General features: G+C 57.6%; 2 protein-coding genes across 4 annotated transcripts; one reads left to right on the top strand and one right to left on the bottom strand.

The window, feature by feature from the left end:
- The first annotated feature begins 14,275 nt into the window (after nt 1–14,275).
- Nucleotides 14,276–49,502, top strand: HDAC7 (histone deacetylase 7). 3 transcript variants are annotated; one of them, XM_082849905.1, is made up of 26 exons: nt 14,276–14,368; nt 30,165–30,215; nt 33,385–33,572; nt 33,708–33,798; nt 34,093–34,204; nt 34,776–34,891; nt 35,119–35,244; nt 35,626–35,717; nt 35,900–35,995; nt 36,129–36,309; nt 36,477–36,677; nt 36,818–37,011; nt 38,174–38,393; nt 39,659–39,792; nt 39,958–40,078; nt 40,333–40,382; nt 41,632–41,739; nt 42,664–42,719; nt 42,896–42,983; nt 44,069–44,188; nt 44,412–44,509; nt 45,702–45,820; nt 46,434–46,567; nt 46,887–46,971; nt 48,180–48,315; nt 48,483–49,502. In XM_082849905.1, exons 1-26 carry the CDS (start codon nt 14,350–14,352, stop codon nt 48,526–48,528), a joined length of 2,982 nt encoding a protein of 993 aa, XP_082706031.1. In that variant the 5' UTR covers nt 14,276–14,349; the 3' UTR covers nt 48,529–49,502. The 3 variants fall into 3 exon arrangements, with proteins under 3 accessions (XP_082706031.1, XP_082706030.1, XP_082706032.1); XM_082849904.1 differs by lacking the exon at nt 14,276–14,368 and having other exon boundaries at nt 33,385–33,798; nt 36,477–36,673; nt 36,838–37,011; XM_082849906.1 differs by lacking the exons at nt 14,276–14,368; nt 30,165–30,215 and having other exon boundaries at nt 36,477–36,673; nt 36,838–37,011.
- Nucleotides 49,503–50,664: 1,162 nt separating this feature from the next.
- SLC48A1 (solute carrier family 48 member 1) lies at nt 50,665–58,689 on the bottom strand. The gene is made up of 3 exons (XM_082849540.1): nt 58,547–58,689; nt 52,518–52,685; nt 50,665–51,898 (listed from the first exon to the last, which is right to left on the bottom strand). Exons 1-3 carry the CDS (start codon nt 58,680–58,682, stop codon nt 51,762–51,764), a joined length of 441 nt encoding a protein of 146 aa, XP_082705666.1. The 5' UTR covers nt 58,683–58,689; the 3' UTR covers nt 50,665–51,761.
- Between the last annotated feature and the right edge of the window lie 3,686 nt (nt 58,690–62,375).

Here is a 62,375-nt window from a genome sequence, read left to right as displayed (position 1 = left end):
CTGTTTGTCTCCCAGGAGGGCCAGGTAGAACAAGCAGCCCATCACGAAAGGCTCAGCCACCGGGGCCAGCCCAGCCTGGGTGCGGAGGGCCATAAGCAACCGGGTTCAGAGTGTGAGGGAAACCCCTCCCCGCTGTCCCCTTTGTTGCCCCCAGCCCCACAGATTTAAATGTCTTCCCCTCTCCCACCCTGGAGCCGTAGGAGAGCAGCAGGGAGGAGACGGTGAAACAGCCCTGGGTGATAAAGCGGGGATGGGGAGAAGTGATAAAGGGGATGGGAAAGAAGCCAGCCCCACTTCCTCTCCGATAGGGACCCCGCCCCGAGGGGCTCCTGCCTTCTGCTGTGTTCACAGGAAGGCCTTGAGGTGGTGGAGGAGTGGATGGGAGGGGAGCAAAGGGAGCACTGTCAGTGGGCAGGATGCCAGTAGACTTGGGAGAGGACCGTTCAGTTGGTTGTTGGTTCCTTCTCATGCAGCCCACCGCGGGCCTGCAGGGGCTGGGCTGTGGGCACGGAGGCAGAGGGAGCCCAGGTGCTCCCTCACACAGCGCCCTGCCCACGCTGCACCACTCCCAGCCTTGAGGGAAGCAGCCACGGGGGTGAAGGATGAATCCTGATACCACCTTGTCACTAGCTGTGTAACTTGGCGGCAATGACGTGAGCCCTCTGGGCCTCGGTTTCCCCACCTATGAACAGGGTCTTTGTGCAGCGAATGGGAGGAAGCTTGCAGGGCCTCCTCTAGGGGAGCAGGTGAGAACAGCAGAAGCTGCAACGAGGGGGGAGCAGGATTTGAACTACCTGCCGGACTGCTGGCAGCTGGACTTGCTCTGTCTCTGCTACAGAGCAAAGATACTAGTTGCGCTCACTTGGGAGGTGCTGCGAAAAGTAAATAAGTGAACACACAGCATTTAGACTTGGGTCTGGTTGCAGTACGTGCTTGGTGACTCTCAGCCTTGGTTATTAAAACTTTCATCACTGTCTCAGGGATCCTCTCCTCTCCTAAGTCATCGTCCTTCCAACATACACACATCCCGAGTCAGGACTAGAGGAGGTGGAAGCTGGGACTCACTGGTGGGCTCCTCTTGTGAAAGACCCAGCCCCGCTCAAGCCACCCAAGGAGGGGGAGGGCCAGGCCCACAGCACCCCGTTCCAGGCCAGGGCTCTGCTCCCTCCCATTATCTCCTCCTGCAAAGCTGCCTCCACCCATCAACCCCCAACAGAGATTACAGACCCTCAACTGTCTCCAACTGCCCTGATTCACGATGAGGCTGGGCCCTTGCCACGCCACACACACCCCATCCCCCCGGCTACCCCACCTCTGTCCCGAGGTGGAGGGGAGGCTGCCTGCTTCTCAGGGAGCTGGGGGAGGAAGCGGGGGATGGCCAGGAGGACACGGCCCCCCACCCCGGGGCTGCCTCTGGAGCTCGAGAGGAAAGGGGGAGAGGTCTCAAAGGCCCCCAGGCTTCCTCTGTCTGTCTTATTTCGCCCTCTCTGCGTCTCCAGGCCGCATCTGCAGTTTCTGCCTCCCTCTCTCTCTCTCTCTCTTTCTCAGGCTGCTCTTCCCCCCACGCCCAGAGCACACCTGGTTCCTCACATCAGATAACCCAACCACAGCAGCCCCGGCACTTCCAGCAGCCCCTCCTCGCCCCCTGCCCTCTTCCTCCCCCGCCTCCTCCACCTTGTGGCTCCCTGACTCACCTAGATTTCCCTGGGGAGGGCTGGGGAGGGGGTCCCCAAAGCCGTAAAGCCTTACTGTTTAATGAGGGTGTGAGAAGACTACTCTTCCTTTTTCTGCCCCCCAACACACACACACGCGTGCACACACACGCGTGCACACACGTGCGCACACACGCATGCGCACACATATGCACGCACATGTGCACGCACGCGCACAGATATGCACACACGCACATGCACGCACACTGGAAACTATACCCCCGTGCCCTGTTGGAAACAGAACGAAGGGGAGGGAGGGACCTAGGGGCCAACCTTGAGGCACGCGGAAAATCCAGCCTGAGGACGTAGGGGGCGGGGGTCGCAGAAAGGGGTTCCATAGCTCCCCACTTCCAGGCCAAGAGAAGCTTCTTCCCTTTTCCTGCTTGTGTGAGCTCATCCGGAGTCTCCGCAGGGCCTGCCTCAGGCCAGGGTCCGAGCTGGGGAAGTGGGTGGACACAGTCTGGGCCGTTCACAGTCCCAGCCCCTGCCTCCTACTCCCCAGAAAAGGCCGGGTAGGGAGGGGCTAGGGGTGGGGACCCCCGTGGAGGAAGAGGTGCTGAGAGTGCGGGGTGCTGGGCTTGGGGGAGAATTGGTCAAGATATTGTGGGAGGGGGCGGAGTGGGGCACAGGAGGGAGTGGGACACAGGAGGGAATGGGACAGGACCTGCTGGGTGCCTGGGAGCTGAGGCTGGACGTTTTAATGCCTCTTGACAACAGATGAGTCATAGGCAAATTATGTGGAAATAATGGCATAAATAAAGATGTGTTATTTCAAGGCCCCAATGTGCGTTGCTGGAAGAGAGCTGAGGGGGGCGGGACAGGAGGCTGCCCAGGCCGGATGGTGCCTGTAGTTGGGGGCCCAGGTAGAGTTCCCTTGGGGGGCAGTGGAGGTGATGGCCCACTCACGTCTCTCGTCACCTTCGGGGCGATATGAAACAGCAGGTGGCCAACCACAGCCTGCCAAACCCTCCCCCAGGGCAGAGTGGCCCTCACATACCCTAAGCTCCCTGGTGATCCCCCCAACGTTCCCCTAACCTCCCTGGGGCCACTGCTACCCACACACATTTTTCCCTGTCCCAGCGCCTGCTCTTGACTCCTGTCCTCTTGGGACTGTCCCTCCAGGCCCAGCACAGGGTCTTGCCCCGAGCAGGGACACAGGAGCCAACCAAGCTCCAGGGGCCTTCAGTGAACAGAGCATCCCCGGAACCCAGACTGGGAATCTGGGCCTCTTCCATCTGGTGGGTGCTGAGCTAATACCCGCAGTGACCTAACGGCTGGCACAGAGCCCAGTAAATATACCTGCTAGAGGAATGAAGTCAAGACCTCCATCAGGTCATCAGGGCACTCCCTGCAGCCCAATCTAGGCTTCTGGTCAACCCTCATCCCCATTCTCCGTAGCGCTTCACAATGTTGACAGTTATTAAACGACTAGAGAAACGTGTGCTTTCACACCACCCAACACAGTCACTACCTGTTACTCGTATTTCCTCTCAATCTTTTCCTCTGTGCTTCCGTCGGGTTTCTTTGCCATCACCGGGCATGTAGAAGTCTGTATTCTCTTGCCATGCTATGTCACATTCAAAACATCTTTTTAACTGTTTCGTAATTTTCTATGGAGTGGAAATATAATTTGCTTCGCAATTTTCCAGTTGTAGGTGTTAAAATTGGTTCTCATTTTCCACATGGTAAAGAATGTGGTGATGAGGGCTATTATGCACATATTCCACTCGCCCCACCCTGAATTTTGGTTGTAGAAATCGAGTTTAGGGTACTTTGGGTGGGGTCATTGAGCCAAAGGGTAAAAACATCTTCTAGCTCTTACTATATATTGCCAAATTGATATCAAAAGAAGTTACACCACCAATAACGACATGTACATTTCACCACATTCTCACTAATGTTTGAAAACGGTGCTTGCCCTCATCTCGTTTTAATTGGCGTTACTTAGATGGTGATCAGGTTGAATGTTCCCCTACCTTTGCTTACTGGCTGTGTTTCCTCTTTCCCCGAAGAGCCGTTTCTGTGCTTTGAGCTTGAGCCCACCCCTGTTTCAGCGTTTATTACCAATTTGTGTGAGACGAGCTCTCTCTATAAGGATTTTAAAGCACCGTCCGTTGCCATCGAGTGCAGATCTCTCCTTCGTGATGTTCTCCCCACTTTGGATTGTGACATGGTGCTTCCTCTTGCTTCATTTAAATCTCTGACTGCTCCCTCTCCGCTCTCACCGAGGATCTCTGGTCTTTAGTTGTCCTTCCCTCCTCTTCTGAGCTCCGGAGAGCAACTGTCCACTCAACTTCCCCCTGACCATCCCACCAGCACCTCAGTCCATGTGTCCACAGCTTGACTGTTTTTTTCCTCCAAGTTTGCTTCTCCCCCCATATTCCCTAACTCTGCTGCCCGAGGACCTTTGGGTGATGTGTCCAGAAGGAGACAGAGGAGCGCAGAGGCTAGTGTATCTGAAGGGTTAATGAGATTCTGTCAAGCTTTGGCTTAAGAGGACCAGGGCTGGGAAGAGAAGGAGGCGGCCAGTTGTCTAGGGAGATGTCACTCTGTGACTCAGTCTCCTTGCTTGTCTGTATACTGGGACTGGTTCCAGGTCTAGAGACAGATGCTTGAAAGCCAAAGTGGGTGGCCTTCCTCCTAGAGCAAATTAACCCTTGGCATTGACCTCACTGGCCTCGTCCTCCACTTCCCAAGCCTCTTCCCCGGCAAGGGACTAGAAGGGCTGAAGAGGAGGTTAAGCTACTGTTGTCTAAACCTCTGCTGTTCGATACAGTAAGCCACTAGGCACAGGTGCTATCAAGCACCTGAAACATGGCTACAATGCACTACAAGTGTAAAATACACACTGGATTTCCAAGAGGTAGTATGAAAAAAGAATGTAAAATGTCTCATTAACAATTTTTTATTTCGATTGCAGGCTGGAATGATGTTTTTACATATATTAGGTTAAATAAATATACTATGAAAATGAACTTCACTGATGTATTTTTACTTTTATTTTTTAAGAAAATTTAAAGTTACACACATGGTTCCCATTCCGTTTCTATTGGGCGGTGCACGTCTAGCCCCTCCTAGCGGGCAAAATGCGGGGCTCCAGGCTGAGCGGCTCCAATGAGGGCTCATGACAGATACAGATACAGACCCACTGGAGATGTGGACCAGCCGAAGGTCGAATCAGATGTAACCAACCAGGCAGTGGCCAGTCTCCCCCAGGCAAGGCAAAGCAAAGCAACATTTCCGGGACAACAACTTTCATCCTGGACTTCATGAGGCCCCCTTAGCTGGCTCTCGGCTCTACAGAGCTTGTTCCCGTGGACAAGTTAGTCCAGGAACAATAGTCCCCCAGAGCTTTGGATCTCCCCACCTCAATAGTTCATGGGGAAGTTCTCCATCATTCCATCTCCATCATTCCCTGGGCCCCTCTCCAGAAGCTGGAAGCATCCTTCCTTTTGTCTAGAGCCCTGCCTCCCGCCCACTCGGGCTTTGGCTCAGCCCACCTGTGGGCTGGGAGGGGATGAGAGAGGATGGTGGGCCTCTAGATACACCGGCTGGGCCACAGACATATTTTATGCTCCATTTCTAACGTCTGTCCTTCCTGTTGTCCCACTGATAGAAAAACAGAAAGGGAACAGGAGGCGGCTGGGTTGGTAGGCACAACTCACTGGGCTGCCCTGCTCTGTCCCATCCTCCCTTGCCCGGGCCCCAGCTGAGCCATAGGAGGGCACCAGGGGCTGGGGCCACAGTCTGCGTGGGTGTGCCCCTCCTCTCCCCCAAGCCTAGAAGACTCCACCTCTCCCAGGTCCTGGCTGGGATCCGAAGGCCCCAGGCAAGTGGGGGAAGGGGAGCCACTCCTACTTTCCCAGCAGCTGCTGCTGCCTCTTCCTGTTTTGCTAAAACTTTGGCTCTGGACCCGAGGGGTTGGGGGAAGTCGCCAGCCGCTCCCGCCCCCCAAAGGTCAACCTCATCCCCCTGGTCCTCTTAGCTAGTTATTTATAGCCCCCCAGGCCCTGACTGAGGAGCTAGATCTCTCCTCCGTCAAATGTCAACAGCTGTGGCCATTGCCCCAGGGATGCAGCCAGATGTGCAGATCACTCCAGATGTGCAGTGCCAGGATTTGGGAGAGCAGGCGAGGCCCCTTCTTCCGTTGGTGTGGGCATTCCCTGCAGCCTGGTTCAGGGTCCCCTCCTCAACTCTGCGTCAACAACACCTGAGTATGGGGACGGGGTTGTGGGTGGGGGGTTGGTCGGCGAAGATCCCACATATTTTCTCCAGTCCCATAGCCCGGCTCCCAGAGGGGACAGCTAGGGCTATAGACCTGCTTGGATTTCTTTGAGTGAATTAGGTCAGTACTCATTTTGAGACTGAATTTGTAGGGGAAAACTGCGGTTTAGTGGGACAGGACGCTATCTTCTGTTACTAATGTCAGCATCGGGCTCCGTCCCTGACAGCCCAGCGGACGGGAGGCTCCACACCGAGCACTTCACGTCCTGATCAGTCCTCACAACAACCCTAATATGGCAGGTACTTCGTATCCCAGTTTGCGGATGAGGAAACCGAGAAATTCCAGCCCAAGCAGCCCGACGCCAGAGTCTCAATCTTAACCACAGTACAACACAGCCTCCCTCAGCCAGTCCTCCTTTAAATGGTTCCTGTGCAGAGAAGACTGGAGCCCAGCTTCAGGGTCTGCCCAGGGGGAGAGCGGCTGTCTCTCTGCCTCCCGTCCCCTCCTACCTCTGCCTCTCAGGCCAAGCCAGAATGAGGGATGCGAGGATGGAGCGGAGACTATTACAATCACTGACGTTCCAGGCACAGAGGGGGCCAGGTCAGAGCAGAACCACTGCCCTCGCCCACAAGGATCCAATGGCCCGTCAGGTCCCTTCCAATGTGGTGCATCCATGACTCTGGGAACCCAACAACTCTTGCAGCATCAGCGGTGGAGCCCCTCCTCTGACAGTTTTCTCCATTCCAGGCTCTTTTCTTTGGCTGTATCCTGCTCTCCAGGAGACGATGAATTCCCCAGGGATAGGGACTGCAGTTCCCTTTGCCTCTGTGCCCACAACCTGGCTTGGGCAGAGGAGATGCTCAATAAATAAGACATTATACTCAATGAAAATGAGTACAGTGGTGGTTGTATGTGGGTGGGCACTTCAAGGTTGCAGCAAGCATGCTCCCACTCCTGTCTCTGCATAGCTACCCTCACCCCATTTTACCCTCCCCTCAGCTCATAGCTCCTTTCCTACACACAGGGGCTACTAGTCCAAATCCACCCTAAAAGACACTCCTGGGGAAGAGAGGTGAGTGTTCTTAGGCCAGGACCTCCTCAAGGTCTTTCCTGGAGATTCCAGGGCCAGAGGTAGGTGTCTCCAAAGAGGAACCATTAAGGTTGGTAACAAGGTAAGATCCTGCCCTCCATCCAATAGAGCCACAGGGCCTACGGAGGGCCCTGCTGGGGGCACGTAGCAAGGCTGAACTCCCGAGCCCACCGGTGGGTGGACTGCAGCATCCCTACAGGGGCCACTGGAGCGAGTAATTGTGAGCTGGCTACAGAAAGGCATTTTGCAACTCAGACGAATTTCTTCTCGTTCACGATTAGGGTATGGCCCAGTGGCTGCCTCCCTGACCATAATCTCTGCTGGCACAGGCATCTCGGGGCTGGGCAGTGCAGACTGGGGAAGGAGCGCTGACCTAGAAGCTGGGATGCCTGAGTTCTCTGCCTTCTCCCCGCCACGGATTAACCATCACATCTCCGGCAGGGAGACTGGGTCCTTGGTTCCCTCATCTCTAAAGGCGTGGTTTGATTAGATCAGAACGTCCCAAAGCTAACCACATCTTAGAATTACCTGGGGATCTGCAGATCACTAGGTACCCTCTGCCACCCCGAAGAGACTGATGCGGACTGTGAGAGAGCCCCAGAATCTGTTTTTCACAGGTTCTTCCACGTGACTTTGATATAATGTCAGGTTTGGGGGATCCTACACACTAGATAATCTTATAAATCACTAGCAGCTCTTAGAAGCAAAGATTCTAGTAAATGGAATGGCCATGACAAGAGGTTTTGGTGCTGCAGGGTTTTATCAGAGGGCAAGTGATGAGTGGTTTATTTCATCATTACCGTCCATTACTATTTTTTTCCAGTTTTATTGAGATATAATTGACATACAGCATTGTATAAGGTGTACACCATGATGATTTGATTCGCATACATCATAAAATGATTATCACAAGTTTAGTGAACATGCATCATCTCATATAGACACAAGATTAAAGAAATAGAAAAAAAGTTTTTTTCCTGTGATGAGAACTCAGGATTTACTCTCTTAATAATTTTCATAGATATAAAGCCTATATAAAGCAGTATTAATTATATTTATCATGTCGCACATTATCATTATATCCCTGGTACTTATTTATCTTATTACTGGAAGTTTGTAACTTTCGACTACCTTCCTCCAATTCCCCCTCCCTCCAACCCTCCACCCCTCACACCCACCCCCTGCCTCTGGTGACCACAGATCTGATCTCTTTTTCTAGGAGCTTGTTTGTGTGTTTGTTCTGAAGTATAATTTACCTACAACACTATGTTAGTTCCTGTTACCCAACGCAGTGTTTCGATATCTCAACTTTCAATATTCCGACCATCATCATCACTATTGCTGTTATTATTTTGCCGCTGGCATTATTGTTATGGAGGGACATGCCCCCCATCTGCCTGTTTCTGTCACTAACAGGGCTCTGGCTTGGAGGGGCCCTTGCTTACCTCCAGGCTGGAGTGGAGCTGGGAGAGAGGGGAAGGGAGGAATGGGCCGTCCCTGTAGGTGGGGCCTCTTGGCCAGGGGATCTTTCTGTCTCTCTCTCCTGGGTGGAGTTTGGCTGGATGGGCTTTGGCACCCGCCTCTGGAGCTGCGAGAGGATCTTCCCATCCATGTTCCTCCCCCACTTTCAGTCTCAGTGGCCTCAGCCCTGGGGACTGCCCCTTTCTCCTCCTCCTGTCCCCATTTCCTCGCCAGGCTCCCTCAGTCCTCACCAACCCCATTCCTAAACCTCACTAATCTGCTTGTCACCCTCTGCTTCCTTGCCTCGCCCTTGCACATGCCATTCTCTCTACCTGGAATGTCACCCCCTCTCCCCACACCGATTCACATTTCTGGGCTCTTTGAAAACCCAGCCAAAACTCACCAACTTCATTTAGGCTGTGATCTGCTCAGGTCTTTCCTCTTTGTCATGTACTCATTTGCACTCGAAATAACACGATCAGAAACTGCTTTTAGACTCAGAAAAATAAGTAGAGATGATCTAAACCAGCTCTCTCATTTGATAGATGAGAGACCAACCTGAGGCCCAGAGAGGTCTTAGCTTGGCCAAGGTCACACAGTAGTGAGAGTTTTTGAAATAGTTGGCGTCACAAGAGGCTTTCAAATATTTTATGTGTTTTGTTTTATTTCCTCAATACAGTGTGATCAATATGAGGGCAGAGGCTGTGTTTTTGTTTTCATTTTTGCTTTTGTTTTTTATCTCCACTGTGGTGTGTGTGTGTGGGGGGGGCAATTGTAATAGTTCTAAAACTCAAAGTGGTACAAACTTTTGCATATGTTATTCATATGATCTCAGACCAGCCCTGTGAGGTAGGTAACCAAGGCCTTGCTATTTTACAGAGCAGGAAACTGAGACTTAGAAACGTTTGACCCAGGAAGTTAATGGCGGAACTCAAGTTCCCTGCCTCCTAGTCCCAGCCCAGGGCCCTGACACCCACGATGCTCTCCTGAGGTTCCTGGCCGGGACCTGGGGTAGCCAAGGGGGTGGCCTCTGCCGTCTTCCTCGTTCACTGTGCATTCTTCACCTTGGGGTTGAGGAGACCTTGCCTTTGGCTTTCTGCCGCTCCCCATACTGTCCCACTGCTTTCTCCTTGTGTCCCCCTGTGGCATGGTTGGCACATAGACACATACACATATATACTCAGAACTGCAGGTGTCTAGGGCAACAGACCACAGGGGAAACCACATCACCTTTGTTGACACTGGAGGGAGGTAGGGGGACAGGGAAGGAACTTGCTTAGTTCTCTCCACCTGCCTCTGCCCCCACAGTCATCTCACCTCCCAGCTCAGGCTATCTGAACTTGTAGCCATGTCCCAGCCTCTTCCTGATTTATCTATCCAATTCTGGCCCAGGAGGATATATGACCTCTTCTGTCAGATCCTAAAATCCTGGATGGGATCTGCCTAGCTGTACCCCAAAGCCACAGCCCTCAATCCTAACCAGAATACTTACATAGCTCCTCTGATCCCTACTGGGCAATGTAGCAGACAAAGGTGGGAACCAGGGATGAGAGGACAAGGCTGGGGTCGGTGAGGAAGGAAACCTGACATCTAGAATGTCACTCCTAGATGAGCGGGACCTCTAGTAACCAGGCTGCACTGGAGCGGGAGACCTGACTGCAGCTTCTGCACTGTTTTGACCTGCTAGAAGAAACTGCACAGGCTCTGAATCAGGCATATTTGGGATTAAGTCACTTACTGGTTCTATGGACTTGGGCAAATCATTTTGTCTTTCTGAGCTTTAGTTTGCTAACTAAAACAAAGGGGATAATAATGAGATATAAGTGAAAGGGCCTTGAACAGCACATGATACAAAAAAGATGCTCAGTAAATCCTAATTACCCTCCCTCCCTCCCTCCCTTCCTTCCTTCCTTCCTTCCACTTGTTACATCTGATCCCATGAAACCCTCTATGGAGTGGGGGATCTACTGCCCCTATTTATGTGGAAGTCCAAATCCTGCGCATTGGCACCTGATTCTAGGTTCAGAAACTGGAATGCAATGCCTAACCCACCCAAGGAAGTGCTGTCCCTCTGAGATCTCACCCAGGCCAGGGATCAACACCTTCTGATTGGCCTTGTGGAGAGTGTGGGGGAAGTGCGGGTTAGGCGAGGGGTTGTGGCTTCAGCTACCACATCTAGAAAACTGGGTCAGGAGTGGTCTCAGAGGCCTGAGGTTCAGACCAGAAGACTTTGGATGGAGCTTTGAACCCTGGCACGAGGAGGGCACCCAATAACACTCGTTGAGTAAATGAATGGCCTCATCACTTACTAGCTGTGTATCTTTGGTCAGGTTTCTCAACTGTTAGGAGCCTTACTTTAATCACAAGCATAACAAGGATAACTGTGAAGAATAAATGATCTAATGTTTGCCAGGGGGATGGCATAGGGCTGCCACATGGAAAATAGTCAGTAAAAGGTAGCTAAGTACGGGGAGGAGAGAAGAAGGAGAAAGAGAACGTCAAGTAGACCCCGAGCCCCAAAGAAAGCAGAAGGCGGGTGCCCTCAGGCTTTGTACTGGCCAGAGACTCAAGGAAGACGCCAGGGAGCCAAGGCAGGTCCTATGGGACTAATCTCTTCTGCCAGGTGCTTAGTTGAGCAGTCTGTGAGAGGTCTGGACTCAAGAACCTTTAAAAAAAAAAAAAAAAAGGGCTTCCCTGGTGGCGCAGTGGTTGAGAGTCCGCCTGCCGATGCAGGGGACGCAGGTTCGTGCCCCAGTCCGGGAAGATCCCACATGCCGCGGAGCAGCTGGGCCCGTGAGCCATGGCCGCTGAGCCTGCGCGTCCGGAGCCTGTGCTCCGCAACGGGAGAGGCCACAGCAGTGAGAGGCCCGTGTACTGCAAAAAAAGAAAAAGAAAAACAACAACAACAACAACAAAAAACCTCCCCATGGTAACCAGGGTAGAGGAGAGAGAGGTAGCCTGCACTCTTCTGCCTCATGTCTCTTTCCTGGAGGCTCTCTAACACATCCCAGAAAGGGACGTGGGATTTAGAAACTGGCTTAAGACTTGCCCTCTGGGTGGGGATGGGGGGATGGTAAGTAAAGGGGCAAGAGAAGGAGGGGCACAGTCCAGCTTCCTGGTTGTAGGACTCACCTGCTGTCTTTCTCTCTGCCTAGACTTCGGGGGCAGGGAGTTCTGGTGTGTGTAGAAAGCCATGTGCTGGGTAATGTGGGGACACGCAGAGGCAGGAGGAGATACCCTTTGTGCTCACACCTCCTGGAACTCAGTGATTAGGTCAAAAAGAAAAAGAAAACTCACAAACAAATCCATGAATGATGCACATGATAGACATGAGCAAACAAGGGCCTGATTTCAGTCCAGAAATAACTACGGGAGTCCTGGGGGGGGGGGGGGTGTCAGGAGGGGGCATTGTGAGGCTAAAGGAGAAAAAAAGCAGGGGAGAGGCTGGGAGTCTGAAGCAACCAAGCCATTTTTCTGGAGGCTGTGGGCAAGGAGAGGGATTCAATTAGGAAGGGGGGGGCGGTGCTGGGAAAAACACACCTGAGGTGGAAGAACATGTGTCTTTCAGAGTCAGTATGGGGAGTCATAGGGAAAAAAGGTATATTGGGGGTGTCCAGCTGGGGGATGGTCCTTGAAGGCCATGAACCTCTGTTCCAATTTAACAAATAACTCAGAGGGAGCCTGAATTCTGTGCAAGGTACTCAGCAAGACACTACAAGAAATGCACCCATGACCAAGGCCATAGCTGGGCTCAGGGGATGTCCACTCTTGAACATTCTTGGGAAGGAGGAGAGAGTTGAGACAAGTATACAGAGGGTGACGGTCAAAGTACAGGGAAAGATTGACAAGGTGCTGGAGTGGGGTCCTTCGAGGGAAGGAAAGAATCTCTCTGGCTATGGGAATCAGGGAAAGGTTCCTGGAGAAGGTGATACAGACGTTGAGGATTGGACAGATTTCAACAGGAGGAGGAAGGGGCTGGGAGGGAATGCGCTGAGCCAAAGTAGGGGAGTGGGAAAGCATGAGGACACGATGGGGAGCAGCCAGTAGCCCAGTATGGCTGAAATAATAACAGTAATCATAGCAACTAACATCAGTGAGCACTAAGTACCAGGAGGTACTGAGCAGAACAGCAGAAGGGGTGGGAAGAGAGAGAGAGATGCGTGTAGTGCGGCGCCATGCTGTAGCAGACCTTGGATGCCAGGAAAGGGGTCTGCGAGGATAAGTGAACAAGCGCAGAGGGGTTGGACCTGCCTGCTGAGTGAGCGCTGGGACCAGGAAAAGGCCTGAAGTAGGAAGCAGGAGCAACAGGTGGTGAGGCCGGAGCCGGTCTGGCGGGAGCAAGGAGTCTATGGTCATATTGGACCTTGGCACGGCCAAGCCCCCCTAGGCCACTGGGACTCTTGCTTCTAATTTGTCATGGCTCCGCCGCTGGCTCAGCCTCAATTTCTTCTTCTTCTTCTGTAGAATCCGGGACTCTGGCTTTGCAGGACCGAGGGAGGCAGGATGGGGACGGAGGGAAGCTGCGCTCTTGCCTTCTAGCAGCGAGGCCCCCAGCGCAGGAGAGCCCAGCGTTTCCGTTGCAGACCTCTCCCCTTCCCGGGAGCCGCTGTGTCTCTGACCCAGCAGATTGCCAAAGGCGACAGGGCTCATAGACTAGGCCGGGAAGCACAATGGCGAGGTCCTCAGCCCCTGACCCCTGACTCTGACCTTCTGGTCCCGCTAAAAGGGAGGGGGGGGTGCAGGGAGGGCTGCTGCGTAAAGCCAGCCCGGAGCTGAGTTTATTAGCTGAGGGAGGGCTGGAGGCGGCTGCATTCCGACTCACAGACTGGAACATTTCTGTGATCCGCTGTAATGCACTGGGAGACACTGGGCACATTGCTGAAGTTTGACTCATAGGGACCGGGAGGGGGAAAGTAGGGGGAGGGTGGTGGGGGGAGAGGAATGGGAGGAAGAGAGGAAGAGGAGAGGAGGGAAGGAAATCCCTTGAGAAATTTCTTTAAAAAAGAGAACTTTCAAAATCCGCACCACCCCCACCCCCCTTTTTCTTTTAATAGGAACAGGCTGGACCCTTCGATTCCCCTCAGCTGGCGAGGTCGGGGCGGGGGGGGGGAGGAGGTGGCAGAGGGGGAGGGCTGGGCAGTGATTCAAATCAGATCCTGGAACTTTCCTCAGGCAAGTCGTGCTTGGGGCGGGGGGCGGGGGTGTCTGTCTGGGACTCCTCGCCGGGACCGGGGGCTCCACGCGTGTCCCGCCGTCCCCCTGTGTAACTGTTGGCTGGTGGGCCGTACGTATGTGTGCTTGTGAGCGCGGGGGTCCTCCCCTGCAGAGTGTCTGTGTGAACGAGTCTGCCCCGGGTAAACATGGATGTGTGCTCGCGTACGTGGTGTCTGCGAGGGTGCGTGCGCTCAGGTATCTGAGTTTCCGGGAATTGTGCGCGGGTCGCTGCGCCGCGCGGCGGCCGGGGCTGGGCGGCAGCGCGGCATCCGCGGGCGGGTCGGGGCCGCGTCCCACGTTCCGGGTTCGGCGCTGCCTCCCCGCGAGCCGGCCGCGCGGGGTGTCCGCCGCCCGCCAGCCCGGGCGCCGCGCCGTGTCTGCGAGGTGGTGTGTCCCCGGGCCGCGAGCGCCGGCCCCCTCCCTCCCCTCCCCCTTGGCCCGCTCTCAGACTCAGATAAAGCATTTCCTTCCATTGTCATCCTACCCGGCCGGCCGGGCTGCCAGGGCCCTCCCCCTCCCGGCCCCCTCCCTTCCTCTCGCCGTCTCACAGTCGCTCCGCAGCCTCCGGCGACCGGGGGGATGTGAGGCCGGCGCCCCAGCCCCCCGCCCCGCCATGAGCCCCCCGCTCTGAGGGCCCCGGCCCCTGGATGCACAGCCCCGGCGCCGGTGAGTACTGGGCTGTCGCCCCCCGCCCGCCCCGCCCTGCGCGCGGCACCCAGCGCCGCCCGCCCGGGCTCGGGCTCCGGCTCGGGCTCCGGCTCGGGCTCCGGGCGGCCCCGCGGGCCCGGCCCGGCGTGCGCCCCCCCCGACCGTGCCCGCCCCGCCCGTCTCCGCGGGGCTCTGGCAGGCTCCCGGCCCGGGCTGGTTCCGGGGCCGGAGGGTTCGGGCCTCCAGCGGGGCGCCCACATCCGCCAGCCGCGGGGCAGCGACAGGCCCGAGGGAGGGAGTTGGAGGCCCCGGGCCGCCGGTGCGCGGCCCGGCGTCCCATCACACCCGTTTGCGGGGAGAACGGACCGGGGGACCCGGGAGTGAGGGACGGCTGCCGCGGCCCCGGGAGGGGGCGGTGCTCCGGAGCGGAAGGTTGGGAAGCGCAGGGCAAAGGGCAGGACCCATTGAGTTGGGGCCGGGCTCTTAGCCCCGGACATCAGCGCCCCCATCCCGCGAATCCCGGCCGGACCGTACTCCGACCCCTCCGCTGGGGAGAGTGTGATCCCTGGGAGGGAGGGTCTCTGACAGCGAGGTTTCTCTCAGCACCGCCCCCGCCCCCCACCTTTGCTCACCCATCAGGGTGAAGAGACACCTGTGCCCGAGTGAGCTGCGGAGGTGCCTGAGGGGCGCGGGAAGATGGTGACCGCAGGCTGTGTAGTGAGTGGTGGGGGACAGGATGTGTGCCCCCCAAGCCTGCGGTCTGTTGGTCCTGGGGAGTAAGAGCAGGCGGCAAATCTGGCAGCTGGGCTGGGCCCTGACGCCCAGAGTTTCTAGGCCTGTGGGCTGAGAGAGAGAGAGAGAGAGAGAGAGAGAGACCGACCTCTGGGGCTTGCAGGCCGCCCAGCTCCCCCTACCCCCATTTCCTTCCCTCCCGCTGCCCAGGCTACCCATTCGGATCTGACCTTGCCAGCCACGGGTGCTCCTCCCACCAAGTCCAGGCCATTCCCCGTCCCTGCCGGCTGTCCTGCATACCCCAGAGGCCTCCCCCTGCATCTGGACACTGGCTGTCTTGCTGCTGCCCATCCCTCCCCACACCCTCATTCAACATCTGCTTGAGGCCCAGCTCTGCCTGCCAGTTTCAGTGGCCCTGCTGGGGACTCAACATCTGGATTCATCAGCCTGTTCCCTGGACTTGCACCTGGATCCACGGGAACCTTCCTAAGACCCCTGCCCAGCCACTGGGCTGAAAGCAAAGAGAATGTGACTCAGTTTCCTACCTCCTAATGGGCCACCTTGGTGGCCCATTTCTCCCCCATAGCACCCCACAGGCCAGGTCCTCCAAGTGGTTTAGGCTGCCGCACACTCCTGTCCTCATACCAGCCCTCTTGGAAGCTCCTTCTCCAGCCTCTACTACACATCTCTTAGCTCCTCCTTGCTCAGCATCTCAGCCTCCCTACTCTGCTCTCTGTTCCCTCTACCCACCTGAATTAATAAGTAAGTTTCCTCCTCTGTGGAGTCACTTCTGGGGAAACTAAGGCACAAAGCAGTCTTGCTGTGTTCTTCCCAGTGAACCTGGACTGGAACCAGGTCCTGGACCTGCTGGGACTCCTCCCCTGCCTTTAGTCCCCTGATGGTTCTCATCCCTGGCTTGGCCAGACTCACAGCTGCTTCTTGGTATAACATCTGGAATGGCCCCGGGAAGTGTTCGCCCGAGGTCTCTGTGTTCCTTAGCTTGAGCCCAGGGATGGGTGTCTCTCTGGCCACCAAGTCTTAAGCTGTGATCCTGAGGCTGAGAAGGTTGCTTTCAGGTCTTGCACTGACTATTCCAAGAATCTAAACTGGTCGCTCCGCTTTTATGCTGGAGCTCAGTTTCCCCATCAGTAAAATGACCACAGAGGAGGAGATGGATCGGTGGGGGCTGTTATGCCCACCACTTCCTTCAGGAATAATGGACCTCAGCTTTCATCCTGGTCTGGGAATGAGAGTTGGAACTTTCTCTTCGTCCATCCTCTCCTCAATTCGGATATGAAGCCCTTGGAAGTGAGAAACGCATGTGTGATGGGCGTAGGAGCGGGGACCCTCCTGTAGCTGCAGGCGTCCTTGCCCAAGGCCAAAGCCTGCGTAACCCCTGGCATCTCTTTGTCTTCCTTCTCCTGACCTTTCATTTTAAGAGCTAGTAATTTTGAAGTTGGCAGGGGTCTGAGAGAAGATGAGCTAATGCAAGGCCCAGGGTCACCCAGCCAGGGAATGGCAGGCTGAGCAGGGCTGGGACCAGACCTTCTAACTCTGCCCGTGCCCGTTCTCCTGGCCTTCTTCTCCCCTGGCCTGGCTCAGGTCCTGCCCATGCCCCCTTCACGCCTCGGCCCTGACCTGTCCTCAGTCGGCGTTGAGACTGGGGCCTGTAGTGGGGTGTGGGGTATTGCTGGAAACAGGGCCGGGGTAAGGCGTGGGAGCTGGCCTCTGTCCTCCCCAAGGCTCTGGGACTGTGCGTTTATGTGTTGGATTTGTTCACTAGATGGGGCACTTCCTCTGGGGCAGGAAGCTTTGATTTCCTGTGGTGGGGATGCTGGTAGGATTAGAAGCGGGGGACTCAGCTCTGGGCCATCCCTGATGTTGTTGTTTGGAACCAAAAGGGGCAGAGTTTCTGCATAAGGCTGCTTTCCCTCACCCAGGGGAGGCAGGAAGGAGAGCATTGGTGAGGAGGCCTAGGCTAAGGCCAGAGGAGGAGGCCAAGAAGGCAATGAGATGGGGGGTGGGCAACACAGCAGGAAGCCTGGTCAGCAGGTGACCCTACCGGGTATTGTGTTTCCCTGTGATATTTCCCCCTGTTTCTGTGGCAACCTTCCCTGGGGGACCCAGGCTTTCGAGCTGCAGGAAAATGCCCCCAGACAGCCCTTTCCTTAGAGGTCTGAGTATTAGGAGGAGTCCCTCAATCTGGCCACCTCCTTTGCCATTTTGGCGCCTAGGCCCAGGGCTTGGGAATCTAGGCAAGTGGGTTGAGCGAGCACTGGGGGTCGGGGTGGGGGGCTGGGCTGGGTGGAGGCCCTTTTGCACCTCCCTGGGGGGACGGGAAAGAGAGGGCCTGCTGGACTTTGGGGAGGGCTCTGTGCCTCCCCTCATCCCATCTCCCCACTGTCCTCCAGCAGCTCTCCCCCTTCGAAGGGGGAGCTGGACTGCATGCTGCCTGGGGCAAGGGGTGGGGGGTGGCAGAGGCGGGAGGGATGTTTTCATCAGCAGAGCATAGCTCCTTTGGTCCTGGACCAGTTCCCAGAGGCAAAATAAATTCAGGATAGTGTCTGTTTAGTGTGGGTCAGCATGTGATGGGTGTGTGTGCACACTGGGTATGTGGTGGTGGGCCTGCATGTGTGCCCCTGGGCTGTGTATGTAGAGGTGGCGATCCACGTGGTGGCTCTCTGTTGGGTGTCTGGGGAACACGCACACGTGTAGTGCAGATGTGTGTCGTCTGTAGAGCTGTGCACCGTTGCAATTCGTGGCTCTGCGTGGGGTGTGTGGACACGTTTTGGGGGGACGTATGCCTGTGCAGGAGTAGCTTTTTTTTTTTTTTTTTTTTGGTGGTACGTGGGCCTCTCACTGTCGTGGCCTCTCCCGTTGCGGAGCACAGGCTCTGCGGCCATGGCTCACGGGCCCAGACGCTCCGCGGCATGTGGGATCTTCCCGGACCGGGGCACGAACCCGTGTCCCCTGCATCGGCAGGCGGACTCTCAACCACTGCGCCACCAGGGGAGCCCAGGAGTGGCTTTTTTAATGGAAGTCCAGGTATCTGCTGGAAAGCGTTTTCATCCCTCCTCAAATGCCGGTTCCTGGAGCATTTGCTTTAGAGTCACCTGGGAATGTATTAAAAATAAAGATCTTCAGGCCCCATTTCAGATAGACTCAGAGTCTGCAGGGGTTGGGCCTAGGAATCTGGAGTTTGACATGCGCTTCAGTGAGCCGGTGCAAAGCCATGTTTGAGGACCGCCAATCTCTTCATATTTTCTTTTGAGGAAACTGAGACCCACAGAAGGTATGTGGTTTGTCCAAGGACACAGGGATATTAAGAGGAAAAACCAGGACAAAATTCAAGCCTTTCAAGACCAGTCCAGGACCCACCCATGCGTCCCCTGCGGTGTACATGTCCATACTCAGCGTGATGCCGTGGACCACATGGGACTGGTGCGGATGCTCACTGGGCCTTGACCTTTTCCCTGGGGTCCCGGGCTTCCTGACCTTGCTCTTCCTGTTAGATCCTGCTTCCTCCTCCCTGGGGAAATCCTGGAACTGTTGCTCGTCAGTCCTAAAAGTGAGGTTGGCAACCAGAAGGCCCCCTGTACTGAGCCAGGCATTCAGCTATTTAGTTACTCATTGGATGCTTACTGAGCCTTGCTGTGTGCCAGGTCCCAGGCACAGATACACAGTGAACACAGAGGCAGGGCATCTGCCCTCAGGGAACTTCCACTCTAGTGGAGGAGACAGTAAGACAAGTAGGCAAGTAAAGAAATGAGTATATACACCTAGTTACCCATTGCGCTAAACCCTAAGAAGGAAATGAACTAGGTGCCGCGATAGAGAATAACAAGGTGGCACTAACTTAGACAGGGCGGCCAGCGGAGGCCTGCTTGAGAAGTGACATCGATGCCTGCTCTCACCCACCACCCCCCCCCACAGACTAGAAGTGAGCCCTCAGAGCTTCTGAGCCATTCTTGGCAACCGCCTGGGTCCAGGTGAGAGACCTGGGCTGAGTGCTGGCAGGGGACTGGAGCGCAATCTCCAGCCTTCTGCCTGGCGGGGAACAGCAGGGTCTCGGCTGCTCAAGCCATCCCCAGAGGCTGGCAGAAGGGGCGAGGAGGAGGGAGAGCTGGACAGGGCTGGACCCAGCCTGCTTCGGTGCCTGGGGGCGCAGCCTCTTCCCCGTCGTGGGGCCGAGTCCAGGGCCCTGTCTACATGTCGGGGGTTGGGAAGGCGGCAGCCTCTCTCAAGTGCCAGCCCATTCCTGACCCTCCTGCCTCACCTTCCTCCCACTTCGTTCCCTTCCTCCCCATCTCCCCACCCTACAACTCCAGTGCCAAGTCCCTCCTCTCTTGGTCTAGCCTGGCTGCCTCTGTGGCCACTGGGATTTATTTACCTGGCTCAGGAATCACCGGGGGCGGGGGGGGGGGGGTGGGTCAAGGCTTAGAGAGGAGCTGGGCCCTGGAAGAGAGGACACACCAGAAAGAAGGGCTGGGGCAGGGGCCAGCGAGGACAGGGCAAAGGGAGGGCCGAGGCTGGCCGAGCGGGGGGCCGGGGCAGGAGAGAGGGAGCAGAGGAGATCTTTGGCTGGGCGCTCCAGAGCTTCTCCTGGGCCCTTGGAATCTGCTCCTCAAACTGGGTGAGCCTCTGAGCGGGGGGCTTGGGAGGTGTTGGGTGGGGGCAGCAGATGACAGCTAGAAGGCAGTGCCCCCCCTGGTCCCCCGGCAGCCCCACCTCTTCACCCCCGTCTCAGGAGGTTCACTTTCACATCAGCAAGCAGCCTTGAGACCCTCTCACCTCCAGGCTCTTCTCGTGGTAGCTCTTCCCTGGGGCCCCAGAGCTGGCGGCTGCAGGATGGTCGGGCCCTTTGCTCAGAGAGCTGAATATCAGCGGGGCCCTCACGTGAGAGAAGAGGCCCCGTCTGGCCTCCCACCCTCCAACCCGCTGCCTGGAGTCTTTCAACCCTGGCCTCCTTTAGGCTGCTGGGTGCAGCCACCCCCTGGACTCCTGTGTCTCCCAGGCCTTCTGCCCAGGATGGGGAGGGGACATCCCATGAGGAGGGCCCTGGGCTAAACTCACCATCCCCACCCCTTCACCAGCCACTTCCTTTTTTCCCCATGTTGCCTGCAGGGATTGGAAACCCTGGTGGGCAGAGACCCTGGGCTTTCAGGGCGAGCCTGGTGCCCTGGAGGGAATGAGGGAGACCCCATCTCTCTTCGGGAGTCCACCTCAGCTCTCTTGCACCCCGAGGAGGCCAGCTCTGGCTCCTGCAGCGCCCCCCCTCCCCCCAGCCCTGGAAGTCCCATTCCTCCCTCCCCCGCTGCCAGGATGACAGGGAGAAGCGGGGCAGGCGGGGAGCCACAGGTTCGGAAAGCGTCGGGGTGGGGGAATTCGGCGACGGGCCGTAACTGTCTTGTTTTGCTCGCCCCACAAACCTGCACGGGCATCCGCTGCGCCCTCCTGGGCGTTCAAGTTGTGGAACTGCTCTCAGAATGACGGGCTGGTAGCACCCGGTTGGGGCAGGGGGTGGGGGTGGGGTGAAGGGGGGAGCCCCAGGCCAGGGGGAGCTGGAGGGTTAAAAATAGCAACAGCCGGGTTTCGGTTAGCAAATGTGGAGGCGGGGAGCTGGAGGCGGGGCAGGCGGCAGGCCGTGTTTGCCCGCAGATCAGGGCTGTGTTTCCCCTGGGTCCCAGGAGTGAGTCACGGTGGAGTCGGTGGAGTAGCTGATGAGGTGCTGGCACAGCACCCCACCCCCACCGGGCGAGGGGCTGGGCGCAGGCTTCATCTCCGGAGTGCTAGAGGCTGTGCATCTCCCTTCCAGGCCTTCAGAGCCATCTTGAGAGTTGGGCCAAGGAGATTGTGTGATAGAGGGGAGGGAAGAAGCTTGCCGTTCTCATACCAAAGACCTGGGTTTGAATCCCAGCTGAATGGCTCTGGGACCTCGTGCAAGGCTGCCACGGGCTCTGAGACTTGATTTCCTGGTCTTTCACGTGGGGATTTGCTCACATGCGCGTGTTAACTCTCGGTGGATTCTAACGCACCCTACAGATGTGAACGGTCACCCTCGACTCTCCTGTGCCCATTGCAGAGCTTGGCAGAAGGGCCTTCCGAGTGAGGACACAGAGGGAGGAATGTGGCAGTGTCCCCGTTTCTCCTGCAAACCACTAAGTGTAACCTTGGGCACACGGCTCTCTGTGCCTCAGTTTCTCCATCTCTGTAATATGAAAATAATCATAGTTTCAAGCTCCTGGAGTTGTTCTCAAGATTAAAGTAAGTAAGGTTAGCACCGTGTCTGGTATGAAGTCAGTACACACAGAGTATTATCACTGTTATTGATGTTATTGTTCGTATTTTTGAAGGTCAGGGATAGGGAATGTTAAAGACATGAAGAACAGAAACTGGGCTCGGCCCCAGTTCACAGGAAAAACCAGGCCAAATTCACTGTTCCAGATTCCTCCACCCATAAGGGCCTGGAACGGCAGGAGTCTATAGCCAGAAGTCGCAGGGTGGACCCCTTCTCTCTTTCACTCCCCCACCCCTGGCCTCTCCCTGTGAGGCAGGATGCGGGGGAACCTGAGGGCCTCGCTGCCAGCTGGCCCTGGGGAGGGTCTGGGATGGGACTGGCCCTGATGGCCCTGCTGTGGAGTAAGTACCTTGCCAGCATCTGTTGGGGTGACCTTTATTTTAGCCCTCTCCCTGGCAGCTTTTAAGAGGAGCGTGAGGCAGAGGAGGGATGAGAAGGTCAGTGATGTCAGCAGTCTGTATTCCCAGCACAGTGGCCCTGGAAGAGGCAGCAGGCCTTTCTTTCAGGAAATGATCATTATTCAGCCTACAGGCATCCATTAAGTCAGTCCTGACTTTGTGCCCAGGCCTGTGCTAGGCCCTCTGTGTGATTCGGGAGAAGCGGAGGATGCTGAGCTGTAGATAATGCGGAACTCCAGAGGATCTGGGGTCCAAGAATATAATACGTGGCATCAGTGAAAGCCCTATGTCCTAGTTCTCACGGGAACCAGAGGTCGCATCCTGACTTTGCCGCCCATTGGCAGTGCCGTCTTGATATCGTGTGGGTGCACGTATACATATCAGTTCTGTTTTATTATTACAGAGGCAGTTCCTGTGCATCGTAGGCAATCAGACAACACAGAGGAGCAAAAATGAAAGAATAAGAAACAGCCCGATCCCAGCAGTGGGAGATCACTGCCACGGTACCTCAGTGTACACCTTCCCATCTCCTGACATGCCTTTATACATCGCGCTTCTTACCCAAACGAGACCATACCACGTATGCCATTCTTTTCAGTCAGTGATCTCCACCTTCCAGTGCAGTAAATTTTCATCTCATCGAATTCGCAGTTGGCTAGAAATTGTCCTTCACAGCTGGTTTGTCCAAATCTGTACCCAGGACTGTGCATCTGGCTTTTGAATTCCCTGAAAGCTGTGTTAAGCACCCTGGCTGGATCTGTGGTCTGGAAAAACCCCAGCTGAGTGAGTCTCAAGGGCAGCCCTGGCCACAAAAGGGAATCGTGTCACCTGGAGGATCTGCCCGACAGAGTTCTGCCATCTTCCAAAAATAACAGGCAAAATGAGTGGGATTCTGGGGCATCACGGGGATGGGGATCTGGTATTCACTGTCATGAATATTAATGTGGCATCGCTGTGAGTGCCAGCATTCATAGCTTGTTGCTATTCACGGACTCATATCTGTGATGCCCCAGGCCATGGAGCAGGCCGGGGTCTCGCCGTGGCCTCTGTCTCTCCCTGCCCCAGGTCCAAGGGTGCTGATGGCTGTTTGGTGTTGTTCCTAGTTCCCAGGAGCCTGCCCTGAAGATGGGTGCTCCCTTTTGCACTTGTGGGTACCTCCATCCTTGCCCGTGGCCTGCCCGGGTGTGTGAGGCCTGGGCAAGAGAGGGAGAGAGAAAGAGAGAGAGAGAGAGAGAGAGAGAGAGCGCGCACCCATCCCCTCCCTGGGGGATTCGGTTCACTCCCAGGTAGCCGCTCTGTGGGGTCTTGCTCTGGTTATGCAACGTGCATTTTAGACAGGGCTTGACAGTTTCCAGAGGGCTTTCACACAGCATTGATGCTCCATGGCACCTGGGGGTTTGCTTGTTTAGTTATACCCTGCTGGGGGCAGCTTACAGGAAATGATAAAATGGTAATATGTACATTTAAAAAGCAGGGAAAAAAAAAAAAGGGAAAACGTAAGATGAAAAAGGGAGCGAGGATGGGGTCGTAAGATGAAAAAGGAAGTGAGGATGGGGTCGGGGAGTGCCTCCTGGACATGAAGAAGCATGTGAGGGACACGGGCAGAGATGATTCAGTTTTTATTTTTGTTGTTGTTTTCTGGATGGAGTACCGGCACTGTGAGAACATGTGAGTCACGCCCAGGCCTTCAGATGTTGGGACCGCACTATGTCCTGTGTGACCCCTTGGTGGCCTTACCTCACCTCGGTGGGTGGGACTAGTTGTAAACACCAGTGTAGTGATTATAGCTTAGGTTCTGGAGTCCCAGAAGCCCCACTTACCACCCGTGTGACCTCGGCAAGTTTCTTAACCTCTCTGAGCCTCAGTTTCCCTCCTTTGTAGCGTGAGGATGGTAGCAGTATCGACCTCATAGGGTGGTTGTGAGGACCAAAGGAGATAGTACAAGCCAGACACTCAGCACAGTAACCAGCACCCAGTAAGCATTCAGCACGTGGTTGTTGATCATACTAATACTACTAGTTACTGCTAATAATAAAATAATAATGATGGACATTAATATCATAGCTTAAGCTTTTCCCTGGCAGTCTCGGGAGTGGGCTGAGTGGCCTCGTGGGTGGCACAGGTGAGGGGAGCCAGGAAGGCACATCTGGGAGAGGCAGAACCGGCGGGAGGCAGAGGTGGGGTGCGCAGGGAAGCAGGGTCTCCAGAAGCTGAGGGATCAGTGAGGGCGAGGGCATGAACAGGAGACCTCAGAGGGGAGAAAGGAGCGGCTCCGAGACAGCCCCGGGGCGGTGACTGTGCTTCCTGTTGGGGCAAGCGCTGGCCCTTGAGAAAGACTGGCTGGGGCTGGCGGGCGGCTAAGAGGGAGCAGCTGGTCTAAGTGGGGCACCAGGGGGTGGGGGAGGGGGAGAGACAAAGGCAGAAGCTGATAGAAACTCGACTCTTCTCCCCGTGTTACAGATGGGGGCCCCATCTTGACTGCTCAGGCTGTTTTGCTTATGATAGGAAAGATGGTGGTTAGACATCATGCTGAACTTCCTGTTTCAGGGATTGGTGCTCCGGGAACAGGGGAGTGAGGGTAAGTGGGAACTGGGGTTTTTGAGGCCTTTCGGGACCCGGGAAACCCTAGGGCAGGCTGGACCAGGGGTCTGGGCGTGGGACTGGAGGAACCTGCCTGCTCAGGGGTGTTGCACACCCTGAGCCCCTGAGCAAGTGGCTCTGCCCTCCCTTTCCCACCTTCACAGAGGGCAGCCGGGGAAGGCTGAGTGGTGGTCCGAGAGGCCCCGGGAGCGGGGGCGGGCCGGGCTTGGAGGGACTTCTGGTTTTCTTTGCCAGAGGGCAGTGAGGCTCTCCAGGGAGCGCCAGTCCCAGGAACTGCCAGCCGCTCACAACTCAGAACGGCCCAGCTCCCCCTGCCATCTGTGAGGAGAGGCCACTAAATGGAATGGACTTGGGGCAGGGACAAGGAGCCAGGGAGGACGCTTTCCCACCCCCAGGGAGCGCAAGCTGCCGCTGCCATGGTTACGTCTGCTTCCTGTTTGATTCATCTCAAACAGCAGAAAGGGGGGTGCCGGCTCCCAGCTCGGGCCGCCGCTGCGTCGGGCTGTTTACAACTGCCCCATGTGGGATTCCCAGAAAGAGACTCCGAACCGGACATCCTGCGGCTGCAAAATACCCAGGTGTCAAGAGCTAAAAATAGCTGCCCCAGGGCCCCAGGCGCGGGGAAAGGGGCATGCTGGCTGCGGAGACGGAGGGCCGGCCTTGCGGCCCTCACGTCCAGCCTCCCGCCTGGCGCACAGCTGCTGAGCCTGCAGAGCGGCGGCCCCCTGCCTCGGCCTGACTGGAGGCCTTTGTCTGGGCAGGTCCACATCCCAGGCCGCTCACCTGGGAGCCGAGCCTCTGCCCGCCCCGCCCGCCCTCCCAGCGGAGCGTGCTTTGAGAAAGCCTCAGAGGGACTCGGGAGCAACTAAAGAAGGGACAGGGCAGGGCACCCGACCGCCTGGGAGATGAAGCCGGTGCTCTTCCAAGGTCGCCGGCTCCTGTCCCCACGTACAGTACGAAATCAGTTCTTAGAATCTGCAGAGTCAACAGTTGCTATCTATAAGTGATTTGGGGGGCTTGTCTTCACGGGGGCCCAAAGGTGGAACAGGCAGCTTCTGCCCTCTAACCTGCAGCAGGGCTGGAGTTGGCCGCCGGTTCGGGTCTCTGGGGGGCTATGGGATTTTGGGATCTTTCCCTGTGCCCTGCCGGGTCGTGCATTTGCTGTCCACCCGCTGGCCTGTGGCAGTGGAAGTGCTGGGGAGCAGCAGCGGAGAGCATTGCTTGAGAACATGGATTCTGGAGCCCAGTTGCCTGGCTCGAGTCCCAGCTCAGCCACTCCCATGTTCTGTGCCTTCAGACAAGTTATTTAATACTGCTGGGCCTCAGTTGACTAGTCTATATAATGGGGATAAAAACAGTAACCACCTCATAGGTTTGTCATGAGGGTTAGGCGAATTAGCAAACGTAGGGCACCTAGAACAACTCCCGGCACGTAGTAAAGTGTTAGTTTACAAAAGTTCAGAGGGCGGAGGAAGAGAAGAGCCTGTGGTTGGGAGAGTCGGGATAAGAGATGGGACCGGGACTACATCTGGGAGACAGTGGACTGTGGCGGACGAGGGGAGGACACAGGTGGTATCAGACACGGAAATGCTTGTGCCAGAGGGAGGCTGCAGACTAGCTCGGGAGCAAGCAGTGTGAATCCCGACCATGGCGGGAGCACCCGCCATGTGCTCCCTGCTTCACACAGCACTGCTCATCTCACACGGCCTCTTCCCCGTCCATATTCTTTATCCTCTTATTTCAGAGGCATAGCCAAGGCTTGCCCAGGCTGCAACGTGTCCCTGGCTCTCCCTGCCGGTCACTGAGGGAGTCAGAGTTTGAACCCAGGTCCATCTGACCTCAAAGCCAATGTCCTCTGTTCTGTGGACCCTCGCGTCTATCACTTCATGGGGCAGGAGTTTCCAGCCAGCGTGCAGCCCACTGGGCTCTGGATAAATCTCAGTAATAAGCAGCTTGGTGCCAAGATACTGAGCAATAGAATTAATAACCAGCAGAGAATTTCTGGAAGGGGAACACAAGAAACTGTTAAAAGGGGTTGAGTCTAGGGAAGGTCTAGGGAGTTGGATGAGTGAGAAACTTCTGGTTTCATACTTTCAGGGGCTCTGTGAATCACTGTCCTGTCTGCAAGTAGTGTACTTTTCAGTTAAAAAAAACACCACCTGTGGGCTGTACCTTAAACTCCTTAAAGTGAGAGCCAGGTTTTATTCACTTTTCCATCCCTTCAAGACCTGGACCAGGGCTTCCCTGGTGGCGCAGTGGTTGAGAGTCCGCCTGCCGATGCAGGGGACACGGGTTCGTGCCCCGGTCCGGGAAGATCCCACATGCCGTGGAGCGGCTGGGCCGGTGAGCCATGGCCGCTGAGCCTGCGCGTCCAGAGCCTGTGCTCCACAACGGGAGAGGCCACAACAGTGAGAGGCCCGCGTACCGCAAAAAAAAAAAAAAAAAAAAAAAAAAGACCTGGACCAGTGACCTCACACAGAGGTACTTAGTACCTGCTTTTGGGATCCACTTCTTGGGTTTCCCCCTGCACTGGTCTGGTCTGGCCTGGCTGTACCACTGACCTGCTGGGTGACCGTGACATAGCCCCTTGCCCTCTTTCTTTCCCTCTCTGGGAAGTGAGAGTGTTGGCCTGCACAGTCTCTAAAGCCCCATCAGGTCCTAATGTACACTGCACAGTCCTCACTCAGTGTCAGAGAGTCAGGCAACCATGATGTTCTCTCTTCTGTTTATTTATTCTTGGACCTTCCTGAAGCCATTTCACCCCCAGCTTTGTCTTCTTTGCCAGCCCCCCGCGAAGTCAAACTTCGTCTGCCCATGTCAGGGGAAGCAGACCCGAGCTGAGGAGGGCAGTGGGGTGGTGGAGGGAGTCCGCCCTGGACCCAGGGCTTGGCCTCTTGCTCCTGCCTGTTTTCCTCTGCCTGCAGGGCCTGGGTCTGCCTGCTTCTCCTTTTTCAGCTCCTCAGGAGACCAGGGAGGGGGACACAGCCTCGACAAAGACATCAGAGGCGTCAGGAGGGGGCTTGTGGGTGGCGTTGCTCCTGGGGAAGCCCTCCCCTGATGCAGGGCTGGCAGCACCGGGAGAGCAGGCGGTCAGGCCAGGCTCGGGTTTCCAGTCGCATCTGCTGGGCAGGTGAGGGCCTGGGGCGACAAGGGAGGAGTGGGAGACCAGCTTGTGCTTAGGGGACAGAAGAGTGGCATTTGTGTCTGCCCTGGAGGTTGCTGAGGGCCGGGGTGGACCCATTAGGGTGGGATTTCTCGGTAAGATCAGGTGTCTGGTTGGGGAAGGTGACTTGATAGGAACCGCAGCACGAGGTAAACCGCCTCTTCAGCCTGAATAGAGTTGCTTCCAAAGAAGGTAGAAATAGGGGGGTGGCCAGGATTCCAGAAATGAGAGCTCTCCACCCAGGTCCGGAGCTGTGTGGAGAAGGGTCCAGCCCTACGCAGTGTTTTCTGTCCCTCGGGTCCATTCACTCCTGATTTTATTTCAGTCTGACCCCAAATTAATGGTAACAGCGCTCTGAGAGGGGCTGATGAGAAGAGGGGTCCCCAGATTCATCCCCAAGCCTGGGATGCCGCTTCTGCTTTCAGTTCAGCCACTGACTGGGTGCCTTTAGATACTCTCCTCTCTCTGGTACACAGGAGAGCTGTACCCCAGATCTTATCTCTGTTGCTCTGGGCTCTTCTGAATCCAAAGGCTCTCAGTACAAACCTAGGGGGTCGGAGGAGAAGCAGAACTTTTTCGACGCATTGCTTTTAGAAGCTGCCCCTGTCGGCAACACACACACACACACACACACACACACACACACACACACACACACACACACACACACACACACACACACACACACCTTTTCTGAACAGAGTTTATATCATCATAGATCATCATCACAGAACATCCCTTTTGGGCCCCGTAACAAACACGACAGAGTTCAGGGCCATTAGCTTTTGTCCTATCCACAGGGTGCACGGTGTCCGGAACCCATGGTTACCAGGGGAGCTGGGCACAGAGAAGCTGGCTGTGCTCCCACGCGTGAGTGTTGCTGGCCAGCCCTCAGGCAGGGACCGAGGGAGCTAGGGGAGAATTCCCAGGAGGTAGGGACTGGAGGCCAAGGACTCCAGGCCAGACACGGTCTCCGGGACTGCACCCGGAAGTCCAGTTCAGAAACCTCTCTTGGAGGACCAGGTCCCGCAGAAGAAAGGGGAGGTCCTAAGAGAGTCCAGGGTAGGGGGCTACCACATCCTGGGGAGGGGAGGCTGCCTCCCATACTCCTGTTCCTTGAGGCTCACAAACCCTGAGAAATACGCATGCCGTGTGCTAGGCAGGGGGCCAGGGCAGCGTCATTGCGTTCAAGTCGCCAGTTCCTAACAGAGCATGCCAGGTGCCCAGCAAGGTGTTAGGAGCAGATGGGCATGGCTTAGCCGCGACACTGCAGAGACCTTGATGAATGGAGTGTCGAGGTGGTGGGCACAGAGTGGGTGCTGTGGATGGTAAGGGGCGGTGTGGTCAGGGTGAGCTTCATGAGGAGATGGCCTCGTGCTGGACTTCAGAGAACGGGCAGCATTTGAACAGGTGGAGCGGCATTCCCCTACCAAATGTCATCATCCGAAGCGCAGGCCACTAGTGTCTGAGGGCAGTCGGTGGGAATCTCTCTGTGCCCAGAGTTGCCGCCTCCCCCAGAGGCTCCCGCCTGCAGGGAATTCTCCTTTTCCAGCTTCTGGAAGAGGACTGGGGCTGCCCCTTAGGCAGTAGAGCAGCGCCCGTCAGTTGTCCTTCAGAAGATACCCCTTCTGCCCGAGGAGGGCTTCTACCATATCCCCCTCCAGGAGGCCTCCAGGCTCCAGGTTCCATCATCCCCTTGGCCCTGAGCTGGGACAGCAGGAGGGAAAGGTGGCCTCGGGACTCAGCTCTGTCTCTCCCCACCCCAGCCAGTCCCTGAGACCCCCGGGCCTCTCGCCTGCCGACAGCACTGGCCCTACCGTGGGGTTCCATGGGTTCTGAACGGAATGGAGGGCCCTGGGCTGAGCCTAGGAGCCTGGGAGAGGTGACCATTTCCAGAAGCAAAGACTTCTTTTTGAGGTCGTCCACGAAAAAGGCTGAGTGGTTCTCTTCTCGGGGGGGCACAGAGGCTGCAGGACCCAGGATGGGGCAGGAGGAGGAAAGGGGTTCCTACCGTGGGGCCCTCGAGCTATGCATTCCAGACCCGCCACTTCACAGCTCCCACCAGATCTGACTTGACCTCCAGGCCACGACCCGGTCCCTCCCACACTGCGGAAGCCTCAGAGGGGGCCCCAGTTCCCCTTCCAGGCCTGTTCTCCCTTTCTCCCCGTCTCCCTCCTGGCATCCTTAGTGCAGTCTTAGCCGCCGTGCTCTCCCACCTCACCTCCCAGCCCTCTTCTCCCCCTTCGGGCTAGGGGAGCCTGGTTTGGCTGCCCAAGGAAGATTGTATCTGAGCACATCAGGGAGGGCTGAGGGCACCGTTGCGTAAACCAGGGCCTCCTGAGTTTCTTGCTGTGGACTGAGCTCTGGCGGAGCAAGATACCTGAGCCGCTTGAAAGATCAGATGAGGAAGATGGAACTGGGGATCGCTCTCAGGCGGCACGGGAGTCCGAGGAAAGGAATGGGGTGGGGTCTTGTCTTTTCCCTTAGCTTCTGGTGGAGGTGCCCTTGGGCTGGAGTGGGGCCTCCTGGACCAGCAGGCGGCCTGCCTGGCTTGGCCCTCTCTCTTCCTCCTCCCCTGCCCCTCCCGGCAGCCGCCTCACTCCATCTCTCTTCTCTCTACAGATGGGACCCAGGTGAGCCCGGGTGCCCACTGCCCCAGTCCCCCTGGCACAGGTAAGAGTGGGCCTGAGGGAGAGTGTGGTGGGGAGTGGAAGATGCGCTGGAAAGGACAGAAGCGGGGCGAGGAGCTCAGGGGTGGTTCAGAATGGTGGCTGGCTGATTGGCCAGAGAGTTGGGAGGTTGGGGTTCTGGGGGAGGGGGCGATGTTGGGGTTTTGTGGGGAAGGGGTAAGAGGGGGGATAAGAGAGGCAACTCTGGATCCAGGTTGGCCCCAGAGCTGGGAAGCACAGCAGGAAAAGGAAAGGCAGGATGCTCTCCTTGTCCATGCTGGTGCAGTGAAACAGGAAGGCAAGTAGGAAGCTAATACTTATGCTCGGACCCCTGCCTCGTGGGCTCTGGGCAAGGCGGCGCGTTCTCATTTGTAGGCTCTGCAGTCCTCACACCAGCCCTGCGGGGTGGGAAGATGCCTCGTGCTCTCGGGCGGGAGGGAGAGGACCCCTCTCCGTGGGTCTCTCACCATTCCTTGCCCCCGCTGCTGTTAGGCCGTGCTGGGCGAGGAGGGTTTAGGACGTGCCCATGGGGCGGGGGCGGGGGCTGGACCAGACGAGGGCCTGTTGGGTGCAAGGTGCACACCTGACACCCAAACTACGGCAGGGAGAAAGGAAGGCCGCTATCCTCTTTGACTCAGTCCTAGCCATCAAAAGCTTACAGGCAGGTGGGGAGACAAGATATACAAGTAAAAAGGGAAATAATAGTCGAATGCGATATGTGACCAGTTCCAAAGGAGGGGGCAGCTGATTAAGGAGTTTGTCCATCCATTCAAGAAACAGTAAGTTCACCACCTACTGTTATTTAGTTCTCCTAGTTGTGTAATCTTCTAAACATTTAAAGACAGAAATTGGAAAAAGAAACATTAACGAACCCCACCTCTGTTCCAGGGCACCGAGGATCTAGAGATTTATTCATCGAATCAAACAGTAGTTATTGGGTGCCTGTCGCTTGCTAGGTACTGTTCGAGGTGATGGGATAGTGAGCAGTAGGCAAAACCAAGTCCCTGCCCTTGGAGCTTAATCCAGATTTGGTACCTGCCTGGGCGGCGCTTTCAGGGCCCGGAGCAGCCAGTGTGATGGAAGTCCAGAAGACGGCTTGAGCCAGCAGGGCGCTGGGCTGGGTCCAGGAAAGAGGGCAGACTCCAGCTGGGCTTGGAAGTCAGGGTGGGATCTGGAAAAGTAGACTCGAGGGAGGAGGACGGCACCAGCAGGGGGACGTTGTGAGCTAAAGCTCAGAGGTACGTGGGCTGCGGCTGGACGGGAGCAGACAGCTGAGGCGGAGGGTCCGTGTGCAGATGTGGGAGGCAAAGCTGACAGAAGCCGGCTTAGCATCAGACCGTGGAGACCCCCAAATGCTGAGTCACCCTGAGAGGCGTTGCCAGGGCTGCAGGCAGAGCCCCTCCCATGTTCCCAGCAGCCTTCTGCTCTGGAGGCCGGGGCACTGCTGGGAGAGAGGGAGGGGGCCGCTCCCAGTCTGTATGGCTGAAGTCTGGGTGGCCTGCCCTGGGTGCCCTGAGGGCCCTCCTGCATCAGCAGGGAAGTCACCCCGGAAAGCCAGGACACCTGACGTGGGAAGACTGAGACCTTTCCTGGGGCGGGAGTGCAATGGCATCAGAGGCCCAGATGGAACCAGAATGAGAATTTGGGGTCCCTGGGTGGACACATGAACAAGAGGTGGGAACATCAAAGCAGTGCATTACCTGCTCTTGGCCATATCGGGTGCCCAGACACCCGCTCCGGTCTCTTGACATCCAGAGAGTCGTGAGGGCATCTCCCTCCTCTGCTCCTCTCTTGTGTCCATCTCACGCTCAGAGAATGTGAGAACAGACACCGCTTAGTGACCACCTACTGCAAGCCCCTCTGCCTTTGCCCAGTGAGAGACCCCTCTGCGGGTGGGGCAGGGGAGGTGACTTCCTGGAAGTCAGTGGGAAGACGGAGACGGAGCACTGGCCTCAGCAGGACGGAACCCGAGCTCACTGTGCCCCGAGCTGGGTGGCCTTGGCCAGGTCCCTTCACCTGCGCCTCAGTTTCCTCACGTGGGAATAGTAATAACTACCTCCCAGGGCCTACAGGGGTGATGAGGTAGAAGGGTTTGCAGCGATCGTGCACGTGTGCTGTGGATGTTAAGATAATGGTTGAGTTGGGCCCAGATGCCGCATTTCCTGACTCCCCAGCTGGTCTTTGCCACAGTCCTCCTCAGTCCTTCCAGTCCTTCCAGTCCTCCCGGCTCAGGCCCAGAGGACGGCCTGTGGCTGCCCCCGTCGGGGAGGCCCAGAGTTGGATGAGCTGAAGGAGGCCTCTCCGGAAAGGCTTCCCCGCTTGTGTGCCCTGTCTGAGGGCACCTGCTCCCAGCCCCACCTGCTTCCCCTTCTCCGGGATAACTGTCCGCCTCTGAGCACCTCAGAATGTCTCTGGCTGCCTGGCCTGGCCCAGCAGGCGGTGCTGGCACAGGACCTGGTCTGGTGGCTAGTTATAAATAGCCCCTGCATCCACAGCCTTGGCAGGGTGCTCCTGGCATGGGTGCAGGGGACACTCGAGAAGAGGCAGCTGAGGCTGCCGAGGCCCAGAGCTGGCGTGAGGGTACCTGGGCGCAGGCTCCACGGGCATGTGGGCTGTGCAGGCCCAGGGCGCAGGCCAGGGCTGGCTGTGGCTTTGAGGCACCTCCCCTTTATGCTGTGGCCTAGGATAGAGTAGGGAGGATGGCAACTGAGAGGGCCTGGGACGCCCTTCGGGGTTGGAGGCTGAACAAAGGGGACTGCCTGTCCGATCGCTGTGTCGGAGCGCAGCTCATCAGAGGGCAGCTGGGCCCAATCCTCCTTCCAGGGTGGGAAGAAGGCAAGGAGAGGCCAGGGCCCAGAATGTATCACTAAAGGGCCCTCAGCCCCCAATCCTGGCCTGGAGAGGCAGCGTATTTCGTGGAAAACTCTATGCTTGGAGTCAGAAAGCTCGATCCACACAGCACCAGCGATAGACTGTGTAGTTTATACGACCTCCTTTCTCATGGGTGAAACAGGCTTGAAAATAACCACCGTGCGGGACTGTGGGGAGGGTGCAGCGCGGAAGAGGTCCCCGGAGGGTGTGTTACCATCGTCAAGTGAATCTGAAGGAGGCTGATGAGGTAACCGTGCACCTGCAGAGCTTTCCGGCTGACCCTGCCCTCTCTGTGTGCTCAGGCTGCCCCAGGCCCTGCGCAGACACGCCAGGCCCTCAGCCCCAGCCCATGGACCTGCGGGTGGGCCAGCGGCCCCCGGTGGAGCCCCCGCCGGAGCCCACGCTGCTGGCCCTGCAGCACCCCCAGCGCCTGCACCACCACCTCTTCCTGGCTGGCCTGCAGACCCAGCGCTCGGCGGACACCATGAGGGTAAAGATAGAGCTCCCCACGCACGCAGCGGCCTCGAGCTCAGACCCGGCACCCCTCCCTCCCTTCAGCCTCCCCAGACCCTCGCCTCCGTCTCCAACTCCTCGCCCCTCCCTGGGCGGCCGGCCCTCCCCACAGCTCTCAATGGACACGCCGTTGCCCGAGTTGCAGGTGGGGCAGCAGGAGCAGGAGCTGCGGCAGCTTCTCAATAAGGACAAGAGCAAGCGCAGTAAGCATGGAGGCCTCCCCAGCCGGTGTCCACGGCCTCCTTCGTGGGCACGGGACGGGGGAGTGCCGGCCTGGGTCCCCCTCTGCTTGCTGGGCGCTGCCGGCGAATGTGGGTGGGGGGGAAGGCGGACCCGTAGGCTTCACGGAAGAGGTGGGGCCTCAGGCTTGGCTCTTGCCTGAGGGGTCCCTGGGATGCCTCGTCCTGGGCGCGTGGTCAGGGCAACGGGCAGAGAATGTTCCAGGGAGGCCACCAGTCCACCCACCCCCAGCCCACTGATGATTTCTGCCCCTGCAGGTGCCGTAGCCAGCAGTGTGGTCAAGCAGAAGCTGGCAGAGGTGATTCTGAAGAAACAGCAGGCAGCCTTAGAGAGGACGGTCCATCCCAATAGCCCCAGCGTTCCCTACAGGTAACTTCCTCTCCCACCTGCCCCCTCGTGTCCCTGCCGCGCCCCTCCTCCCTGGATGTCAACCTGTGAGCACACGTACACTCGCCCCCTCTTCCTCCCAGCTGCCCATCACCTGATCCTCACCCCTCACTTCTAATCATAAGGCCTCCCCCGAACCCCTCTCCCAACTGATACCTGCTCTCTTGTCCTTTAATTATCGCTCCTCCCCCGCCTGTCGCACACACTCTCACACACACACCACGCTAGCTTTCTTTTCTCTTTATATCTTCCTGTAATCACACAAACATCCTGATTCCGAGAACAGGATCCTCCCATTGTGTCTGGCCCTTATCCAAGCCCCGGACCCTGGCTCCTATGCCTAGGTCCGAGGGCGGCATCACCAGTGGGCTGCAGGTAGGATGGGTGGCCCAATGCTGCCACCTGGAGATGGCCGGTATTCCTGCCGGCGAGGCACTTCCTGACCCTGCGGGCTGCTGCCTTCCTTAGCAGGTCTCAAAGGGTGGAATGAGATGGCTGTCAGGCCTCTGGGCATGCCTGCCGCTCTGAAGCAGCCTTGGCACTCACCCCACAGAACTCTTGAGCCCTTGGAGACGGAAGGAGCTGCCCGTTCCATGCTCAGCAGCTTCCTGCCTCCTGTACCCAGCCTGCCCAGCGACCCCCCAGAACACTTCCCTCTGCGTAAGACAGGTGCGTGGGACAGGCCGGCAGGGACCTCCAGGGGCAAGGAAGGACCTTGGATGAGGGTCAGGGAGGGGGGCCTGGCTGGGCGGGGGACAGTCTGCACCCGGTGGCTTTCTCTGTGGCACTGCCTTCTCTGGCCTCTCTCAGAGAGGACTGGGAGGGAGGGCGTAGGCCAGAGACTGGGGTGGGGGGTGTGGGGGGGTGTGGGCCTAGTAACGCCGGTGTTCCCACAGTCTCTGAGCCCAACCTGAAGCTGCGCTACAAGCCCAAAAAGTCCCTGGAGCGGAGGAAGAACCCGCTGCTGCGGAAGGAGAGCGCCCCGCCCAGCCTCCGGCGGCGGCCGGCAGAGACCCTCGGCGGTGAGGCCCGGCGCGGTGGGCGGGTGGCAGGCCCGGTCCCTTTGGGTCAGGCCCCACCCAGACAAGGGATGCCCGCCTCAGGGCTGCCATGGGTATCTGTCGGGGGCTGTCCTACACACTCGCCAGGGCGCAAGTTGGGGCTAAACCCCCCGCCCCCTTGCTCTGTTGGCTAAGCTGCCGCCTGACCAGAAGAAGGGGCACGCTAAACAAACAAGTGTCCAAACGCACTGGAGACTGGTGGCGGCCTCCCTTCTGCCCGCCCTGCTGGGAAGAAAGCAGGAAGCAGAGCCCGCCCACTGGGGAAGGGGTTTGTTCCTGGCCCCGCCTCCTGGCCCCGCCTCCTGGCCCCTGACGGCGTGTCCCCCTCTCCCCAACCCTCAGACTCCTCCCCCAGTAGTAGCAGCACGCCGGCGTCAGGGTGCAGCTCCCCCAATGACAGCGAGCACGGCCCCAACCCGGTCCTGGGCTCCGAGGTAAGGCCTTGCCAGGCTGGGCTCTCGGGGGCAGTTCTGAGGCTCCTCTCAGCAGGCGGCCCGACCAGGCTGGGGCCGCAGGGTCTGGGCAGCCCCCACCGGAGCCTCCTGGGGGTTCTGGGGAAGGCGTGCCCAGGGGTGGAGGTCTGGGACCGGTGACCCCTGCCCTGCTCCCATGGCAGGCGCTCTTGGGCCAGCGGCTGCGGCTGCAGGAGACCTCTCTGGCTCCGTTCGCCTTGCTGCCCACAATCACGCTGGGGCTGCCCGCCCCTGCCAGGGTGAGTGGCTGAGGCGCCCTCCCCCACCCCAAGCGCCCGAGATCTCCCTCTTCCTTCTACACCCCACCTGATGGCCTTCACCGTCTCCCTGCTGGGATCTTCTCCCCTGTGATGCTCCCCACCTCTCCTCCAGGCTGATGGTGACCGCAGGACCCATGCGACTCTGGGCCCTCGGGGACCAGTCCTGGCGAGTCCCCATGCTCCCCTCTTCCTGCCCCATGGCCTGGAGCCCGAGGCTGGAGGCCCCCTGCCCTCTCGCCTGCAGCCCATTCTCCTCCTGGATCCTTCGGTCTCTCACGCCCCCCTGCTGACTGGTGAGTCCCAGCTTCTACAGGAGAGGGGCTGGATACCTGCACCCTGCTGAAGGCCAAGCGTGGGCAGGGTCCCTTCCTCCTGGCTCGCCCCCTCCCCGCCCCACCCTTGCTTCCTTCTGCTCCTCCCTGTGGTTCCCTCCTTATGCCCCCCACCCCGTTCTTTCCAGTGCCCGGGCTTGGGCCCCTGCCCTTCCACTTTGCCCAGTCCTTACTGACCACCGAGCGGCCCTCCGGGTCAGGCCTCCACCGGCCGCTGAGCCGGACCCGCTCAGAGCCCCTGCCCCCAAGCGCCACTGCCCCCCCACTGCTGGGCCCCCTGCAGCCCCGCCTGGAGCGGCTCAAACCTCATGTCCAGCTGATCAAGGTGAGTGGAACTGCGTAGGGGAGGTGGCGAGGGGTTGCTAAACTGGGACCCTGGGGGCTGAAAGAAGGGAGACTCAGGAGGGGCAGAGATCTGGAGGGTCGGAGGGAGGACGTGTGGCTCCTGGGGGCCCAGCGTGTCTCTCAGCTAGCATCTCCCCTCCCCAGAGGCCAGCCAAGCCGAGTGAGAAGCCCCGACTGCAGCAGATACCCTCGGCGGAGGACCTCGAGACAGATGGCGGGGGTGTGGGGCCGCTGGGGGATGACGGCCTGGAGCACAGGGAGGCCAGCCATGGGCAGCATGAGGCCCGAGGCCCTGTTCCTCTCCAGCAGCACCAGCAGGTATGGTAGTGCCCAGGTGCCCCTCGGTGGAAGGCAGAGTCAGGAGACTCTGGGGCCTGGTAAAGATGGGAGGGAGGGAGATGGGATATCAGCGCAGGGGACAGCTCTGGGACCCACAGTTCCTCTGCCAATTCCACAGCAAGTTACAGACAGACAGACAGACACACGTACACGTACACGTGCCGCACCCTCCAGCAGCCTTCCCATCTCAGGGTGAAGCCGTGTCCCTCGTCCAGCAGCGAGACTGGCCTTTCACAGAGCCCCACACATTCCTGCCCTAGGACTTCTCCCCTGTGAGCGCTTGTACTGTTTCCAGGAAGGTGCTAGGGCAGGAGGTGTGGCAGAGATGGGCTCAGCCCTTCAGCTGTGCAAGTCAAGCCGTGGGGTATTGGTTTGCTGGAGCTGTTGTAACAAGTGCTGCAAACTGGGCGGCTTAAACAACAGGGCTTATTTTCCCACCGTTCTGGAGGCTAGAGGTCTGAAATCAAGGTGTTGGCAGGGTTGTGCCCTCTGAGGGCTGTGAGGGAAGGAGCCGTCCCAGGCCTCTCTCCTTGGCTTGTAGACGGCCACCTTCTCCCTGGGTCTGCACATCGTCTTTCTTCTTGTCCACGTCTGTGTCCCAATTTCCCCTTTTCATAAGAACCAGAGTCATGTTGGAGCTGACCCTAATGATCTCATTTTTAACTCGAGTACCTCTGTAAAGACCCTGTCTCCAAATCAGGTCGCATTCTGAGGGACTGGGGGTTAGGATTTCCATCCTAAATGTGAGGTGGGAGGGGACACAACTCAGCCCGTAACACGTGGTAGCAGGCCACACGTGTAGGCTCACTCAGGTCCCTGTGTCCTTGGGTGGTTGGCAGTCCTTGGAGACAAAGAGATCCTGGTCAGAGCCAGCCTGAGGCCCCTCACCCAGGTTCTCACCTTGGAGTCTCGAGGGCCCAGGGAGCTCTGGTGGAATAGGGTGGTCAGTCTGGGGTGCAGACCTTTCGGGGGGTTGGTAGAGGCAGGGAGCTCAGCGACTCAAAGGCCAGAGCCCAGCTGGGAGGCAGGGCCAGAGGCTTCTGCAGAAAAGGGGCCTGCCTGGAGGTTTCCAAGGCAGTGGGCAGAGGTGGATGGAGCAGGGTACTGAGAACCTGGAGACTGAGACCCCTGTGTCCCTCAGGTGTACCTCTGGGAGCAGCAGCGACTGACTGGGCGGCTCCCCCGGGGAGCCACTGGGGACTCCGTGCTGCCTCCCCTGGCCCAGGGCGGTCACCGGCCTCTGTCCAGGGCTCAGTCTTCCCCAGCCGCGCCTGCCTCCCTGCCAACCCCAGAGCCCACCAGCCAGGCCCGTGTCCTGCCCAGCTCAGAGACCCCTGCCCGGACCCTGCCCTTCACCACAGGTAAGGCCCGGATTGGAGGGCAGGAGGAAGTGGCTGGGTGCACACGGAGCCTCGGGGCAGAGGACCATGTCTGTGTCATGGTTCACTCAGGACATTTCTCGAGGCCACAGAACACTTTCTTAGTCTTATGAGATCCCCCCAGCGTCCCGTGGAGCAACTGGTTGTTCTCATTTTACAACTGAGGAGACCCAGGTTCAGGAAATCGAAGGGGACAGCAAGCTGGCAGTCAGGCCAAGCTAAGAATTCAGGTCTCCTGACGACTAGTCCGGGCCTTCAAAAACGATATTTATTATTGTTGCTCTGCTTGTGAAAATAACTTGAGCATTTTAGAAATTTTGAAGAATACAGAGAAGCCTAAGAATAGAACAAAAATCACCAGCCAGTATCCCGCCACCCAGAGGCAGCCCCTTGTAAATGCTGCCCTCTTTCAAGCCGGTCTTTGTTTTAGCCACGTCTATAAATCTCACACACGGTACATTTTGTGGCTACGTTTTGTATCCTGCTTCCTTCACTTTGCACATCATGAACACCTTGTGATATAATTAAACTTTAAAAATGAGATCTTGTAGTATGTCATCACAGTATTTTTGTTTAAAGATTTCCTATGGGTTGAGCAGTTAGGTGGTTACTCATTTTTGCTCGTTTGAATTTCCTTGTAAATTTCTATAAATCTCCCCTTATCCCTGGGATTGTTTCCCGAGGGTCACTGTCAAGGAGTGGCATCCCCGGGTCAAATGCTGTGAGCATTCTGAAGAGCCTAATGTCCTGAGATGTTCTGAAAGTGACCCTCCCACTGGCAGCGTGCAGGGCCCTCCTCTGGGCGTCCTGCTGGTCAGGCTGAAACAGTCACTGCCCCAAAACTGCATCTGTCCTGTCACGTGGCCCACTGTGGACTCCCAGCTCCCAGTTCGGGGGTGCCTATTTGGGTCCTGACATCCAGTGCGAGCCCCTGGCATCAGGCCTCCCTGTGTTAGGCTCTGAGCTCTTGAGGTCATGGTCATTGTCCCTGGGCCACGTGGGGGTGTCAGTGAGTCGGGAAGGCAGCGGCTGGGTGGCGGTTGTGCTGGCCGGGGCTGCGTAATGTGTGGGTGAGGCGCCCAAGGCTGCCTGGGTAAGCAGCTGGGGGTGTGCGTACGGGCTCCGAGGGGCAGGATGGGGCATGTGGGGCTGTGCGGGGGTGTGGAGGGCGTGCCCGGCCTGGCTCCATGGTGGGGCCGGGGGTGGGGACTCCCCGGGGCCCTGGCCCTGACCCCTGCTCCCCGCAGGGCTGGTCTATGACTCAGTAATGCTGAAGCACCAGTGCTCCTGCGGAGACAACAGCCGGCACCCGGAGCACGCAGGCCGCATCCAGAGCATCTGGTCCCGGCTGCTGGAGCGGGGGCTCCGGAGCCAGTGCGAGGTAAGGAGGCGGCGTGGGGGCTGTGGGGTCGGAGGAGCTGAGGGTCACAGAAGGGAAGGGGCTGGGAGGCCCTGGAGCCCGAGTGAGATGAGGGGCGGCGGGGTGGTGGGAGTGGCAGGGAAGGGGCCGAGCAGGGGCTCAGGAGCTCTGTGGGTCCTTCCTCAGTCTCTACGGGGCCGGAAGGCTTCCCTGGAGGAGCTGCAGTCAGTGCACTCGGAGCGGCACGTGCTCCTCTACGGCACCAACCCGCTCAGCCGCCTCAAACTGGACAATGGGAAGCTGGCAGGTAGGGGACCGATGGCGCCTGGGGCCCCCAGACCTCCCCTGGCTCACCCAGCCTGAGCATCCCCTGTGCTCTAGTCCTAGCTCCACCCAGCCTGTCCCTCCAGCGTCCGGGACACCCCCATGCCGCCCTTAGTCCCTCTGCTGCCCACCTGCACCCCTCCCTGCCCACCCCGCCTGGCCCTCTTCTCAGAGCTTCCCCGCTCCCGGCCGGAGGCAGAGCAGATGCGGCTCACACGCCTGGACCTCTCCCCACAGGGCTCCTGGCACAGCGGATGTTCGTGATGCTGCCCTGCGGTGGCGTTGGGGTAAGTGTGCCGAGGTCTCGAGCGCGCGTGGCCACGGGCTCTCAGACCTCCTCCCTTCCGTTCTCCCAGGCCCAGCCCTTGCCTGCTTGTTCTTGTGGTTGTGCTGGGCCCCGTGGGCCAGGGGCTCTCCCATAGTGCCCCTGTGCCGCCTGGAAGCTCCCTGTGGCGGGCGTGTCTTCCTGAGTGTGGAGTCCCATCCCTCACACTTGCAAGGCATTTGGTGGCTGTTGAGGAGGCCCGAAGAGCAGGGCCGGGCCCGGGGCTGGGGCTCGTCTCCCGTCGTGAGCACGCTGGCCTCCAGGCTGCTTTGCGTCCCTGGAGTGGGCTGCCCGGCCTGGGGCTGCAGGGATGCCTCTGGCGACCCTGGGTCTGCAGGGGTGTCCTTGGCGACCCAGGCCTGTCCCTCCCACGCCCTAGCTTTCCGGGCTCCCTCTCACTCTGCCGGGGGACTTCTGCCTGCTGGCAGTGCTCTCCTCCCCTCAAAAGGTCCCTGCGCAAACCAAACCGGGCGTGTGGAGGCAGGGGACGGAGGCCCGGTCCTGGAGGGAAATGGGAGCTGTCGCTGGGGGGCTGCGTGGGAGCCGGTCAGCGCCCTGTTCACAACTTCCCATTTCTTGCCACTTTCTGATTTTTCCAACTGTTGTTGCTTCTGTTTTCTCCTCCCTCCGCTCCCTCTCTGTCTCTGTCTCTCTCTCTTTCTCCAGCCTCTTGCGACTCTCTCTGCCTTCCTCGCCTCTCTCGGTCCGCCTCGCCCTCCCCATCTCCCCATCACGCCCCCCGGCCCCTCCCTAGCCTTGAGGCCCAGGGACTGGGTTTGGGGGGCCTCCCAGCCTGGGCTAGGGGCCCCGAGTGGAAGACAGTGGTGCAGACGGCCCCTCGAGCTCCGACGGTCCCGAGGGCCTGAGCAGAGTCAGCTGGGGCTTAAAACCCCCTCCAGGCCCAAACCCCAAGTCCCGCCCAGGTAACGCCATGCCCCCTCCTCTGACCGGGGGGCAGGCGCGATGCTGCCGGCAGAGTGCTGGCCAGTTGCGGGCTGGTGATATGGACTGAAGCTGGGAAGGAGAAGTCGTGCCGGGACTGGGGGACACGGGAGGCCTTGCTTTTCTGGGCGGCGGGGCAGTGGGGCGGCAGCGCCGTCTGCCCAGCTCCCTGCCCCTGGGGTCCTGGCCGTGGGGTGGGCACCGCCCCCCGGGCCCTGGCTGCTGTGGGAGGCCTAGGATGATGCGGGCCCTGACTCTGGCCCCCGCAGGTGGATACCGACACCATCTGGAACGAGCTGCACTCCTCCAACGCGGCCCGCTGGGCTGCCGGCAGCGTCACTGACCTCGCCTTCAAAGTGGCTTCCCGAGAGCTAAAGGTAGGAGTTTCGAGTGGAGGGTGGGCAAGCCACGGAGGAAGGAGGCAGAGGATGGGGTAGCGGGGAAGGCCAGACCCGACACCCAGCATCACATTCCTCTTGGATATCACCACAGGGTTTCGAAAGGGAAATTGAGAGCTCTGGGGACCAAGATGAGATCTGAACCCTAGGCTCCTGTTACCTGGTGGGGAAGCAAGCCACTGTGCCCCTGGGCCTGTGGTCTCTAAGAGAGACAGGGTCACGATCATCCAGGATCGGTTAACACAGACCCACTGTGGACCGTGGGCAAGTTGCAGGGCCTCTCGGGAGCCCCGTGCGTTGGCAGAGTGCCTGTTGGTGATGCTGAGGGTTTACAGACCGGGTTGGCGCTCATTTGCTCATTTGCTGTGGGCTGGGCACCTTACGGGGGCTTGTGCCGAGCCCCCCCCCCCCCGGCCTGCTGTTTAGGAGCTCACAGCCCAAGTCCTGGCTCCACCATCTGCAACCAGGCAACTTTGCACATGTTGTTAGACCCGCGGAAGCTCCAGGTTTCTGCTGTCTGTAAACCAGATATAATAACAGTGTTTATCTTATGAAGATTAGATAACGTTTACCTCAGAGAGCTGTGAGGATGAAATCCAGCATTTACCCAGTGCTTAGCACAGTGCCAGGCACATAGATTTTGCCCAACAAATAACAGCTGTTGTGATTCCAAAGTGGTAACAGCCAGGAGCCACCAGGGTGGGAGGTTCTGTGTTCACGGCCCGGGGGTCAGCACAGGGCCCTTGATACCCAGCCTGGTCAGGGTCAGTCACACTGGCAGCTGTTGCCCTGTGGTCCCTTCTCGGGGGAGGAGCCTGGGGATGGGGTGGGCGGGGGCAGGTTCATGGAGGCGTGGGTCAGAGGTCTGGCTCTTCGGTTGACGAGCATTCTTTCTGTTTCCAGAACGGTTTTGCTGTGGTTCGGCCCCCAGGACACCATGCAGACCATTCCACAGCCATGTAAGGCCTGGGGGAGGCCTGGGTGGGCTGAGGTAGGGGCAGGCCCTCAAGGCCCTCCTGTTGGGATGTTCCCCCTCCTTCCTCTGAGCCTTCTGGGGCTGGGCCGGGCCAGAGGCAGGTGGAAGGGGTGCGGCACGGGAGGGAATGGGCTGGCACGACCTCTCTTTTCCTTCCAGGGGCTTCTGCTTCTTCAACTCAGTGGCTATCGCCTGCCGGCAGCTGCAACAACAGGGCAAGGCCAGCAAGATCCTCATCGTGGACTGGGTGGGTCCCGGGTCCTGGCCCCGTCAGGTCCGAGAGGCCTGTGGAAAGAGCCCTGAGCCTGGCGTTAGGAGACATGGCTTAACGTCCTGCCTAGTTCCGCATTAGCCTCCCCAAGCCTCGGTTCCCCCACTGTGTAAAACGGGGGAAATGCGGTGAGGATAATGCCCCCATCACGGGGCTGTTGGGAGGCCCAGAGGAGATGGTATATGGAAAGGCCTCAGCTCCCACAGGGCAGGGGCCATTGGAATGCCGTCTTCTGGCCTCTGTTGGCTTCTTTCTGCAGATCTGATCATTTCTGCCTTTCTCCTGCAGGTAGTGACAGTACCAGTAATAACACATAACATCAACATACCACTAATCGCATCCAGACACTGATGGTTTCACGCCTCCTATATTTAACCCTGACTCTGACCTGGTTTACAGATGAGGAAAGTGAGCACAGAGGGGTTAGGTAACTTGCACACAGCTCTACACCTCCTCAGTCCTGAGACTGTGATTTGAACCGAGGCCTGTTAGCTCTGGAGCACGGCCTCGTGCTCTACTTTGCACTGACATCTGCTTATGGGACATTCCTACACAGAATGGAGGAGAGTGGAGGAACTTTCCACACTTGCGCCCACGCATGGTCCTGTGAGTTACCATGGCTCTCCCTGGAGGGGTGGCGCTGGGCCTCATGGTCCGGCCCCTCTGCAGCGGAGCATGGTTTCCATCACTTGCATCACTCCATGACCTTGGGCAAGACACAGTAGCGAGAGTTCCTGACATGTGTGACCCTGGACTCTTCCCTCTCCTGGCACTGACCCTCCCCTGGCACGCACTCTTTCCTCCCCTTCAGGGTTTCGTGTTATTGCTACTCCCTCCTAGCGTGCTCTGTACACATCTATACATACAGGGGGAGACTGAGGCTCAGAGAGTGCCCGTGGGTCACGCAACAGTTTCGCTCTAGGAGCCCCCATGTTCTCACCCCCAGTCTCGACTCCTGACCCTCAGAATGGTCACCGACCTTGAAACCTTTCCAACCTGCCCCAGTCTCCATGTCTCTGCTTTCAGACCTGCCCTAATCCGCTGCCCGTCTCCCTGCACAGGACGTTCACCATGGCAACGGCACACAGCAGACCTTCTACCAGGACCCCAGCGTGCTCTACATCTCCCTTCATCGCCACGACGATGGCAACTTCTTCCCAGGCAGTGGGGCTGTAGATGAGGTAACCACACCTTCCTGCTCCACTGACTCTCCCTTGTGGCCCTTACTCGGCCCCTGTCACAACTAGCTGTGTGATCTGGGCAGACTGTTTAGCTGCTCTGAGCCTCAGTTTCTCCATCTGGAAGTGAAGAGGCAGGATGAGCTGGTCTTGCAGCACTGACATCCTGGGATCGCTCTCTTGGGACTCTGCTCTCCTCACGTCTCTCTTGCCTCCTGTTTTCCAGGTGGGAGCTGGCAGCGGTGAGGGCTTCAATGTCAATGTGGCCTGGGCTGGAGGTCTGGACCCCCCAGTGGGGGATCCTGAGTACCTGGCCGCCTTCAGGTAAGTGCTCTGGGGACCCAGAGGAGGCCTGGCCCAGCAAGGCCACCCTCTCGTCCCCTTTTCCAACAGCACCAGGTTGGAGGCGATCAGGTGGTTGGTCAGCCTGTCCTCATCCAATTACTAGACATTATAAGCCAGCCCCGGAGTGGGTCTATGGACTGAGACAAGCAAAGGGAAAGGCACTGTTACACTGGCCTCTAGGGGCCTCCAGTCCCTGTGGGAAGACAGGAAACACGGAATGAAAGGTCAAAGGGTGCTTTATATTATAAAGTTTATAATGTCACACGTTACCAAGAGCCAGTGTTGACCTGAGTGCGGGGAGATGGGCAGGGTGGAGCGAGCAGCTCTGCACAGGAACTGAGAAACTTAAATTGTGGAGAAAGAGGGAGAGCAAGCAGGTGATGTCCGTATTGGGGGAGTTGCTTAAGAAAGGCCATTCTAGAAGAGGGACTTTGCTCAGGGTCCCTTATATCTTTCACTCTGAGGGTTCCTATACTCCATTTGGAAAAAGAGAACCCTGGAAGTAGGTCTCCATATACTTTTCTAGAGTGTTCTCGATGAGAGCTAATTCTGTGGGAGCCCTGGGCTGGGGTTCCTGGCATCTGTGTGCCCAGAGCCCGGGGCCTTGAAGGACACCAAAATAGACCCCCGAGTCGGGTGAGGGATGGAGGGAGGCAGCTGTGAGGGGCCAGCGGGGGCAGAGGACGAGAATGGATCTGGTGGCCCAGGACCTCAGAGGGAGTCCGTCGCCCTGGTCAGCTCTCAGGTGACGAGTGGTGAGGTGTGGCCAACTCAGTCCTAAGTGGGTGGCAGCTAAGTGCTGAGTGTTTCCAGTGTTTCCCTGAGGCTTAGTGACCTGCCCCTTCCCGAGGCCCTGCCCACCGCACCTCCCGAAACACACACAGACACACCCACACGCCCACTCCTCTTTCATTCCCTCGGGTGCCTTCCGGCCTCTCGCCAGTGAAGCGCCCTGGGTGGCTGAGTCCTTAGGCTGTACCAGGGACATGGGTGGCCAGCCAAGGTCAAGGAAGTCAGAGGCATCTGCTCATCCTGCTGGGAGAGTGGGTGTCTAGGAGTCCTGAGAGCAGGGTGCCCCCAGTAGAGTTGGTGGGAGAGGGCTGGCGGGGCCCTTGGCCTCTGCCCCTGGCAGCCCTGCACAGCGTGGTGAGCCCCCCTTCTGCCCACACAGGATAGTCGTGATGCCCATCGCCCGGGAGTTCTCTCCGGACCTGGTCCTGGTGTCAGCTGGGTTTGATGCTGCCGAGGGTCACCCACCCCCACTGGGCGGCTACCACGTTTCCGCCAAATGTAAGGAGGGCCCAACCCAGGGGGCAGGTGTAGGGAGTGAAGGCTAGGCCGGGAGGGGCGGCACAGCCCAAGGCTAGGGGGAGGTGGCAGTGGCTGGCCCAGGGCCCCAGCACAGACCAGGTCAGTTCACTGTGGGTGGCCTAAGTCACACCCAGGGGGCTTAAGTCCCGTAGACCTGGAAGCTCAGTCACAGGACTCCTCCCACCCCAGCTGTGTCCTTCCCAGGCTGGGCTGGCAGCTTCTCCTGGGGGGGCAGTGGGGAGGAGCAGTGTTCTCAGAACAGAGGGAGCCCACTCAGCCCCCTGGGCCATGGGGCCTGGAGGACAGAGAGGAATATGGTGTGTCTTAGCGAAAAAGACATGGGCTGGAGTCCATGCCCTGGGTTCCGGTCCTAGCCCTGCCACTTACTAGCTGCCCTTAACCTCGCTGAGCCTTCAGTGAGGCATACTAATGGGATTTACAGGGGATTCCGTGTGAAAGCACTTGGGAAGGTAGAGACTTCTGCATGAGTCACTCTTTCTAAGGGAGGAGTCAAGCAGGGAGTTACCAGAGGTAGAGAGGGCCCCCCTCTCCTCCACCGCTGCCCCCCAACCCTCCTCGCGCAACCGTCTAGGTTTTGGGTACATGACGCAGCAGCTGATGAGCCTGGCGGGAGGCGCGGTGGTGCTGGCCTTGGAGGGTGGCCACGATCTCACAGCCATCTGTGACGCCTCTGAGGCCTGTGTGGCTGCTCTTCTAGGCAACAAGGTGAGGAGCCTGCCCCTGATCCGTGCGTTCGGTGGGGCAGGGCGTCTGGCTCTCCCAGGAGTGCCCCAGGGAGCAGGTAGACAGGGCGCCTCCCTGAGGGCATGCAGATGGGCGGGGTGGGGGTGGCCAGGCCTGGGATGAGGGGAGCGGCGTGGATGCCTCTTCCCCAGGTCAGGCGTAGGGCCAGCGTCCCCTGCCCTAGGTAGAGCCGGGAGCACGTGCCTATTTGCGCTTGGAAAGCGGGGGCCCGGGGGTGGGAGAGAGCTGGGCCTGGGGGTCCCTGAGAGGTGGGTGACTGATGTACTCTTTGCTTCTGTAGGTGGATCCCCTCTCAGAAGAAGGCTGGAAACAGAAACCCAACCTCAATGCCATCCGCTCTCTGGAAGCTGTGATCCGGGTGCACAGTGAGTATGGACAGAGGACACTGCTGACCCCTGACTCGGGAGAAACCTGGGGCTCTGCTGCCCCCAGTGACCAGGGCTCCAGGTCTTCCAGCACCAGCCAGGCCAGGGGTGCTGCTGCTCTGGAGTAGGCTTCCTATAAAGTACCCCACGATAATGGGAAGCAGCCCCCCCCCCCCCCACCATGAGTGGATACCCTCGGAGCCCTCCAGACGGACCCAGTGGGGACCAGGCAGGACTGGCCTCCCATCCCCAGCTGCTGCCCTAGGCCAGGGCCCTGCCCACAGCAACACTCGGGCCCTGTTTGTGGAAGTGCTGGTTCCCACCCTAACCCTCAAACCTGGCCGCAGGAGCTCTGGGTGCTTTCGGGGCTGAGTCTTAGATTAACCCCACATTTGGAAAGCACTTTAAATTTTCAGCTTCAGCTCAGCATCTGTGGAGCCCTTTATGTAAAGACCCGTGATCTATGCCAGGGATACAAAAATGAACAAAATAGATTTCCCACATCCAGGCTCCGTAGGGCTGTTGTACATGACAGTGCAGCTGCTGCAGGTACTCGGTGTGGAGCCCTCCCACTGGGCCAGGCTCCGGGCCCGGCATGTTCCGTGGACATTATTTCTCGCCACAGCAGGCAGGACGGTCGTGCCCATGGTCTAGATGGGGCAGTGGGAGTCCAGGGTGGTAAGTGGCTTGCCAACAGCCAGACAGAGTGGCCGCGGTGTTGGTCACCTCTCCCGGCACTGTGTCCTCTGGCCTCCCGTGCCTGTGCTGCGCTGAGCGTTGCCAGGGGCTACGTGTGAGGGGGACCCTGGGCTCCAGCAGGCCGGGGCTCAGGGCTCCTTGAGGTCACCATGACACAGACCCCATCTAGGGGAAGGGAGGCCCTAATGGGGCACTTAGGAACCCCACACCCATGGGAATGGGTTAGCAGTGGCCTTTCAGCCAGAGGCGTGTGGGACTGGCTTGGACCTCTGCGAGGGCCCCTCGCTGCCACGCTGAATCCGCACTGCTCACCCTGTCAGGGCTTCGGGGGCCGAGTCAGGGAGGGTGTTGCACTGAGGGTGGAGGCAGGTGAGAGCTGACCCCACACCGAGGACGCGTCCGCTACTCCTGGGCCTGAGATGTGCAGCCTCAGGACCAGTCTAGGATGCGTGGTGGGCAGGAGGAGGGCCTTGTGCCCCCAGCCCTTTCTGACTCGGCTTCTTACCCAGGTGAATACTGGGGCTGCATGCAGCGCCTGGCCTCCTGTCCAGACTCCTGGGTGCCCAGGGTGCCAGGGGCCGATGCAGAAGTGGAGGCAGTAACTGCACTGGCATCCCTCTCCGTGGGCATCCTGACTGAAGAGCGGTAATGCCAGACCCCTGGCTCACAGCCCCTCCAGCCCCTCGGACCCTCCCAACCTGCAGAGCCCAGGCTCCAGCCCAGCCACCACGGCCTTCTCGGGCTTCCTGGGAAGCTGGGCTCAGGCCTTTCCCCTGGCTCTTCAGCAGCACCCCCGCCTTTCCCTCCCCCAGGACCTCAGAGCAGCTGGTGGAGGAGGAAGAACCCATGAATCTTTAGGCTACAGGACGGATCTGCCCCCTGCCGCGCCCCGCCCCGCCCTGCCCTTCGGACCTGGTTCTCTTCCAACCTCTGGCAACAGTACCCGTTCCCGGGGTCTTCAGAGATCCTTCGGGCAGGTAGTCGGGGCCAGAGAACAGCCTCTTGACAGTCACCCCAAGGAGCCTGGGAAGGCCCCTGGGTCTAGCATAGGGACCAAAGAAGACCCTGACAGGAGGCTGGCTGCGTAGGCAGCCGGGCCCCAGTAGGGCTCTCCCCGAAGCACAGTCTACCCCTCTGGGGTCTGGGCCCCTAGCTGGGCCCCCGATCCTCAGGCCTGCACAGAGGAGGACTGGCACAGCCGGGCCCGCTCACAACCACTATTCCTGGTTCTGTAGACCCCCGACTTTGCACACAGCCCCAGGCTCCACACAGAAATGTGAACTCGGCCTCCGCCAGAGTGGCCCTTCCTAGGCTCTGGGGGAGGGAGGATGGGTAGCAGGGGCAAAGGGGTCCCATGTCCCTGCGTGCAGGGGGAGTCCCTCCTCTCCTGCTTCCTCAGATGACTCTGGAAGCTTCCTCCCCACCACTGGGCAGTGAGACAGACCTCCCTCTGAGAGCAGTCGTCGGCAGGCCTCCCATCTGGTCCCTGCCCCTGCCAGAGGCCACCTGCGTCAGCCATCTCAGGGCTCTGGTGCAGCAGACAGGTGCTCCTGGAGTTCTTTGCTTCCTGATCCAATGGTGCCAAACCCTTCATCTCCCCTCAGAAGCACAGCATGACCCCCAGGGACCCCTCAGTAGTCACCACCCCCCTCCGTGAGCCTTCTCCTTCTGGGGTCTCCCCCACCCCAGCTGACTCCTGCCCTACATAGGACTAGCTTGGCTGACGGGAAAGGGGGTGGGAGAGTGAATGGAAGACATGGGGGAGGGGAGGCTGCCCTGGCAAAGACTTCGAGGCTTCTGGGGTCCAGGCCTGGGGCCAAGAAGGAAAGTATTTGTGTGTGCGTGTGTGTGCGTGTGCGTGTGTGTGTGAGAGAGAGAGAGAGAGAGAGAGAGAGAGAGAGAGAGAGACAGTAAGAGGAGGGTTTGTTTGTGTGTGCACATGAGTGTGTCTTCCCGAGGACCACCATGCCCTGTGTACGTATGCATGTTTTTGTAAAAAAGAAAAAAAAATGGAAAAAAAATCTGAACAATAAATGTTTTATTTGCTTTAAAGGTTCATGTGAAAGGGCCTCCGGGGGTTGAGGGGTGGGCAGCGGGCCTACAGCTACACAGCACAGCCTGTGCCTGATTCACTGTGGAAGAGAAGGGACAGGTGGGGCCGTGGGGCAGCCCCCCTCCGGCGCCTTGGCCTCCTGTGGCCGCTGCCTTGCGGGAAGAATCCATTCTGAACACACCCTGGCTGCCCCCGCCTGCCCCACCTCTGGGTAGTGAAGAGGCGGCAGCTCTGGGCTGAGTCCGTAGACAGAGGGCCCGTAAGGGCGTGGGGAACATGGATGCCTGCAGACCCGGCTCGCTAAGGCTCCCCTAGAGAGTCCTGAATCAGACCTACCTGGGTTCAGGTCCCAGCTGGGAGCTCAGGTAAGTCACGTCACCTCCTGGGGCCTCTGTTTATCAGTTAAAGGCTCCCGAAATAGACACTGTTTGGTTCCTTCCTGCTCTAATGTACCATGACTTCTTCAGCATCTGCTGAGCCTAGAAGGGAAGAACGGGCGAGACAGCAGGCCTGGGCGAGCTCATCCAGTGGCGCCTGTCTTCATGGTTCCGAGGCGGCCAGGCTTCTTCAGCCAGCAGAAGGAGAGGCCTCATCACCTCCGACCTGGGCCCAAGCCCTCACAGCCTGGAGAATACGAGGGGAAGCACGTTCATCCCCTTCCCATCTGTCCTGGCCTCTTGGGGCGATAGGCACTCAATCCCACAGACGTTGCTGAGACTGTGCCCCGGGGCATCCTCGCCCTGGCTGGGGGGTTTGCTGAGGGGGCTGGAGGAAGAGAGCTGAACTGTGGGTTCCCCCATGCCAAGTGGGACCAGAGGGAGAGGGTCCCCTCTGAGCTAAGGAAATGGCTTGATGAGATGACTGGAGACCCCCATTCCCACCCACCGCTCCCATAGTCCGACATAAGAAAGCACCAGAGGCTAGCTGATACAAATGGCTGCTGTATTTCTGCTAAAGTGACAGTGACACAGATAAGGCAAAGAGCTGAGGGGCAGGACACATCAGGTGGGAAAGGGGTAGACCGTGCAAAATGACAACCTAAGACAAAAAGATGGATGGAGCCCTTCCCTTCCGAGTTAGGTGAGCCCTTGGGCCAGTGTATAGGCAGTAAAGCAGATTTTGTCCTTCAGAAGGGAGATTTTAAAAGAGAAAAGCTCTAGGTGAAGGGCAGGGGCAGGAGTGGGGGAGGCATCTCGGGGCCAGGGGCAATCTGGGTGCCATGAGGGGCAGGCATGAGAAGGCCAAGTGGAAATGATGGGCTGGAGGTGCCTGGCACAGGTTTGAGGGTTCCTTCTAGCCCACCCCGTGCTGCCCCCTTCCCCAAAGCCCTTCAGGGGGCAGAAGCACCTTCCCCAAGACCCTTAGTCTGGCCTCATTTGGGGCGTCCTGCTCTGGGGTGTGTGGTGAAGGGGAGGACGGCTCTAGCATACTCATGGGAACCACCTCTGCGAGGAACAGGGTGGGTGGAGAGAGGGACACTGAACTCCCCTCGGGTCCCCAGGCCTTGGGAAAAGAGAAGCAAGTGTCACCATCCCTGGGACCAATGAGTTCAGCTACCTGACTCTTGGGGGACAACAAGATGCGGGTGCTGGGGTAAGGGGCTGAGAAGTCTCTACTAGAGATCCCTTACCTGACCTGACCTCCCCAGGGTCCCGTCCCACCTGAGGGAGAGTGTCTAGGGCAGCAGGGACCCCTGCCCCCAGGCACAGGTCAAGGCCCCACTGCCCTACCCCTTGCCTGTTGCCCTGGCCCTACTTAGAAAGATTGCCCACTGAGTGCTAAGAAAATAGATGCACTTGAAAAGGTCTAAAGCTGCCCTCCAGTCACGCTGATGAGCAACACGGCAGGACCCCTTTCCACGGCACCCAGGGTTCCCCCCAAGGGGACAGGACAGCTCCCAGGGAGACCACCGTCCTCCTGCTGTATACTTTCTGCCCCGGTTCTGGGGTTCCCAGGGGGTGTACAGGCCCGCCTGATGTCTCAGAGGCTGAGTCCAGGTCCTGAGGACCACCAGGGTGCGGAGACCTCATCGCTCAGGTCAGAAATCGCTGAGGATGCTGATGTCGGCAAAGTCAGCCCGGTAGCGGTGGGCATAGAGGCTGAGCAGGAAGGCCCACTTGAAGGAGATGAAGCTCCACACGCAGGAGAGGTAGTAGCTGTTGGGGTCTGTGAGGCCTGCAGGGGAGAGGAACCCAACCGTGACTTGAGAGGACCTTGCCCTTGACCCTAGCCACCATGCCACAAGCCCCGGGCCATCCTTCCCCACAACCTCCAACAGAGGCTGAACTGAGCCAGTGGAGAGATCAGGTGTGGTACAGGTTTCAGAGCATTCAGAGTTTGCAGGCAGGAAGCAGTGGGGATGAGGGTTGGCTAATCACAGGGCTGTATCATCCGCTCTGCTGCTGTGACACTGACCCTAGGCCACTGCCTTCCAATGTGCTTCAGCATCAGAGCGAGCAGGAAGAGCCTCTGGCTACTTGCAGACTGAAGCCACCAGGGGGCGCTCCCATACCCTCCGCTGGAGGCTAAAAAGGGCGGCTAACCACACACTCCTGGGTGCTGAATGCAGCACACACTTCCCACGCGTTTCATTGATCCCTTCCAACCCAGGGGCGGGGATGGGGGGCGTCCATTCTCCCCACTTTTACAACGAGAAAACTCGGGCACAGGGAGGTTAAGTGGTCTGTCCAGTCCCTTGGACGTAAGTGTTGAACCCAGGACAGGAATCCCGGGCTTCCTGAGTGCTCCACCCACCGGCCCTCCCACGCCCTCCCTTTGTGGAGGGACACCTTACTCTGGTGTCCGGTGACGGCCAGCACAAGGAAGGTGCAGAAAGTGGCGACAGAGACGGCCGAGAAGAGGACGCCCACGAAGAAGAAGCCACGCAGCCCCTTGAGCCACGTCCTCCAGTAATCCTGCATGTACATCACGTGCGTCACCAGGACCCACAGCGCTAGCACACCTGCCGGGAGAGACGGCTCAGGCAGCGCCCCTCTCCTCACCTGCCGACCCCCCAGAGCCCTGCAGGTCCCCCAGGCCAGGCTCTTCGCATAATAACAGTAGTGTTGGCCTTTTCACTCTCCCGGTAAAGTGGAGTTTGCTGGAGGCCGCGTGGCCTGTGATACGAAGAGGATGTGAACGCAAAAGCAGCTAGGAGAATCTGGCTGCCTTTTACTAAGCCACACATTAACGAGATCTGCAAAAAATATAAAACTATGTCATTCTTCTCCCTAATTTTTTTGCTTTGGAAAACCTGAATACTTCTTACAAAAAAATGTTACTTATGTTAACACAATGTTGTTATTATTATTATTTTTTGTGGTACACGGGCCTCTCTCTGTCGTGGCCTCTCCCGTTGCGGAGCACAGGCTCCGGACGCGCAGGCTCAGCGGCCACGGCTCACGGGCCCAGCCGCTCTGCGCCATGTGGGATCTTCCCGGACCGGGGCATGAACCCGGCAGGCGGACTCTCAACCACTGCACCACCAGGGAAGCCCACAATGTTATTTTTAATATTACTTTAAAATGCTTAAAACTGTTCTCAGTTTTAATTTCTAATACAGTCCATATCGATAGATATAACCCACATAAACAAAATTTCCTTCGGGTCTCACCACTTTTTAAAGAGTGTAAAGGGGTCCTAAAGTCAGAAAGTTTGAGGACTGCTGCAGCCCAGCCTGCTTTCCGGGGACTCCCCACTCCCCACCCTGGGGGCCACAGCTGTGAGAAGCATTCCTCCCGCCCTGATGCTTCTGCTCTCCCAGCCTTCAGAGGCCACCACCGTAACGTCGCAAGGCCTCTGGCTGAGCTCTTGGCAGTGGGGCTCTTCCCAAATTCCATGTATTGGTTTTATGGGATGGGGAGGCCCAGTGGTTAAAACCCCCAGGGCCACCCAGTACCCAAGTGGCCTTCTTCTTGCCCTTGGCCAGACTCCATTTTATTAATTTCCTTTTTAGGCCACACCACGAGGCATGCGGAGTCTAAGTTCCCTGACCAGGGATCAACCCGTGCTCCCTGAAGTGGAAGTGCAGAGTCTTAACCACTGGAACGCCAGGGAAGTCCCCTAGCCAGACTCCATTTTACTAAGTCGTTTGCTGAAAGGGCAGGCCAGATGCCCCCAGCCGGTCCTGGGCCTGCCCTCTGGGCCCGACTGGGCAGTTCCCCTACGATGCCAGCTGCCGCTCAGACAATACAATGAATGCCCTCTGTGCCGGGCCGTGCCTGCCGCCGCAGCCCAGAGAGTGGAGCAAATAGTAGTTCCGTTGGCAAGGGTCCAGGGCAGGGCCGCAGGGTCCTGACAAGGGACGAATGAGGGACAAGGCAGAGCCAGCTGCAAGCTGTCCACCTGTGTGTAGACCGCTGGATCCTAGGAGTCAGGAGGCCCTTCAAAAAGTGAGCCGCACACGCGCACGCAGAGGAGCACGGGAAGGCTGGGGAAAGTGGTCAGCTCTGGCACGGGAGAGAAGGAAGAGAAGGTGACGGGGGATCGGGGTGGGAGAGTGCTTTGACTGAATCTGTGACGTTTTACTTTTCTAGGCTGAATGGTAAGAATGAGGGAGTTCACTAAATTGCCTATCCTTTTTTACTTGCCTGCAATATTTCATAATGTTTTTTTAAGTTGGGGGAAAATCAAAAGGCAGGGGGGAATGTCATCACAGATCCCTGCTCTGATTACCGGCTCAGAAGCTGTCACAATTCAGGCAGCCTGGCAAGGGCCAGAAAACCACGAGACTGCCAACCAGGAGACCTGGGCCTGGCACCGATGTGCTGCTCGTGACTCTCAGAGCCTCGGCGCTTCCACATCTGCAAGTGGGGGAGCCCAATGGTCCCGCCAGCCTGGAAACGGTGACCCAGGGCTCCCTGCTAGTGAGGACTCAGCTCTGCCAACACCTGCCGCTTCCCTTCCCACGCTGTTTGACCCACGCTCTCCCAGCTCTGCCCTTGCCCACCCTCAGCCTTCCTCAGGGGCTGGGGGCCTGGAACATGGGTCCCTCCAGCCCTGGGATCAGGGTGAGGCAAGACAAGCTTGTCTCTGTCCCTGCCTAGGCAGGAAGTGGGAGCAGGCCAGAGGTGGACAGAATAACAATCCCCCGGCTTCAGCTTAACATCTTCCGTGATCCGGATGGACGGTGTGCTAGCCACCTTTTCCAGAAGTGTTTCCCAGTCCTCTCACACAGGTCCTAAGTGTTCACTGGGGGAGCTGTTTGGTTTCTTAAAGGGCCCGCGGAAGGAAGCGTATCGTCACTGAGCACATCCAAGGAACCGTCAGATGGGTACCTTTGCGACCGCTCCACTTGCCCTCTATCTACTCACTATGCCATGGAGGGGCTGAGATAGATGGCTCTCAGACGCTTTACCACTCAAAGAGTCTAGAAGCCAGCTTAGGGGAAAAATAAGGTCAGAGCAATTCCCCCGTGACTCAGCAATTTCTAGGTTAGGAAGTGTTGAAATAGGGGCCTGTGGGATGCCCTCTCTTAGTCCACTGGCCACGCTCCAGTGGTGCCCCCAGGACACCCCCCCCACACACACACATCCATGTACCAAAAAGGGCTGAGCAGAAGAGGAAGATGGCCATTTTGGGTGCGCCAGGCCCCAGCTCTCTGTTAATAAGCAGACGCATCCTGCCCCACCTCTCACTTGCCCTGCACACAGCCCTGGCCTCCAGATAAACACAGGCCACATCTGGAAGCAGGCCCCTCCCCACCGGCCCTGGCTCCCGCCTCTGTCCTTAGAAGGGGGATCTCCCCCAACTCCATCCAGGGGGTCAGTGAAGGAGCACAAGCCCCCCCCCCCCCCCCCCGCCGGTCCCTCCCACACCTCAGCCGTGCTCACTTCCCTGGGACACTCTGGACTCCAGGAAGCCTGGTCTGCATAACTCAGGGCAGAATGGACGGTTTCCCAGGCCCACCCGGATGCATGTCCACACCAGATCTCACCCCTCGCTCCACCCCACCTGCTTCAAGGAGCAGGGCTCTGCTCGGTGGCTCGGGGCTCAGAGCTGACAGGCCCAGGACAAGGAAGGCACACAGATGGTCAGTGAAAGTACCCCCAGTGGCTGGGCTGGAGGTGAGGGGCCAGGAGCCCAGGGGAGCTCACAGGGAAACAGACAAGTGAGCCACTACTCTCTGCCTCCACCCCTCCCCTCCACCCCTGTCCTTTCTCAGCTCATGGGGAAGAACACAGAGCTGGTTAGACTCCTGGGCAACTTTTCTATTCTTATTCTCTTTCCTCGGTCTACTAGACCTAGAGCAAGTCTTTTTCCCAAGCGTTCCCACAGCAAAACTATTTCTTCCACCTCTCCTCCAAGCCAGTTCTTCCCAGACGCACACCAGGATGGGAGAGACTGGGTCTCTACCCACGAACGTTTCTCCCAGGTCCCCAGGAAATCAACAGCCCCCAGCAGCCCCACCTGGCACACAGGGGAAGGAGCACGCTGGGGCTGCCCTCTGGTGACTCAGCAGTTTCTGGAAAATGCCAAGTCAGAAGCGGGGTATGCACCAATCTGCTGATGCTTCATCCCCAAAAGAGGAAGAGGCTGACTGGCTGCAGACCCTCTCGGCACCCATTCAGGGCGCAGAGGGTGTGTGGCCCTGGCAGCCCTCCCCCACCTGCCACACTGCCACCACCACCACCGTCACCAGGTGGCTTTGGTTCTGCGATGGCTGTCGGGGAGCTGCCAGGACCCTGCTCTAGCTGTTCGCTGCCCCAGCACCTCTTGCTGTGGGCGGCTCCACAGCTGGCCTGCCTCAGAGGCCAAGGGAAATCTGCAGGGAGGAAGAGAGGGCAGGGCTCAGGTCAGAGGGAAACCCTGGGACTCCCTGGAGCTGCCCCCCGACGGGCAGCTGAAAGATGGATGATTCGGGGAGAGGACATACAGCTGTAGCATCCCAGACCTGAACGGGGTCTCACACAACACCCCTGTCAGCAGAATCTCCTTCCATGCCTTACGGATGAGGAAACTGAGGCCCAGGGGGCATCGATGTGCCCATGGTCACACAGCTCGGTGGGGCTCACTCCACCAGGCCAGACTCCAACACACCCAGCTCTGATCCCAGGGGCAGCCCTCCCTCCTCACCGCCCACCAGCGCCCTCATCTCAAGTCTCATCAGGGCAACCCCTGGGCCTCGCCTGGAGAGTCACACCGCCTTCCTGAGGGGAAAGCAGCAGGCCGACAGGAAATGGGAAAGCACTGCAAAGACCAGAGAATCATAAGGAACATGGTGGGCGGTGGGGTGCAGCGGGGAAGGGAGTCAGGCGTCTGCTGATAACTGAGCAGAGGTGGGCAGGCTGGCCCCCTGGGAGGAACCACAGGTGGGGCATCTAGGCAGGCATGAGAGCAGCCCAGCCAGGCAACCACGTGCCCTTCCTCGGAGAACCCAAGTGCTCTGCCTGGCATTGCTTAGGCCGTGGTTACCTACACCCCTCTTACAGGGCAGAAGCCCCACCTCCCGTCCCTTCTTGACCCAGGTGTGGCACTCAGTAAGCTTTGGGGCCATGAGCAAATCTCGTTATTTTTAGTTAGTCCATTTAGGGCTCCTGTGGCAGAGGAGGTTAATTATGGAGTCAGATCATCCTGTGCAGAACTATGAACCTTACATGTATTTTTTCCCAGAGTGCTTTCCCCACACATATAATTTCATGTAGCTGTGTAGGTAAGCTATATAAATAGCTTATAAATAAATAGCTTATATATAAATATATTAAAAAATATATAAATAGCTTATATATAAATAGCTTATATATAAATAAAAAATAGCTTATATATAAATAAATATTTTAAAAATATATATATATATAAAATAGCTTATAAATAGCTTACACTAAGCCTCAGTTTAAGCCTGACCTGTAAAATGGACCCAATAATAATGCCTACTTCCTAGGACTAATGTAAGGATTAAATGAGATGATGAAAGCAGTTTGCTTAACACAGTGTCTGACACATAGGAAGCATTAAAAAAAAAAAGTTAGCAAGTAGAAATGATATGCTTCGTCTTCACACCAATTCTACAACACAGAGAGGTTAACAACATGCCCAAAGGTGCACAGCGAGTACAGAGCACCGGTAAGCACCAGACCTCCCCCAGCGCACTGACGTTCTCAACTCCGGTACAAGCCTCCTCTGGCCTCCTTGAGGCACAGAAAGGGCGGTCGGAGCCGCCCTTGGCCCAGGAGCCACAGCAGAAGAGTGGCAAAGAGACACCAACATGGTGGGAAAAAAAGTCGTTTCCATCAGATCCCTAGCGCGGTCCTCCGGGGCTCCGCTGAGGACTCCGCTGAGGACTCCGCTGGCGACTCCGTTGGCGGCGGACTCCACCCTGTTAGGAGGCACATGGGCTTCCCCGGGAACCCCCAGCCCTCCTTTCCACCTACTTCTTCTCTGCCCTCACCCAGTCCCCAGGGAAGGGGCGCGGATCCCCCAGCACAAGTGTGTGTGTGTGAAGACCGCCGGGTCTTCACACCTGGCTGCGCGAAGGAGGTGGCGAGAGCAGCGGGCGTGCAGGGAGGACGCTGTCACTGGGCCCAGGGTGGAGGGCGGACGGGCCAACCCGGGGGCGCCGGGGCTGGTGCAAATGACACATACGGGACGTCGGCGCCTCGGCCGGGCATTGAGTCCCTGAGGCCCCCCGAGGATGTCCAGGAGCCCGGGCCCGCGCGGGGCCTGCTCTGCCCACGACCAGTTTTGGGTAAACACCCCACCCGCTCCCCCGGGAAGCGCCGCCCGCGAGGAGCCTGCGGAGCAGCCGCCGGCTCCTCCCCGAAGCCGCGCGCCCGCGTCCGCGCGGCCGGAACCGGGACCAAGCGACCCCCGCGCGCCTCGCGGTACCTGCGAGCCCCCCCATGGCCGCGGTCCCCGGCTGTCTGTAGACCACCGTCCAGACGAGGAAGATGGAGAAGCCGGCCACAGAGCTGAGGCCGGAGTAGGCGGCGCGGAGGCCGAGCTGCAGGCGGGACGGGGCCATGGGGCTGCGGGCGCCGGGCGCAGAAGGCGAGCGTGGCCGGCGGTCACAGGTGCAGGGCCCACAGCAGGAGCCGGGAGCCGGGAGCCGGGGGCCGAGCCGTAGCCGCCGGCCGCCCGCGCTCCGCCCCCGGCCCGCCCCCTGCGCCGCCGGAACAGCGCCCTCCCCGGCCGGAGGCCGCCCGCGCCCGGAACCACAGTGGAGGGCGCGTCCTGGGCTTGGCCTTGAGTCCTCGGGCCCCTGATCATTTGGGGATGCCGCCTAAAAAGGCAGGTTCCGGGCTTCGTCCTCTGAGCTACAGGATATTTGGTCCCTGGCGGGACCCGGAAATGTACAGGTGTACAAGCCAGCTGCCGTGATTACTTTTAAAATTTATCACGTTCTCCTTTAAAATTTAAGATGTAAATTTCTCGTTAAAAATCAAGATATAAAAATTAAGATAGATGAAAGTACACAGTGAGTATGATTCCTTCCGCCCCTATCTATCCATCAGTTCCCTCCTCAGGGATTAAGCGATTCTCAGAAGATTCTTCTCATGGAACATCTGCCCCATCTTCTAACGTCAAACACCTCACCCTCAAGGACAGCTCCCTTCTCCCTTAATCTCCGCAAGCCTCGTCCTCCCACCCCAAATCTACCAAACATCACTCCCATCAGAATCAGACAATTCTAGGGTAGAGGCTGGAATCTATAGCAGGTGTATACTGAGCTCCCTCCGTGGGCCCAGTGCCACGCTGGGAGCCGGCAGGGAAAATCAAAAAACACAACACACGGAGCCCTCAAACACTTATAACCTAGTTGGGGAGGCCCGTCACATACTGGCACAAAGTAAGTAGCCAACATACCTTGTATTTATTGCTTTTCACTGCTGTAACAGAGTACCACAGATCTAGGGGCTTCAGACAACACACATTTATTATCCTACAGTTCTGTAGGTAGGTGTCCAAGAAAGGAACTCAGAGGGCTAAAGTCTAGGGGGTGGCAGGGCTGCCTTCCTTTCGGAGGCTCGAGGGGAAAATCTGTTGCTTTGCCTTTTCCAGCTTCTAGAGCTGCCCACATCCCTTGACTCCTGAAGGTCTTCCTTCATCTTCAAAGCAAACACACCCCTCGGACCTCTGCTTCTGTCACTACATCCTCTCCTTTTCTCCTGCCAACTCTGCTGCCTCCTTCTTTTCCCTTATAAGGACCCTTATGATTAAGAACCTGCATAATCCAGAATAATTTCCCCATCTCAAGATGCTTAACTTAATCACATCAGCAAAATCCTTTTTGCCATGTAAAGTAACGTATTCACAAATTCCGGGGATCAGGACATTGACATCTCGGGGGGCCATTATTCTGCGATCACATCTCTCTGGAATGTAATCTCCATGAATAGCGACTGTGCCTCTTTCATTCACACCAACACATAGAAGAGTTCACAGCACATAGTAGCCCTTTAGTAAACATTTGTCGAATAGATGAATGTGAGTGAATGAAGGTAAGAATAAATAACAATAAAGGGGATCATACACAAGAAATCTAGGCAGGACATGATTAATTGCCAAGCGAGCAATGTAAACCACATTTGCCTCACTTCAGAATAGTCTAGGGAGCTTCATTTTTTTTTAAAAAAAAAAAAAGACCCCCAGACTCCACCCCTGACAGTAAATTTGAATCTTGGGAGTATATATATATTTTTAATGAGAAGTGATTTTAATGAGGTGAGCTCGGCATCCAGCCCTCCTTTGGGAGCCACTGATGGAGAGAGTTAGTGCTGGCTGTTCAGAGGAGGGAGCGAGCCCTGTGGTCCAGAGTACACTGCCACGGATGGTTCCAGAGCTGGCTGGCAGGGATAACAGTCCTCCACGCAGTGGGAGCAGCCTGTGTGACAGCCCAGAAGGAAGAAATAACATGGCAGGTTCGGGAAACTGTAAGTAGTTTGTGGTCTGTGGGTGGAGTGATGGATTTTGAGGTTGGAAATGTTCTGAACATAAAGGGCCTTGCTTGTTCTGCTGAAAAGGCTTTCCCCTGTCTCTGTGAAGCCAGGGGAGAGAAGTAACAGTGCTGTGTTTTAGAAATGTGGCCAGGGTAATAGTGTGAGGGTGAACTTCCTTCGAAAGGACTAGAAAGCAGAGAGGTCATTCGGACAAATTCTTCACCTCCCTGTGCTTTAGGTACTCCGTCTGTAAAATGGGGACAGGGCACAGCTGTGATGTCTACTTCAACGTGTTATGATGAAGAGGCAGTGCTTAGAAGAGTGGCAAGTATGTAGCAGGTGCTTAAAAAATGTCGGCAAGTATGGTTAGTAGCAGCAGAAAGGTTGCCACGTGAGGAGAGCCTGAAAGGTGGTTCAGGCTGAGGCAGTGAGAATGGGGAAGAGGGGGCTGATTCAAGAAATATTTAAGCTATTTGAACCTTAAGGTCAGGTAGCAATTAATTAGCTGGGCAGACAGAAAGGAGGAGAGCAAAAATATTTATTATGAGTGCACATGTCAGGAGTATTGGAGAGGAGTTAACAAACTCGTTACACTGGAGAGGGAGGTTGTGCAAGAAAATAACGAGAGATAATTATGTAACAGTAGCTTGGGCCCAGGATGTAGGTTACCAGCAGGCTGACACTTTTTTTTTACATGTGGAAGCAATACGGAGCTGTTGAAGGATTTTATGTTCAGATGGGATCACCACTTACTGTGCGACCTGGGCAGTTTTCCCCTAACTCAGGAGAACTTTCTGCCAAGAGGAAAATATTCTATATCTGCCCTCTTCAGAATGGCAGCTACTAGTCACATGTGGCTGTGGAGTATTTGATATGTGCCTAGTATGACTGAAGAACTGAATTTTCAATTGATTTTAATTTAAATAGCCACACGTGGCTAGTGGCTACCATATTTGACAGCACAGGAGCTTCTCGGAACCTCTGTCGCTCCATCTGTGTAGTGGGAATGATGATACATCATCGGCTTGTTATAGCAATCGAGAGATATTGAGATACTGCAGTTAAAGCACTCAACACAGTAATTTGACAAATTATTATCACTGTTGTTGAAATTATTGTTATTATTGAACAGGGCTAGCATGACATAAACCATGCCTTAAGAAGATTATTTGGTATCCAAGTTGGATTTGATGGGAAAAGAAAATTGTAGAAGAGAAAGCGTTCACAAGGCTATTTCTGTGGTGAGATGTGGGATAATTGAGATCTTATCTGGAGAAAGGCCACGAGAAGGGAAAACATGGGAAGGTTATGAAGCTGCAAAGCACACTGGTATGCACCACGCATGCTCTTCTCCCCACATCAGCTTCCTTTCCAAGGTGCTTTCTGAGAGTGCACTCCCATCCCACCCCAAGACAGACACCACCGCCCACCCCACCCCCATCCCCAAGAGAGAGAGCCATTCTCCCTGCCTGTGACAGAGACCACCAGTGTTCACCATTAGCATCCTTCTTCTGGCACATGACCTACTAAATAGGAACTTTGAACACTTCCCAGCTTCCTTGCAGTTAAACTGATGCCATGAGAGTGAGTTCTGAGCAATGGAATCAAAGCAGAAGCAATGTGTGCCATTTCCAGGCTGGACCCATACAGTCTCCCACGCAGCCCTCATTCCCTCTTCCCATTCTGTGATGATTCTAGAGGCCACATGTTGAAGACAGCTGCGCCACATGGTGGAAAGAGCCTGGGACCCTTGAATGAATGAATGAACAGAACTGCCC

This window comes from Leucopleurus acutus, assembly GCF_964270905.1.
Source record: "Leucopleurus acutus genome assembly, chromosome: 11".
NCBI lineage: Eukaryota > Metazoa > Chordata > Mammalia > Artiodactyla > Delphinidae > Leucopleurus > Leucopleurus acutus.
The sequence above is the reverse complement of the archived record's forward strand: the minus strand, read 5'-3'. Positions and strand labels throughout refer to the sequence as shown.

Bases quoted from the DNA above. Each gene is read 5' to 3' on its own strand.
- HDAC7 (XM_082849905.1), top strand. The intron at 46,568-46,886 runs GTGAGGAGCCTG...TTGCTTCTGTAG, and splicing joins CTGCTCTTCTAGGCAACAAG to GTGGATCCCCTCTCAGAAGA. The intron at 48,316-48,482 runs GTAATGCCAGAC...TCCCTCCCCCAG, and splicing joins GGCATCCTGACTGAAGAGCG to GACCTCAGAGCAGCTGGTGG.
- SLC48A1 (XM_082849540.1), bottom strand. From the start codon at position 58,682: ATGGCCCCGTCCCGCCTGCAGCTCGGCCTCCGCGCCGCCTACTCCGGC. The intron at 52,686-58,546 runs GTACCGCGAGGC...CTCTCCCGGCAG, and splicing joins GGCCATGGGGGGGCTCGCAG to GTGTGCTAGCGCTGTGGGTC. The intron at 51,899-52,517 runs GTAAGGTGTCCC...TCTCCCCTGCAG, and splicing joins GGCCGTCACCGGACACCAGA to GCCTCACAGACCCCAACAGC.